A 72,089-nucleotide genomic window follows, 5' to 3' on the forward strand; every position below is an offset into this window, starting at 1 on the left:
TGTGTTGTTATTATTGTAGCTACATTTGTGGAACTTTCCAGAATGCAAAGTATGTGCATGCATATGACCTCACCTAGAGCTCACCCTGATCAGGGGCTTGGTGAAGTAGGGGATAACATTTCATATGCAACTGCTATATTCAAGCAAATATGCAGCCTGTTATTTCAGCAGAATCCAGCCAAACACCTTTGGGCTTGGGAAAGAAACTCAGGGTTTATTAGCTGCTATTATCTTTCAAACAGCATGAAAAAGGTTACATACTTATTTCCTGGAAAGCAGTTCCATACCAAGAATTTATAGTGGGGATTTGGAATCCCAAATCAAATATTCTCTTGTATTTAAGCTCTGAGAGGCTCTCTTCCAAACTGGTCAATGTATGACTACCTGTATCTGGGCCCTTTGGCTGTTTGTCCTGATTCAATCGCCTTTGCTAAGTGGTCTCTGAACCAACTTTACAAGAACAAATCCCGCAGCCTCCAGCCTCCTGCTCCTGCCTTGAGGCTTCTCCATTGCAGGTAAGGCAGGAGACCTGTGTGCTGGTCCCACAAGGGGTGGGGCTAATGTCCCATGTGGTAAACCTTTGCCGCCTGGGAGATGGAAGCGGCAGATAAATTATTCTCCCTTCCTTGTTTTTCAAGACAAGATAATGAGCCTTTAAAAACCATAAGCGCCCTGGTCAGTGTTGCTTAGTGGTTAGAGCATCAACCACTTTGGTAAGTGGTTTGATTCCCGGTCAACGGCACCTACCTGGGTTGCACAGCCCGAATCGGGGTGTCGTGGGAGGCAACCAGTCAATGTGTCCCTCTCTGTCTCTCCCCCTCTCCTTCTCTCCCTCCTTCCCTCCCTTCCTTCCAGTCTCTCCCTCCCTTCCACTCTCTCTCTGAAAAAGCAATAGAAAAAAATATCCTCAGGTGAGTGTTAATACATACACCCACAAAAAAAAAAAACCCATAAGAATTCATATTTCGCTCTTAAGACCAGTGTGCACAGACACGGGCTTGATGTGTTATTTTATTTCCATCATTTAGCCATTGGTGATGCTGAATACAATAAAAATGTATTCCAGTCACTCATTGGGTTTAGGAGTCTGAGATTATAGACAAGTCCTCCAAAAGTTCCTAGTCAAGCAGTCCAAAGAAGCACAAGCAAGCAAGTAAATTACAGTATCTTGTGATAAGTTCTATAAAAGAGGTAAACTAAAACATTGTGGAAACAGAAAAGATAGGCGGAATAATTTCTCTGGGGCATGGTTATTTTCCTGGAGAAGCTTGAACTTATGGAAAACGTAGCTCTAGGAGGGCAGGAACCTTGTCTGTTTTGTTCACATCAGTACACCTGGCAGCTAGAATCATGCCTTGCACTCAAATAGTTGTGGCCTGAGCAACAGCTCACAGGTTACCGTGAATGGGCCAGACACTATGCTAAGTGCTTTTCTTGCAAGATGTTATTTAGTCCTTACAGCAGCCTTATGCGTTTCTGTAGGAGAGAAATAAGACTTAAAGAAGTTATGACATTCACTGTGGTTTCTGGTTAGAGGCAGGGCTGATTCCAAACCCCTCGTTCTCTTATTCCAATCTGATGCCTTCTACCCCTAGGCCAAACATACTCCATAAAGAGGATCCGTGGCTGTTTTGATTATGGCTGTTCATGGGATTATCATCTATCTGTTGGCTCTCTTACCCATTTTCCTAGCACATGGGAGCCTGTCAGCAGCTGGGTTCATTAGAATGGGAAATGAGAACCCCTTTGGCCAGATGCCCTCTGGAAACAACACTTCACCCGTTTGCTCAACTTTGAGAGCTTCATTCTATCTTTGAATCATACGAGAATTTCCCACTGAACAGCTATGGGCCAACAGAGAACTAATTAGCCGTAGAGCATAAATCATAGCTTATTATGGAGGGCTCTTCCTCCCACCAGCCAGGCCTCCAGATTCTGGCCCAGGGTTCAACATGGCAGCTCCGAGGATGAGGCTAAACTGTGGTATCTGAAGATGTCCTTTGGGACGTGCCTGCCTCAGAGCCACAAGAATGCTTGTTAAAAACGCAGGTTGCGCCCTAGCCAGTTTGGCTCAATGGATAGGGTGTTGGCCTGCGGATGGAGGGGTCCCAGGTTTGATTCTGGTCAAGGGCACATGCCTGGTTTGCTGGCTTGATTCCCAGTAGGGGGCATGCAGGAGGCAGCTGATCAGTGATTCTCTCTCATCATTGATATTTCTATCTCTCTATTCCTCTCCCTTCCTCCCTGAAATTAAGAAAAAATATATTTAAAAAAATATATTTAAAAAATAGAATGCAGGTTGCTGGGCCAGATTTCAAACCTCTATTTTCATAGCCTCCCAGAGGACTCTCATATTCTAACATCTGAGAATCACTGCATTGTTCGGCTTTGGGAGACTTGAGGGGATTAAACTTTTGTCTTGAGGTTTAAATTTTTCTAGCCTTGCATCTAAGCAGAGGCTCTCATTAGGTTGCATGCTTGAAATGCTTCTGTTGAGAAATTAGCTTACAATATTATGGATGCTCCCATGTTAGTAACTAAACTGCTTTTGTCTTGCTGTTTTTAAGATTCCCTCTGGCACTTTAATTCTGCTGTGTCCTGATGTGTCTATCTCGTTTGGGACTCTGCCCTTCCTGGACTTGTATGTCTATTTCCTTCACCAGGTTGGTTGGGTTTGTGAACCTTTAAGAGATTTTTTGGAAAGTCTACAGCATGAGCCAAGACAGGTCATTTCTATTGAAAAGCCACTGGGTTTGGGAGGGCCCACAAGTTGGGTGGGGTGGGGTGGGGTGAACCCTGTTGGCCAGGTAATGGAGACTCAGATCTGGTGCTCAGCCCGGCTCTGCAGGCTGGGTAGAGGGAGGGCTCAGCAAAGGAACAATCGTTTCTGCTAGCATCGCTGTCCGGGAGAAAAAGTTACCCCTCCATCCCTTTCTCTGAAGCCAGGCAATACAGTTTCTGCCCTATGTCCTGGCGCTTTTTGAGCTGCTGCCCCAGTGCAGGGCGCTCGGAGCGAGTCAGGGCGCAGGGCCTTTCAGAGGAACGCCTGGGACTCCAGCAGCCCTCCGTCCCACTCAGCCACCGCCCCTGCCGGTTTGCACAGCCAGAAATTACCGGGATTTCTCTTCCTGGCTGGGGAGGAAGTTTGGCGTGGGGCTGGGAGCCCTTGCTCCTCAGGGGGTATCTTCGCAGCTGAGATCTCTCTCCTGCGTTTTAACCACCCCATGTGAGTGTGGAACTAGACCGTTTTGACTTTCAACCCTCTTACCGGTCTCAAACAGTTAGAGGACTTATGTTCAGCTAGACTTCAGGCAGTTCTCAATGGCGGTTGTTCCGTGGTTAGTTGTATTTTTGATGTGGTCGTGGGAGGAGGTGAGCAGTGTTTACTTACTCTGCCACCTTACAGAAACCCCGGTTCGTTTTCTTTATGCATTCGTCTGTTCATGGAGACTTATGTTGTTTTCACATTTTGGCTATTGTGCAAAATGCTGCAATCAATATGCGAGTTCCGCTATGTCTTCAAGATCCTGTTTTCATTTCCCTTGGATATATACCCAGAAGTGAGATTGTTGAATCATATAGTATTTCTATTTTTATTTCATATATATATGTATATGTATGTGTGTGTGTGTGTGTGTGTGTGTGTATATATATGTATATATATATATATATATATAGATTTCAGAGAGGGAGATAGAAATACCCTATATAATAAAAGGCTAATATGCAAATTGTCCCCTCGACCAGGAGTTCGACCAGGAGTTCGACCAGGGGGCGGGGCTGGCCAGCCAACCGCCCACAGCCTTTCCCCCTGGCCGGCCCCACCACCCCGATTGGGGGTAGGGCCGGCCAGCCAACCGCCTGTGGCTCCCTCCTCCTAGCCAGCCCACCCCGATCAGCCTGATTGGGGCAGGCTGTCCAGACCCCACCTGTGCACGAATTTGTGCACTGGGCCTCTAGTCAGTAAGAGGGAATCATTGACCGGCTACCTCCTGCATGCCCCCTACTGGGGATCAAGCCCACAGGAATCAAACTGTGACCTACTGGTTCATAGGTCAATGCTCAACCACTGAGCCATAGCAGATGGGCTCTTTTTCTATTTCTTGAGGAAAGTCTATACTGTTTACCATAGTGCCTGACCAATTCACTTTCCCACCTATGGTGAACAAGAGTTCCCTTTTTCCACATACCTCACCAACACTTATGTCTTGACTTTTTGATGATAACCATTCTGACAGGTGTGAGCTGATATCTCGATTTTGATTTGCATTTCCTTGACGATGAGAGATGTTGAGTATCTTTTCATGCACCTTTTGGCCATTTGTATATTTTCTTTGGAAAAATGTCTATTTACTCTGCCCATTTTAAAAATCAGATTGTTTGCTCTTGAGGTGTATGAGTTCTTTATATATTTTGGATATTAAGCCTATATCAGACATGATTGACAAACATTTTCTCCCATTATTTTGAACTTTCTCAGGTAAATCACTTATATTCATTTCATTAGTACTTTTTTCCTGAGGTTTTAATTTTTTTTTTTAGTACATCTTTGTTTCTTCATTTTCTTTTATTCCCTGTGGTGGTTTCTGTGCATTAAATAAAAGAGCCACCTCTCAGTCTTGAATTAGTATTCTTGTGTAGGAGAGGAAACTTACTGTAGAATCCTGCTCTTGTTTTTTGTTCTCAAACCTCTGGATTATCCAAGCAGCCATGTTTAATGGCTCCCAGAATTGGGGCTGTGCTAAGATCTGTGTCCCAAATGGGAGGATCTCACTCAGCACCTAGATGCAGGCTGATTGGAAGCCCCCCTCAAGAAGCACTGTTGGAAGTATGCAAACATTTACAGTCCTGAGGGACCAGGTGAAGCAAGTATTCAGTCATTTCTTGAAATAACTTTGACTTCTCCTCTCTCTTCCTTTTCCTGGAAGCCCTATAATGGGCATATTGGTCCTCTTTACAGTATCTCATAGGCCTTTAAATAATATTTACTCTGTTTTTTCCTCCTGATTCGATGAATTCTCCTTGTCCTTGAGTTTGCTCTTTCCCTAGACCTAGTTTGTTGTTGAGCCCCTTTATTGAATTTTTTAGTACAGTATTGTGTTCTACTGTTCTGTGAGTTGTTTGCTTTTTCTCTTTATTGAAAATTCTTTGTTCATGCATTGTTTCCCTGACCTCAGTGAGCATATTATTTTGAATTGTATTGGTAAGTCACTCTTTCATTAAGATCTGTTTCTGTTTATGTTTAGTGTATAACTTATTACTGTCTACTTTGACTTTTTGTGTTGGTTTCTGTGCATTAGATGAAACAGCCATGCCTCCCGGTCTTGACAGAGGGATCTCATGTAGCTGAATCATTCACATCAGTAAGCTTGGCCCATGCTCCCAGGTGTCTCTCAAACCTTTGTTTGAAAACAAGCTGCCTTGTTTTCAGTGCCTCCAGTAGTTGAAGGTGTGCCCAGTCTGTCAGTGAGGTCCCAAAGGGAGGATCACAGTCAGTGCCTGATTCGGGCTTGCTGGTAGCTGAAGCCTCAGGGAGCCGCTGGGAAAGTATGTATTTAGGCTTCCCAAGACGGAGGAGGGAGGTGGGGATTTTCTCTGCTTCTTCTGATATGGGCCTGGGTCTATAGCAGTGAGGTGCGCGTGTGTGCTCGCATGCACTCCTGAGCCTGTTAAGAACCTGTTATTTGTTACAGTCTGTGGGACTTCTGAACGCAAGCCCTCTTGCCTGTCAGTCATGTGATCTGGGAGCCCTTCCCTTAAGCAACAGCCACAAGAGCTGTGTACCAGATTTGTAGCCAAGCTCTTCAGGGGGATACTGGAAACTTGGCACAAGCTAGAGCAGTGGTTCTCAACCTTCTGCCCCTTTAAATACAGTTCATGTTGTGACCCAACCATAACATTATTTTCGTTGCTACTTCATAACTGTAATGTTGCTAACTGCTATGAATCGTAATGTAAATTTCTGATATGCAGGATGGTCTTAGGCGACCCCTGTGAAAGGGTTGTTTGACCACCAAAGGGGTCGCGACCCACAGGTTGAGAACCGCTGAGCTAGAGGGAGAGGGCTGGAGTTCCCTTCCAACCGGGCTGGGTGTGGGCTTTATGGCGGAGTGACAGCCTTTTGTGTTTTGATGCATTTTCTTATTCTCCCAATGTGTAGGGAGTCACGCTGCTAGTCTCTGGATTTCTTTCAAAGGAAATTGCTCCATGTATAGCTCCATTTGGGGTGTCCATGGGAGATGGGGAGTCCAGGAGCCTTCTGTCACCATCTTTGCAGCCCAGGTAGAAGGAAGATAAGGTACTGACAGGGAGGGAATGTTCAGATTCGTGTTTACAACTAATTTTAGTCTCAGTACGCCATTTTGCACCCCACTGTCAAATTCATATTCTGAAAACTCCATTTTCTAATATGAATCCCTTGCTTTAAACATTTTACACTAGCCACCACTTATCAAGTACCCACTGTTTTAGGCACTATGTTTCATGTCATCTTTACAAGACTGCAAGTTCTGTACCAATAGCTCCAATTTATGATTGAATAAATGGAGTCGCAAGGCAACCCTGGTCCATTTAACTGCAAATATATTTTCTTCTCACTTGACCTTTCTCACATCAGATCCTGGTGGTAGACTGTTAGGAATTACTCCAAAGCACACAGTAAATAAGATACCACAGTGGTGGGAGATCCATTACTTCATAAATCCTTCTGCCCATGCATCCACTCACCTATTTTGTTCTGGAGAAACACTCTGCTCAGAGCTGAACCTGCACGTACTTCTTAAAACTTCCTGGGTGATTTTAAAGGGCAGCAAGGTTGAGAACCTCTGCTGTACATGACCTAGCCTGTTATCTCCCATTTTATTCTATTCAGTGTCTGGTCTTGCCTTATCTTCAATGTCAGGCATACACCTATGTCCCTGTTTTTGCCCTACCCCTTTCTTTCTTCTGAAACACTCTTCTTTTGTACATCCTTGTTTAACACTCAAGTCTGCACAAAACTTCGCCTTCTAAATGAGGCTTCCTCTGACCACCCTATTGGAACTGCAAGCTATCATTCAATTTTGACGTATGCTTCTTGTTTATTAGTCTTCATGCTAGAATGTAAACTCCATGAAGGCGGAGAACCTGGCTTGTTTTTGTGCATCCTTAGACTCTAAGCACCTTGCACAGGTTTAGGAGTATTAATCTTAAGATTGTGTGACCTTTAGTGCAACACTAGTCACCTATGGCGAATGAACATTTGAAATGTGGCTAGTCTAAATTGGAATTGCAAGACACTGGAAGATATGGCCACTCACCAAGATGAGGCATTAGGGGGTCTGAAGGAATAACTAGAATTATTTTAGATGGACTGAGGTGCCATGTCATCCCTCCATGTGGAGACGTACCCTGGGATTAGAAAGGTTAAGAACTTGACCTGAAAAAAAGTAACCACCGTCATACAAAGGTTAGCTGCTTTTAAAATTCTTTTAAATTAGCTCAGGATTTTCACATCTCTTGGAAACAGGCGTGACCTGATCTTCGTTTTATCTTAGAAGTAGGCCCAGATAGAGAAGTTTAAGTTTTAGGCTTCAAAATCAAATTAAGATGAGAAGCTGTTTCCGGACCTCTGGCCCATTGCTCCTTCTACTGCACCCTTTGGCAGCTGTGTGAGGAAGTCAAGACAGGATTCTGCTCTCCAAGTATCTGTAGGCTTTTAAGTCCTAAATCAAACTTATGGTTCTGCTGTATCTAAAATGAAACCCATTTCACTTTACTATGTTGAGCCATCTTTCAAATCTTAGCAAAAGCTTTTTATCGTCTGAGAATCCTTTCTGGACTACTCCCAGGAACTCTGGCATACTGTGTTCTAGGCTTCTAACCTTTCCATATTGGATTTTAATTCTTTACTGCTATTCTTTTGCCATAGGTGGTGAGCCCTAAACTAAAAATCTTTGGATTTGAAGATAACTGGTACTTAGTAAACAGTTTTTCCTGTTACAGACAGCATCAAAGTCTTAGTTGTCTCAGAGCTCACAGTGGGGAGTGAGACCAGTCCTAAGCTTGAATGTAAATTCGAGTTTACTCCAGGTTACCGAGTGCCCTGGCTTTCAGTAGGCTTTAAGATGAACTCAGGAAATCTCTGCAACATGCTTCTCAGCCAAATTTGTTTAGGACCCCAAGTATGGACACCTATAGGCATGTCGTAATTTATACGTACTTAGGGGTTAGCAGCAGCCATTTGTTGGTGTCAGGTCTTCTGTTAAACTACTGTTTCATATTTAGTCTAAGACATTTTGAAAATCCATTTACTATTTGCATGGATAATTATGCCTTACCTTCTGTTGGCTTTGTCTAGAATAATTCACTTCTTTCAGCAGTGTTTTTCATGTGAACATCACCAACTGTATAACCAATACCTCAAAAATTTACAGCTTATAACACAACTTTTATTAGAAAAGTTATACATAACATAGCATCAACTATTTTCAAGAACAATATTAAACCCAATAAAGCAACAAAAACCAGACTAACAAAATGTGTAACAAGAAACTAATGACCTTTCTATAATCATTCAATTATCTACAATGTCTTTTTACAAAGGGAGAAAAATCAATGGTTTACAGGCACATTATATTGAAAATAAAGCTGCAATAGCAATTTTATACAATTACCATTCTCAAGAAAATGAATCATCAAAACAGTGATTACGCATTCACAAATTTAAAACATTTCACTTAATTTTAAATTACTGGGTATACACTGAAGTCTGAGTTTTGAAAGTGATTTTTTCCACAAAAGTGCCACCACTTAAGCTAGAACTCTCAGTGTAATTTTTCCCTAAAAGTTAAGACATTTTGATAATCATAAGTCACATGATTTCTGGTGCTATCTGGTCTGTTAATTATAAAGCCTTTATTGGATGTTTTTCTTCACTTAAATTATAGGAAACTGGATACAGGATTGCTGTTGCAAAGCTATTAAAGTTCCAAACACAGTGTACAGCGTTGGAAAAAGAGGTCAGTAATAAAACTTACAATAAATATGAGAGAAGCCATTAGTTTTTACAGCATTGTCTGCTGAAAGGTTAAGTCAACCAGGTATATGATTTCCCATCAGTCTTGTCCTTTCAGTTGGAATAGCAATTTCTATTTTCATGATCTGAATACTTCAATACACCTAAACATCTTTTTAAAACTTTGATTTTTAGCTCTTGGAAAATTGTTTAAAATCATTCTACTCTAAAAAGTCTATTTCTGCTGATCTTAGAGCCTCACTAAAACAACAGATTTCAGGATAGTAAGGTTCATAAAAAAGATTCGTGGAATGCTTTTAAAATAGTCCCATCCTTTTGTAACTGAAGGGGATGAGTTACAACACAATTTCACACACCCCCTTGGTCATCATGGAATTACACTTTACATATCTCAAGGACAATCTGTTTTGGGCACCATCCCAAAGAACAGTGGTTACAAGAAGATTGCCAGTGTTACTGATGGGAAAGGACAATTTCTTCCTAAGATTCACACCCTAGTTCAGACATTTTTCCTGACAAGTTTTCCTTTCCACTGCAGTCATGGAGAACAGATAAAAATCCTGACTTTTGACTGCTATTCAACATTATTGCATGCGCCAATATTGCACACATATATTCTGAACTGTTTAATCTTGGGTGCTTGTTTTCTCCATCAGAACACAATCCATACAAGCAGTTTCCCTTAAAGGTGAAACTGATGAATTTAAAATACTGGAAAAAATGAAGAAAAATGCAGAGACTTTGTACAGACAAAAATCTGAATTTCTTAAAGGGTTTTGTGTGCCCTACACATGGGGGCAATTTTTACACACTAGTGAAATGAACACTAGCTACAATACTTCTATAAGCTGCTCAAATAATGTGGAACCTTGGTCCAGGTGTTGCGATGATGTCACTGTATGGTTCTTCCTGTGTCAGCTCAATAGCTTGCTGCTTTTTAAGAACCAAGAAACTGTAGAACTTTGCTGCAGCTTGCTTTCTGTTTGTGTTTCGACATAACTCAAGCAAACTGATAGATTCAGCTCCAGTTTTAGCAAGAGCTCGCTGAAATTAAAAAAAAAAAAAAGGAATTAAATGAAAGTAATTTGTATAGTACTATGCTATTTGGGGATACTCGAAAAAGTATACTGTATATTCTATTGGAGGCTGGGAGAAGATTTTGAATAGTAAGAGTGATTCTCACATCAGTCAAGAAGGTAAAAAGAAAGTTGATCATGGTATATCATAGATCCAAGAAATATTAAAATGACTCATCTTCTTTGGACATCTAATTCAATTGATTCCAACTATCCTCCAAATTTATTTGGGAAACCATGAGCAACTTTCCTGGTATGTCATAAATCAGGGGTCCCTAGCACGCCAGTAACTTTTGCTGGCACTCGAAACCCTTTCTTAATATCAACTTTTATTTTTCAGAAAAATTCAGTGTAGGTGCAGCTTAGATAAATAAATTTACATAACAAGTTATCTTAAAGACCACAGACATGGATTGATGAGAGAGGGGAAGAGCAATTTCTATGCCTCTGCCTTAACAGATCCTACCGGTGTTTTGGTTTCATCTACACACACTTGTGAATCTTTGTTCTCAGTGATGAATTTTGTTAAGTCTCGTAATAGAAGTAGCCTGACGGATGAAAGTAGTAGTTTGTGCATATCTCTGAAGGTCACGAAATATAAACCTGATGTAAAATCTCTGTCATCAGTGATGCGGTAGCCAAAGTCCCACTGATAATATCAAACGGAGTCATAGTTTTCTGTCAGACTATTAGTGTACATGTATACATTAAAAAATAAATGTATTTTTCAACATCATATACTGTGCTTTTGTTGCTCGAATGAATTTTATTTCTTCAAGGTTCTTCACCTTAAGAGATATCAAGTAGGCGTAACATGTTCTCAAAAAAATTAGGGTTGGCACGCAGATGAATTTTGAGTCAGATTTTGCTGGTTTTGGCACACACTCACAAAAAGGTTGCCCACCCCTGTCATAGATGCTTAAGATACCCTTGGGCCTTAAAATATTAGATAAGGTAAGTGACATCTGACATTACAACAATTTGACAAATTGAATTATTCAGAGATTAAATTTGCTCAACCAAAAATAAAATGACACACAAAGGAGTACCATAAATCACCACCACAATTCTGCTTGTAAGATTAATCATAGAAAAGTAACATTTTAAAATATGTAATAGGTATTCCGGTTATACCATGTAACTTTTTTTTTTTTGAGGGAGTAATGGCACAATTCTTTGCTGAGGATTCTAAGACTGCCCCGGCATACCTGAAGACCATGAAGCATCTGCTGAGTCCTTTTGTTCCATCTTCTTTCTTCTTGATCCTGATCACCCCCCGAAGCATCTTCATCCTGAATGAAGATGACCCCATAAAAGTAAGCTGATAAAAATCTGCTGCAAAATGAAATTTCTATTTCTGTATTTCCTGAAAGCTCTAAATTAATTTGAACTATTTTGACTAATAGAAAACTATATTTGATCCTGCTGAAAAATCACTTAAATCTAGTGTGAAGTTTGTCTTTCTTAAATTACAAAAGAAAGTCCTCTGTACCTGCAAGCAAACATTTGGCTGAATATGAAATTCTGTACTGGTCTATAAAGATGTGCTCTATACAGCATGGTCCATGGACTATTGCTGGTTGGTTATTTGGCCCCTGTTAAAATAAGGAAGGAACTTATGCTGAGATATAAATCAACTATGCCACTAACATATTCAGTTGAGATCAACAGCATGTTATGCTTTATTTTTGGAGCATGATATTCTAGGTGATTTATAATCTGGCAGATTCCTAATCTCATTGTGGACCAGTACCAGAGAAGAGGCCACAAACTAGCAAAGATGAGCAAGTAGTACTTAGTCTATATGGTATTTTTAAAAGAAGTGGGCTATGACCCATTATATATATTTTACTTGAGCCACCTAGCTCCCAGGATAGACTAGAACTATCACCACTCCCAAAGAGTCGGAAGTGAACAGCTGTACACCTAACAGGTAGCACAATGACTTTTAAATACTAATTCAATGCTAAGTCTGAGATAATGGCACACTCTAATACATAGGCTAGAGTAGCTCTGGGGCTAAATTTCGACTTTAAAACAATGTAGTGCTCATACTAAATCTTAAGCACTAAGTGCTAATGAAATGTGTTCAATCCATAACTTTTAGTCTTGGAAGAAATTTAAAAGCTTCAATGCCACCTGGAAGGCATTTAAAATAAAGATCTAAATAAAGTTCTTGAGGTTCTCGATGTTGTCAAATATTTTAACAGCCAAAGCATGCTCCAGGAAAAAGAAATCCATTCCTAAAGCATCTCCATACTTTTTAAAAAATAAGAGTCATGCCAGCCTTCACTCAATCTAAAGTCACATCCTACTCCAGTCTAATAAAAACAAAACGATAAATGTTTGGTTATCTGATTTCCAGGCCATAGATAACAGTAATAGTAAGAACTGACTATTGACCACAAGATAATAAAAGCAGCTACAAGCAATTTAGTTGTGAAGCAACGAAACCAGTGAAGGGCAGTCCCATGTCCTTCAAAAGCCAATGAGTTATAGCAGAGCATACAATTTGATGTTCTTACTGATGAGCTAGATCACTAAACATTTGGTTTAAAATTTGCTTCATGTTTATAAACATGTTTTCATCACTCTAATGCTCAACATCAATGAACTTAATCGCTAATATGAAAATTAAAAAAGCTGGTAGATTTTTGCTAAAGGTGAATTGGGGTTTTTTCAGGACATTAACATTACCTCCTCCTCTTCCTCTTCTTCTTTCTCCTTCTCTTTCTCCTTTTCTTTTTCCGGGAGAAGCTCTAACTCTGGAATTAACTGACAGATATTTGGAGGCTCTTCTGGGGGCAGTTCTACAGGAGGTATTTCCATCTGCTCTACTTGCTGAGGCTTAAAACAATAAAAATAAGGCAATTTAAGATGCACATTTTAAGGGTAGCTTCTTTTAAATTTGCTCAAGTTTTCAAAATGAAAAGAAATACTGGGGCAATATTGCATACTTCCTCACAACCAAAAATTGATTATACAGGGTGGGAGCAAAAGCAAGCTTGCAGTTATTCATATGGAAAAGAACACAAAAATAAACTTTTCACACACAACTGTAAATCTTTCTTTTACTTGTAAAGCTTTGACATTAAAGTAGTTTACAAAAAAAAATGGATCCATTACCTTATTTTCCTAGAACAAAAGTGTTTTTATACTTTTTAGGAGTCAAAAACTTAAGTCTATGTGAGAAATTTGCAAATAAGAAAAACCATAAACAGTAAACATCCCCCAAACTTTATATAGTAACATTTTAGAAAAAAAACACACAAAACAGAACTTACTCCAGGGCAGTACAGAAACCCATCAATTAGCCTGCTACTATCACCATTACTGCACACAACTGCTTTAAGGCTATCCAACTAACTTGGGCTCTAAAAAAAAAAAAGAGCAGCAAATAGAAAAGAGATGATTTTGGAGGTCCATCTCTTTTAAATTTCCTTCCTCTGAGGCTTTAATATTTAAAAAAACAACAATGAAAAAACAGTCTGTAACAAACTAAAGGAATGTCAAGGAACAATTACCAGGAGAGGTACTAGAATAATCAACTCACCTGTTCCTACTCCTGAGCTCATAGAGAAAAACGCTCTTTTTAGACTTCTTACCACCAGAGGGCAGAGAACTAGTTCTTAAAACTGGCAGGCTATCTTGTCAATGTCCCTTGATGGAGGCTGAACCAGATTCATTTATTCTATGGTTGAGAAGTCTTAAACTGACCTTACTTCCGTTATACTTTAGTTTTCTTATCCTTAGTGAACTTAATTTGTTTTTCGGCAATTTGAAAGTATACTGATTATTAAATGGGTCATTTAATGAGATAGCCTTAAAATTGCCTACCTCTGGAAATATGCAAAAATATTTGTTAAAGATTGAACCAGAACCTGAAACAGAATTGAGAGTCCAGGAATAAAGCCATACATACCTGGTCAATTAATTTACAACAAAAGAGCCAAGAATATATACAATGGACAAAGGACAGTCCTTAGTGTAATCATTTAATAACATTTACATGTATCAAATCATGCTTTTCACCTTAGACCAGTGTTTCTCAACCTCTGGCCCTTTAAATACAGTTCCTCATGTGATCCAACCATAAAATTTTCTTTGCTACTTTATAACTGTAATGTTGCTACTGTTCTGAGTCATAATGTAAATATCTGATATGCAGGATGGTCTTAGGCGACCCCTGTGAAAGGGTCGTTTGACCGCCAAAGGGGTCGCGGCCCACAGGTTGTGAACTGCTGCCTTAGACTAATACAATGTTAATTATTTCTCAGTAAAACTGGAGAATGTTCGCATTTGCTCAAAGCAAAATAAAGAGGTCAGACAACTGAAACTAGAGAAGTGACAATCTGTTCACACTTGGCCTGGAATGTACAAGAATCTACTAGCTTATTTTCAAGTACAAAAATCCTATCTAGCAGAAAGTTTGTTTTATTTTACTCACAAAATATTTAATACATGTAGAATTTAACAGGTTCAATATACTGGTTTTATGATTTTATCTAGAATTATCAGATTCACCCTGGACTAATATTTGAGAAAGAAAAATAAAACCAGAACCAAGTTCAGGGTCAAGAGCAGGGGTCCTCAAACTTTTTAAACAGGGGGCCACTTGACTGTCCCTCAGACCGTTGGGAGGGCCGGACTATAGTTTAAAAAAAAACTATGAACAAATTCCTATGCACACTGCACATATCTTATTTCGAAGTAAAAAAACAAAACAGGAACAAATACAATATTTGTATTTGCATGTGGCCCGCGGGCCGTAGTTTGAGGACCCCTGGTCAAGGTGCTCACTATAGGCCACGCTGAAGCAACACTATTCAAGAAGAGTCAGAAAGACTGAAAATTCCTAGAGCATCTTCTCTCACTTAAGGCACATTGTGCTCATACCCTTGGCTGCTATTCCTCTTTGGACCCATGCGCCTTCACATTTTCTGCCTAAACCAAGATACTTTAAAAGGGCTCCCTAAATAACACTCGCCAGTACCAGGGATTTAAAATGAATGTCTAATACCCCCATACATACAAACATTGTGATGGAGAGATGTGCTTACTTACAGGGATCACAGGCTCTGGGTCAATTTGTCCTGCTTTTCGCTTAACTCCCTGAGGTGGTGGAGGAGGCATGGCTGACTCATCTGCGTTTGTCCTGCTGGTCTCCATCACCGACTCCTGGAGGCGGCTTGGCTCTTCCAAAATGGGCTCATCTGCAGTTGGCCATATGGAAAGACTAAGGTCATACATATAGTCTTGACCCATTTACTTTTAATATTAATACACTAAAATGTAGGTACTTTCTCTAATGGAGATGCCAAATAAAATTTCCTCCACAAAGATCACTCAATTTGTAATACACTTAAAGGTGGGAAAGGACCTTATGTCCCACCTCCAGTCCAATGCAAGATAATCCTTTAGCAGACTATCATACAGCCAATCATGAAAACAAAGCTTCATATCTAACAAAGCAATCACAATATAATAAGGCATGTATTTCCCTGTCCAAAAACATTGAGTATATTGTTCACATAAATGTCATTAGGGAACTATCACAAAAGAACAGACCGATAACATCACGTTGCTGCTGTTGCTGTTCTTCTCTGGGAACCTCTGGATTCTCAAATTCTTTGAGGAATTCATCCAAATTATCAGCCTCTCCTCCTTTCCTCCTTTTTCTAAGATCTTCTGGAACTAGAGGTGTAAGACAGCGTGTAAAGAGCTATAAAAAAAAAGTAAGGGGAAAAAAACCACTCAATTATAAAATAAGTCACATTATTAACGAAAAAGCCACCGACATTTCTATTTTCCATAAGTTTTAATATAGTTGTAATCAGTGTATATATATTTAGCATAATTTCTACTAAATGTCATAACATACTCATAGTTCATTCCAGCTTAACACATTGCGTATCGCATAGAAATCTCTAAGACATACGCCAGGGACTGCACGTTTTTGGGCAAACTGCACGTTATTTAAATCATAATGCACTCCAGGTGTTGTTTTTCAATAATCTTAACGTTTTTATTTACAAAAACAATTAAACAATTAAACAATTAAAGTTCCTAGTATTTTTTTCACGTATGGTACTGCGTAAAACATTTTCCTCTATGAAGAGGGACCAAACAAAATTTACATAAGTATCTAGATTCGCTCCTTTTTCCATGGGCGTGAAAAACGAGAACACTAGTGAGAGGTCCTTAACAGATGGCGCACGAAACACGAGAAAACTCCTGAGCGGTACGAAATGTGTTAAAATGACTTTAAATACAGGCTTTCAAATTATAACATATTAAATTTTTAAAAAGTTCAGTGAAAATTTTAAATCCATTGTCTTGTAACTTAGAGACAAACTTTAGGCAAATAAACTAAAACGTCTAAGTTTTATTTTCATATTGATACTTAATACTCAATCCAATTTTACACAGTGCTTTATCACCTATCATTTTAATAAAATATTCCATCGAGGAGATATATGTATCTCACACTTGAAACATTTTTCAATATTTTAAGTTTCTTTTTAAAAAATTAACTATAAGCAACAATGTAATTAACATCTTCAAAGAAATGCCTTTTCCGTATTTTGAATTACTTCCTTAGAAAAAAACTCCTATAAGAAGGCCACTAAGTCAAACAATATAAATTTTCCAGATGAATATGTTATAGGACCATGCTTTCAATAAAAAGCAGTTTTACCATTGTCTTGCTGCTTTGAAACACTTTACAATTTAGAATACAATGCATAAAGTGAAATCAATTGGTTCTATACATATTACAACCTTACAAAGAGTAACAACCTATCAACACTGCGTCTGTCACTCACAAGATGCCCCAGAATCTTGTTTTGGAGTACTCTGGAACCTCAAGTGAGCAGAGAGGGCCTCTTCTCATAAAGCCAGTGGAAAAAGTATAACTATTACACGTTTCAGCCAGAAAGCAACATCTAAAGATTGCAGACTGGAAGCACAGTGCACAATAAAGCAACAGAACTAATGTATTGAAGACAGAACTACTAAAAATGCCAGTAGCTTTGTTGTATAGGGAATATTCATTCTACATCTTTTAGAAATGCAAGTGTCACTCATTACCATCTTTCAGATCAAGGTAAGTTCAGTATACTGTGATTTAAAAAAAGAAGGTACGGTATAATTGGCAAATACTTGATCAAAAATTATTCAAACAGAAGTTTTAAAAGTATTTTTAAAAAATGGTCAAAATGTGTAAGAAATAATAAATCCTGCAAACTGTTACCTTCAGTAGTCTGTTATTCCATAAAGGCTGGGCAGGTAAAGAGAAAAGCTTTTCCACTCCCCCTGTCTCTTTCCACATCATCAATTTCTTGGTGGGTGGTGCCAGATCCAAAGTTGTAACAATGTCAGAATAATCACTAAGCTGGGCTCTAATGGTCTTACTATCCAACTCTTTGACACTGTCAACAATTAACTTCCTCTTTCTCTTAGCTTTTGTTTCTTTGACTGAAATGAAAAAGAAAAGAAAGTCATTTTCCCGAGAGGGCAGCAAGAAAACACACAGTGCCCAGACTTGGTCTCATTGTATCTCCTGCTTTTCTACAAACCCACTAGGAAAGTTAAACCTCATGAGGGCAGAATCTCTTTTTCTCTTTCATTTAAAGGTTTTTAAATTAATTTTTAGAAAGGAATGAAGAGGGGGGGAGAGAGAAATATGTTGATGTGAGAAGGAAATAGCAATCTGCTGCTTCCTGCATACCGCCTACCAGGGATCAAGCCAGCAACCTGGGTAACACCAGCCAGGACCAGAATCTCTTTTAAATTAGGTTTCCCAAGCACCACGCAGAAAAGAGGCTGGCATTCAACAGGCGCTCAGTAAAAGTTTTCAGAATAAATGAATATGGATTTAGTACAAAATGAGTAAATTCAAGAGCCAATATATTTATCCATGTAACTATACAGTAAACATGGAACATATCACACTTAGGCTCAAGTTCTGAGCTGCCTTATTAGTAGAGTAAAAGTTGAATACAAGAAGAGTTGACTTCATCTTGCTTACCTCTTCATTTTCTTATTTGCAATATGGCCAACCACTTACAGAGGTTGTGAAATACTTAAGACTGTTTGGCACAGATTAAGTCCTCCATAAATGGTTGCAATTACTAGGATTTTTATTGGAAAGGTTACAATTCATATATGGCAGTTGTAAAAGCAGCCTGAAGTGAAACAAGCCCAAACCCAGCCAGATGCATCTGGAACTCCATCACAGACATGTATATTCATTTCTAAACCTCACTAGAATGGTAAAGTAGATAGCTTTACCTCAATCTTTGAAGATAACAACAAAAATCCAGCTCATGGGATTAAGTAAATTCGTTAAGATTTTATCCTGTCATACATGTTATATCCCATAGGTTTTATTTTTTTAAAATCCTCACTTGAGGACATGTTTTTATTGATTAGGGAAAGGAAGAGAGAGAACCACAACATGAGAAACAGATCGGTTTCCTCCCGTATACACCCAGACCAGGAATCAAACTTACGACCCTTCAATGCATAGGATGATGCTTTAATCAACTGAGCCACACTGGCCAGGGCCCCCACAGATTTTTATATACAATTATTTATGTGGTTTAAGATTAAAAAAACGTTATAGAGTGACAGCCTTTGTCTAAACTGTTCTCCAGCTACTCAGAGTTCCTTTCCCTAAAAGTTCAAGTTCTTCAAACAACTGGCAAAGCCTATTTTAAACACTGCAGTTTACCTCCTTTACCTCATTTAATATGTCACTAAAATAGTACATATTTTAGTGTTCCATGAGGATAAAGATTTATTTCATTGTTACATTTTTAGTTCCTACACAGTCAGGTACTTAATAAGCGCTCTTTTTAAACCAGGAGCCCAAGTCACAATTTTTGGTGACCAGATTTTAAGTAGAAAAACCAAAAGGTTAACCATGTATATTTAAAAGTAACAACTTATCTTGAATATACTGTAACTGATTTCAAGTATTCTATCCCATTGTACCCATAAACTATCTAGAAATTTTAAAATTTCACACCCAAATTATGTATCTCAAACTGCTTCTTTCATTCAGAAGCAGCAGGCCCCTCCCCCCAATTGTTTTGTTATGCTGCTTATATAATAGAGGCCTGATGCATGAAAATCGTGCAAGGGGCAAGGCCCCCCACCCACAGTGGCGACTGCCTCTGTCTTGGCCCGCATAGCCCCAGCTTCGTCCGGAAGAACGTCTGGTCTAATTAGCATATTATGCTTTTATTATATAGGATATTCTTATATAATAAGAATACTGCTTTTAGAACCTCTGATTTTTTTTAGGTTACCTAGACTGGAGCCCAACTGTATAGAACTTTGGAAGATAACTGATTAGCCAGTCCTGTATTTTACTGTAAAATACCTTCCAATGTTTTCTGTTACACGTGACCTGTTAGCATTTTGAGAATCCAGAGACTACATACGAGCAGAAAACTTGTTCTATATTTTATATTTCACAACAACTTGCATGAATATTCTTTCAGATACTCAAATTATATTTGAATTAAATAAAGATTCTGCTAGACGACTGTGACCAAGAAGAAAGAAGACCAGTTATCTAAAATGAGAGCAGGAATTTAGTGGACAACAGCCAGAACCAGGATCTTATGTTTTAGTAAGTTTTATAAGTCAAATGTGTGCTCACCAGTGATATCGATAGGTTCCAAAGCAAAGGCTTCTTCCTCATTCGGAACAAGTGTTGTTTGATCAGTCATAGTCGGCATTGGTTCGACAGGATCCACTGAATCAGGACTATCAGGCCCACCACCCACTATGAAAACAGAACTTTGGTCACAAAAGGCTTGGTTATTTAACATATACCCTACAGATAAAGTATTCCTCTATAAAACTGGAAAAAAATAAAACAACAAAAAGAAACCCATTGGTACCAAGAAAAAGGTTTTCTAGATCTGAAGAAGTCCTCCAAATCGAACCCTGTGATTTATGATGATGATGATGATGTCACATTTGCTTATTGAAGTCTCCCTTATCTTTGGCCAAAAAAGGGGTGGGGGCATAGGGTTAAACATTTAAGAGACCCAGAACTAACAATCTATCAAAAGCACTGTTTTAAGATTTACAGTTTGTTCATTAAAAGCTTGAACTTTCAGTGTGTGTTCTTTTTGTTAAGTATCTCTCTGGCTATCATACAATCATGCCCAGGTCACTAAACATGAAATGCTTACTTGACACATTATCATCCTCATCCATATCATCATGTGCAGGCTGTTCTGGCAACATAACCCCCGTCTCCGATAGGGCAGGAGGATCATCAAAGATACCGCCATCATTATTACTAATGAGTTTGTCATCTGAAATAGGGAATATAATTTAAATGTTATTCAAAAAAATGCTAAAAGAATATTCAATCACTGGAAAAATACAATTATGTTAAAATGGATTACATTTAAAAACTTAAATCTGTATTCAATTTGCATCTGTTTCTCTTCAGGGTAGTGTATGAAAGTATAAAACATTTAGTATATAAAAAAATTTCTCACTCCTAATTTATATTCTTTAGTTCTTATCTCTATTTAAAATATATTTACTTAACACAGGTATTAAACAGAAATACAGCAGTTTTAAGAACTAGTAAAATTTAAACAGAATATTTACTGAGCCAATGGTCGGAATTCACACCTAGAGTTACTCAAGACACAGAATTAGCAATAGCTCTAACATAAAGAAATTATTAGAATAAACACTTTGTGACCTACCTAATATGCCACCATCATTTCCTTCTCCGAAGTTGTCATCCTTATATTGGTCTTCATATTCTAAGTGGTTAATTTTCTCATTCAGATTGCTGGTGCTCTGCTCAGGCTCTAACAGGAGGTTAGAAGCACTAGTGCTTACTAACATGTCATCATCCTCAAAAGCACTGCCTTCTCGCATTATCTCACGGTCATCCATTCCAAAGTCACCTGAATAAATTTTAGTCAGTCATTAACTGAAAAAAGTGAGAAACATGACTGATACAAAATAAAAAAGGTTAGTGATTTATGATGATGTTACATTTGCTTACTGAAGTCTTGATTATCTTTGAATGTTAAAACATCTAGTTTAAAGCTTTAACATCTGTATTTCATAAGCTGAATCTGGGGCAAGACTGGCAAATACAAAGTTAAGATCCAAATTTAGGTTACCTATATATGTTAAGTAAATCTAAATATGTATGCCTGTTAAGGGGCATTAACATTCATAGATAAACTTTGTTATAATAGATTTTCATAAGAAAAGAATTTGGCTTGCTACAAGTTTTGAATAGTGAATTTCAATAGAATGCACAATGCAACTGTTCCAACATAAATAGTTTAAAAGTGCGCATTACTTCAACATTGAGACTTTTCACACAAATCAACATACAGGTTTTATCACTGTGTATGGGAAGTAGGAGTAGGCAAAGAGTGAATTCTAAGTTTGGTGCATAAATGGAAATAATGCTTAATATACTGGAACGAAGGCAAATTCTTTTCCTAATAAAAACATGTGAGATGAAATTTTAAGTCATTCTGTCATTGTGAATGTAATAAATGCCTATTTTCCTTTTTTAAATTGCTAACAGTACCAAACATAATTGTAATATTATAGCTAGTGACTAGTGATTTCTCTATTACCAAAATCATTTTCTTGTAGGATACTGATGTTCCCAACGTCTTCTCTCATGGTTATCTCTTCCACTCTACTCTGGTTCAGGCTGAACTGCTGGGCCACATCGATGTCACTGAAAAAAGATTTCAAATACACTTTAGTCAAGTATTATTATAATATACAGCAATACACGGAGGCCAAGAATCTGAATGATTTACAAGTTAAAGTTTCCTGGCTTTTCTGAGACCTGTTTCTTCCTCTAACAAGTAACCTTTCATATTGTTTTAAAATACTAAATAAATTAAAAAAAACAAACCCACAAAACTCACATAATGTTAAACACCAGTCAGCAGTAACACTGGCCAAATTCAGAATGTAAATAGTTCAAAACACATAAGTGGGTTAGTTTAGCAATTAAATGGCAAGGAAAAATGAGAGATGCAGAGCTGGTGTAGATTCTTGAGCGACTATGAGACACATCAACCAAGTAAAGTATGCAGACCGTGCGCAGACCTAACTCAAACAAGCTAGAAGAAAAAAAGGCCGTGTGTGTCAACTGGGACATTTGAACGCTGATTGGACATACAGTAAGGAATTACTTTAAGTTTTCTAAAGTATGTTATTATGGGTATGTTTTAAAAATTCCTTATTTCCAAAGAGTTACATACTGAGTTATTTACAGTATTTAATAAGATATGTGTTATTTGCTTTAAGATAATTCAGTGGGGACTGGAGGGTGAGTTGGAGAAATACATATGAAATAAAAGTGGCAATATATCCCTGACCGGTTTGGCTCAGTGGATAGAGCATCGGCCTGCGGACTGAAGGGTCCCAGGTTCGATTCCAGTCAAGGGCATGAATGTACCTCGGTTGCAGGCACATCCCCAGTAGGGGGTGTGCAGGAGGCAGTTGATCGATGTTTCTCTCTCATTGATGTTTGTAACTTTCTATCCCTCTCCCTCTTCTCTGTGAAAAATCAATAAAATGTGGCAATATTGATAATCAAAACTGGATAATCAGTACATGTAGTTCACAATACTAACCTACTTTTAGCTATGTTAAGAAATTTCCATGATAAAAAACAAACAAAAAAACTATATGTATGAAAACCAAGTGACTGGAGTGCCAGAATGACTGGTTGCTTTGATGCACACTGTGGCCCCGGTTGCCCCCACCCCCAACTGGGGGCAGGGCCGACTGGCCAGCCCAGCCCAGCCTAGCCCAGCCCAATCGGCCCCAATGGGGGCGGGCTGGCTGGACACCACCCATGTACAAATTCATGCACCGGGCTTCTAGTAGAAGTATAAGAGGAAACAAACAGTAAAGCAGGCAGATAATGATAATGCCTACCTAGCACTAATTAACTCACAAAGAAATCAAAATAGCTCAAATTTAATTAGGAGTCATAGAGCATTTTAAAAAGCAGAGGAATTTGTCAAAAGATAAATGGGACTTTTATCTTTATGGTATAGAGGGTTTCTTGGTTGTCAACTGTAGTAGTCAATCACTTGGAAACTTCCAGTCACACTCCATGTCATGGTTGTGATAGCTGGATTTTGAGGACTTAAGGAGAGAAGCAAGTATACTACATACAGTATTGTGCAATAATGGCCATCTCTGTACAACTTTCTCCTCTTAAATGTGCTGTGACAATGACCCTTTCATAGTCTTCATAGAAAGTTATCTCCTATGTTTATTAAAATAAAATAATACAAAAATTATGGCTGAGTATAGCTTGGCAAAACAAACCAAAACTTACTAGATGATTTTAATTTTTTCCTGAAGAAAAATCATGAAGCAATAGTTCAAGTTTACTGGTATCATGATATCAAGCATATTATCTGGACAACTGTTCTGTTTACATAAGCTCTGGCCTAAGCACATGAGAATTCTCCTATCTTACCTGTGTTAAAGTTGGTATCTTCTACACCAGTGATGGCGAACCTATGACATGCGAACTCATTTTTTTGGTTGATTTTTCTTTGTTAAATGGCATTTAAATATATAAAATAAATATCAAAAATATAAATCTTTGTTTCACTATGGTTGCAAATATCAAAAAATTTCTATATGTGACACGGCACCAAAGTTAAGTTAGGGTTTTTCAAAATGCTGACATGCTGAGCTCAAAAGGTTCGCCATCACTGTTCTACACTATTTTCTTACAGAGGCACTTTTAGGTTATATTTAGAAATACATAAACATACTTCCATTTAGGCTCCCCTATCCTTAATGAAAGAGTATATATTTTAGCTAAATGTTAATTCAATGTCAAAACATTCCCAAGGAGAACTGTATATTTAGAAGCCAATAATATGTTTTCTTATAGACCAAGTCAACAATTATTAAATAAATAAAAAAAAAGACATACTCTAAGTCAGGCAATGGCTGATCAAAGTCATGAAATTCTTCAGGTAAAGTAATGGCATTGTAGGCAGCTTCTCGATTTTCCTCAGGCAGGTCAACAACACCTGGAAAAGAAATGGGAAGCTTCAAAGTCTGGCTACACAAGATTATCCAGGGATCCAAGAAAGGTAGTTGGTATACAAGGTTATGTTCTAGAAGGTAGATAACATATGTAAAGTACTTTGAAGCACAGTACTTTTGTCTTTCTATAATCATAAGACATACTACTCCCTTTACAAAAGAAGTCAAAGCACTATTATGCATGAAGCTAATAAGTCTTTAAAAGAACATATCAACAAATAGTTTTTAAGATAAGCATAAAATGTATGAGGAAGATAAGGAATTACTGCAAACCAGTGAGTCCCCCAAATGTTAAGAGGAATTGGGTGTTTTAAGGAAAGTGAGACAAGATTTAAATTTTTTATATTTTCCAAGCTGTCTGTAATAAATATACATTGCTTTAAAGACAAAAATTTAAAAAATCATGTTATTTAAACAAAATGCACTTAGTAGCTATGTGTTAGAAATCACCCAAGTATCACAGTCTCTGCCCTAAATATTTACTTTTCAAATAAAATCTCAGATCTTAAAAATTTCACTATTCATACAATAAAATAAATTCAAGTACTAGAACATAACCTTAGTAGAAAATACTGTATAAGGCATCTCTTTTATACATTCAGATTACTTTAATTAGAATAAAATTTCACCAATGCTTTAAAAATTATTTGTGAAAAATTAAAACCCTCAATTTTGTTTTCTGAGCTCTGTATGTAAAAAAAAGAAAAATATAACTGGTTTTCAACAGTTTAACCTCTGATGACTGAGTTCTACACAAGTTGCTGCAAGAGGGGCTAAAAGAAAAAGGCAGCTCCAAAGGAAGAACAAAGAAGAGGGGATTGTATAATCACACAGGTAGAACAAAAGTAAAGTGGGTTTCCTCTCTCAAACCACTGCCTCTCCCAGCCTTGCTGTACTGTGAAGAGCCCTTTGTATTGAAATTAAAATAAGACAGGACATGCTGATATATAATTTTTTTTAGCAGTTTTTCACACCAAACATGAGAAAGTCGAATATTTAAAAGAAAAAAGTCAATAATACCTGGCCGAAAAGCCATCTTTATCTTAATGAATGCTTCATTACAGTCTGCAAGGAGATATTTGGCTTTTCTGTGATAGATTCGAACAACTCCCAGTAAGAGATGTCCTGATGTTCGGAGTGCCATCTTCACCTGTGAATAAAATATTAATACTAATCTAATTTATAAAGTTAATTTTCTGGTTTTATAGATAATCATACCTTGAAGCTTATATTTTGTTAAATTTTTAGGCAGTTTTTACTTTATCTCTTTATATTATTTATCATTTATTTGAAGTTACCTCAACCACCTCTATTTTTCACTGCTTTTACCTGTAAATTCCCCAAGTACCCCAAAGGATAGACTAGCAGTAATCCATGAAGTTAACACAGACATGAAGGTAGCTATGAAGCAGGCATTAAATTAAGGTGTTCCATGGATTGTTGCCATGAGCACATTAAGGAGCATGTGGTACTTTTGACTGCCAATCCAGACCCATTGCTCCTTGCTGGCTCCCTGAACTGACTTTGTTTGGGAAGTGAATGTCCCCAGCCTCGAAGGATGATTGCTCCATTCTTCTCTGCTAATGCTTACTCTTGCATTAGCAACTCAGTTCAGTCAGATTAATAAGTATAAAGTATATCAGAGAGATTCTAAGAAAGATTTTCCCATTAAAGAAGAACGCCCCTCTCTTCTCTCTCCCTTTCCTGCATTAATGTAAATAGGAGGGATTTGGAGCTGCTTGCAGTCACCCTGTATTAGCAAGGCCAGAAGTATGAGGATAAGAAAGAAGCCAACAAACTCAGAATGGTAAGTCCTTGGATGACATCATTAACTGCTGAACCAATCCTGTACCTTCCTATTTCTAAACTTCTAATTAAGACTGTTCACTTCCTTACTGTTTAAGCCACTTTTCACTGTTTTTTTTTTTTTTTTTTTTTTTTTTTTTTTTAGTACCCGGCTGGCAAGCATACTGATAAAGGATAATGGTACCTATCTTTTATTTCACACTCCTCAGCCTATTTTTTTTCCAAGATAGATCTTGATCAATGTAGGATGAGGTGCAGTGGTTGGGAAAGAATGAGAGAAGTAAACACCCAATGTAAATGGAAGGATTCAAAATTTCTCTAGCTATACTAAAAAAAATTTTTGAGGGAATAAGACAACATGAACTCAAACTTCCCCATATCATTTTCACAATCATATCATAAAAACTTAGCAAATTCTTAGGATGCAAAGAACGTTATTAAACATTTGCTTAAATTATAATAAGGGAATTATGTTACTTATAAAACATGTTATTTTTTAAAATATATTTTTATTGATTTCAGAGAGGAAGGGAGAGTGAGAGATGGAAACATCAATGATGAGAAAGAATCATCAGTTGGCTGCCTCCTGCACACCCTGCACTGGGGATCGAGCCCACAACCCGGACATATGCCCCTGACGGGAGTTGAACTCGGGACCCTTCAGTCCGCAGGCCAACGCTCTTTCCACTGAGCCAAACCAGCCAGGGCTAAAACATGTTATTTTTAAGTTATATGTACCTGCTCTATAGGATCTAGAATTCTATTTATAATGACTTGCAAGCTATTTATGGCCACTTGACATGACTTATAGCAAAAATTATGAAGTTTACTGCTATAAATTCTTAGGTGTCTAAAATTATAATAAATGTGATAAAAACCCAGGACTTATTGCTCCTAATGGAAAACAAAATGTGGTCTTAGAAAATTTAAAATATTGACTGCACCTTCACCTAAAGAAAGGAAGACAGAAAAACCCCGAAAACCTTTGCTTGCCATTGTCTTGTCCAGAATTAAGAACCTTTACAAGTGTGTTTGGGTAAAGGCTTTCTTTTTGGATAGTTTGGTTCAGAGTTTAGCAGCTAGCTCATGCTAAGAGTACAGGTATAATAAAGAACACAGGGTCTCTATATCCAGGGAAAGTTCTGCAGAAGTTGCCAGTGGCTGTTCCAACCACAGGGAAGGGAAGAGATGTCACGCAGGTGCAACTGAGCCACATGTCTGACACTTGCTCTAAGTAACCATGATTTTCAACTGCACACCAAGAAACAAACATTAGAAATTTTCAGATCACCACTTTACCCTGTGGAAATATCTTTATATTCTATCACAATAAAGCAAAATCAATCAAAAGCTCACTTAGAAGCGGTTCTTAAAAGTGGGTTCGTTCTTTCACATATACTCTGAAATCTTTTACATCATTCTTGAACCTGATGTATGCCTTTGTTTTTGGCTGTTGGTGCATACTATTGGTAGTGTCTGTAATGTGGTACAAAGTACTCTGCACACACTATGAAAAAATTTGTTGTTCAACTTTTCAGGCAAATCACCCTCAATATTTGCTTATGCATGTTAATTACCCACACATATCAATTTAAAGAGCTAAATTTCTCCTTTTCCATAAATTTACCTCAGTAAAGCATACCTATAAAAAAGTAAAAATCATGCTCCCATACAACTTTGACTGGCAGTGTGAACTGGTAAAATCTCCACGAAGAACAAACTGTTAATGCCTATCAGAAATCTAAAATGTAAGTTTATCACCTGGCCTTTCAATTACATTCCTAAACATCAATCTTAAGGAAAGACTTATAGATGTGAACAAAGATTAGGAAGCAATGTTTAATAAATGGTTTTTTAAAAAGAGAAAAATAAAGATAACCTGTAATTCTATCACCTAGAGAAATCTTTACTAGGATTTTGGTATGCCTTCTAGGCTTTTATGTATACATATACTCTTCATTTTTCTTTTAAAAATTTTTAAAAAATATACTTTTATTGATTTCAGAGAGGAAGGGAGGGAGATAGGAACAGCAATGATGAGAGAGACTCATTGATCAGCTGCCTCCTGCATGCCCCCCACTGGGGACTGAACCTACAACCCAGAATGTGCCCCGACTGGGAATAGAACCATGGCCTCCTGATTCATAGGTCGACGCTCAACCACTGAGCCTCGCCGACTGGGCAACATGATCATAATTTTTAATGGCTGCATTGCATTAAGACCAGAGGAGTTAAAATTCTAAAATTCAGAAAGAAACATGGATAATTTTAAAAAGATTGATAAAATAAATCGTACACAATCAAAACAATTAATTATAAGTCAATTCTTTATCTGGAATCCTAGGGGCCAGATGTGTTTTGGAATTCAGAGCTTTTGAATATTATAAATGTAAGGCAGTACATATGCTGCATACTAAAACATCCCAGGAGCATAGAGCAGCCTCCCACAATCATACACGTTGGTATTTCTATAGTGAATTTATGAATATTCAAATTACCTTGCTTCAATTTTGGTCAAGTCTGTTTCTGTTTTTCTGTATTTAAGTTCTGTGGATGGAGACTGACACTGCAATACAACCATTAAAAATGACGGTAGAGCTAGGAACAGAGCTTTTCCTGAATGCAGTCTTGTTACGAAATATATTAATGTATGCAGTATTTGTGTACATGAATAAAAAGCGAGAAAAATTATGTGTAAAATACATGCACAAGTGAAAAGTCTAGACGACAAAATACTAAAGGTTTCTCGAGGTGGTAGGACTATTAGGTTACTTATTCTCTGTCAAGTTTTCATTCTAATAAAGTTTTGAAATTAGTATTGTGTTGGACATATCATGACAGAAATGCATTTAAAGCCAATAAGTTCTACTAGCTATAACTCTAAAACTAGGAAAAATTCCACACGCAGACACTTTATAATTTCCTCTACTTGCAAACATAAACTCTCACTTTCCTCATCTAAAACATACACTTTCCCACACAACTTCTCTGAACAAGTCCCTGCAACATCCACGCTTTAATCCCCTTAGAACACCTCACTCTTACTTAGCATATTATGCCAGCATGTCCAAACTGCCAATTCTAAGAAGAGAGCTCCCAATGTTGGTCCAGACAGCTGTGATTTGGAATGTTTTCCCAACAGGACAATTAGTGCATGTATGTATAAATACAAGGAACAAGAAAGGACCTTTAGAACACAGATGTTATATGTAGAAAATACTTATATAAAATATTTAAGGACTTCCCTTAGTTCGAGATTATTCGTAGTACATTTTTAAACATCTTTTCCTGTTTTTATTTATTTCAGAGAGAGGAAGCGAGAGGGAAAGATAGAAACATCAATAATGAGAGATGGGGTTCGTCCGCGGGCTCTGAGTGGCCCATGCCCGGATGGCAGCAGTAGTTCTAGGGGCAGACAACATGGGCCCGGAGCGTATCTTCCCCAATCAGACTGAGGAACTAGGGCCGCACCAGGGCCCCACGGAAGGCACTGGGGATTGGAGCAGTGAGGAGCCTGTGGAAGAGCAGGAGGAACCCAGGGCAGGCCCAGCTGGCTACTCCTACCAGCCCCTGAACCAAGACCCTGAGCCCGAGGAGGTGGGGCTGGCGCCCGTGGGGGATGGAGAGGATGTAGTGGCGGACATCCAGGATCGGATCCAGGCCCTGGGGCTTCATTTGCCAGACCCACCATTAGAGAGCGAGGATGAAGATGAGGAGGGAGCTACAGCCTTGAGCAGCCACAGCTCTATTCCCATGGACCCAGAACATGTAGAGCTGGTGAAAAGGACAATGGCTGGAGTAAGCTTGCCTGCACCAGGGCTTCCTGCCTGGGCTCGGGAGATATCAGATGCCCAGTGGGATGACGTGGTACAGAAGGCTCTCCAAGCCCGGCAGGCATCCCCTGCCTGGAAGTGACCACCTTGAGAGCTGCCTTAGCTCCCTGCATTCCACTGGAACCAGGACAGGACTGAACACATCCCTGGTTGTAACGCCCATCTCCCTTCCATATCAAGGCAAATCAAACTTCTCAGAGACCCACTTTATTCAGTCTGTACATATGGTGACATCGGCCCAAGCCCAACCCACCATAGCATGTATCACTCTGGAGAATAAAGCACCCTATGTACACAGCCAAAAAAAAAAAAAAAAAAAAAAAGAGAGAGAGAGAGACAATTATCAATTGGCTGCCTCCTGCACACTCCCTACTGGGGATCAAGCCTGCAACCTGGGCATATGCAATGACCAGGAACTGAACGGAGACCTCCTGGTTCATGGGTCAAGGCTCAACCACTGAGCCACACCGGCTGGGTGTCCTTTGTACACTTTTGAAGTCAACATGTCTATTCATCAATGAAATGCTAATGGTGAATTGTACCTCTTGTGTTTTAAAGGTCCTTTTTGGCAACACTAAAACCTCATGTTACTCTAAGTTATACTATTTGTGAAATCCAAGGGTGGTAACTACTGTTTCAGAGGATGTCAATAAAAGCTCCTCCAGGAACAGAGCAGTACATAAGGCAGATAAGGTCAGGACATTCATGAGGCTTCCATTCTAGTGGGAGCTAGAAAGGAATTAAATATTTAGGAGAAGATCACAACGAGTACAAAAGTCCTGAGATGGGGATAAACCTTCAAGAAACAGCAAGTAGTCGCGTGAAGCTTAGGTGGAGCAAGTGGTATGGATATTATCTGCTAGGTGGATAAGACAGATCTGCCCCTTGCAACCTGTTCTAACTAATGGGTCCTTAGTTTGAATATTTTGTAAATTCCTAAATGAGAAGCACCCACATACATAATTTAGTATAAAAACATCTAGAAAGCCAAATATAAAATATTAGGGTACTGCCTGACTTCATGCTTATCTAGAGGCAAATTAAAATATCTGCATGAGAATATCAAACTGGAACTCTGGATAATCTATGGATTCTCTTTGGCTCCAAATATACAGAGATGCCTACTTTACGTTATTTTATAGAATTCTATTTTACACATCAATGATCGACAAAAGGAATAAAAATATCAACATCAAACATACCTTAGGTGAGATGATACTCTCCACACTGCTCTCTAAATTACACTCAAACACATGGGCTTTGGTTAGCTTCTTATCCCAATGGGCCGCTAGCCAAATTTTGGCCAGCGGCCCTCTTTTACTGAGGACAAAATGTGCGTAGAACATTGTTCTGGTTGACTATGAAACAGGAGAAAATCTGAAAAGGAAAAAAAGTTAATATAAATACCACTGAAGAATTGAAATATTTATCATGACCTATAACAAGTCTAAAAATAAAAGTTCCTATTTTTTTTTAGTATGAGAACTATTAAAGGATTGAATTTAGGATGCATCAAACACACACACACAAATACAACCTATTGCTTTATTTTAAGAGGGTAGAAAAAGACCCCAAAATATTAAAAGCTGAAGGGAAAGGGACAAAAGAGTCAAATTACACTCATGCCCTGCGGTCATCTTAAAAGTGCTGCTTTCTTTTAAAGTGAAACTATCATCATCAAACTGTCATTTTTGAAGTTCCTTCAAGTGTTAACTCCATTCCTATCCTGATTATTGACTGTGGAGAGAGTCTGCTTCTGACCAAAAACTGGAGAATATATTCTTCATGGCAAGGAAAGAATGTCCAAGGAGAAAAACACTCAGGCACAAATATTAATCAATGTGGAAATTTTCATTGTTAACCCCACCCCATTAAAAACTGAGATTCTCAGCTTTATACAATAATTAGTATCTCATGTACTAAGCATTTTATATTCCATCAAGCATAGACAAGTAGGTTGGCCCTCTGGTGAGTTCAGAACAGCTGAAGCTTAAAAAGGTAAAGTATTATATCTACAGTTTCCTAAACTTTAAAAATACTTGTTGACTCATAATTTAAAAACTAGATTCAGGACAATGATACAGTGTAATACTTATGACTGAAATAGTCGTAGCAGAAATACAAGTATGTTATTCACATTTCTTTCTTTCAGCAAGCTAATGTATTAATGCAGAAGAGAAAAAGGCAGCCTGAATATTCCAGCTTGATATATATCAACTGTGTAAATCGATATTTCCCTTATATTATTTATTTTCCCCTTTTCACTGATTTATAAAAGTCTATTTGCCAAGTAATTTCTATCTTTTTCTAAAATGTCCACAAGTAGAACAAGAAACATAAGTGATACTTTTACAGAAATAAACTCAAGCACAATCACAACGCATGAAAAGTACTTCAAAACCAGGACACTGATATTAGTACAACGTGTGCAATACTTCTTTGCCACGTGTGTGGATTTGTGTAACCATCCCCTAAGCACAAGATACAGAGTTATTTCATCATCACAGAGCTCTCCCTAACTCTATCTCTTGCCACCCCACTCCTTGTTTGGTACCATTCCTAAGCCCCAACAACTACCATTCTCTTTTTCATCTCTAATTTTGTCATTTTGAAAATGTTGCAGAAATTGGATTGTATAGTACATGACTTTTTGAATGGCTTTTAGTAGTATGTTCCTCCTCATTGCTGAGTAGCATTCCATGGGATGGATATACAACTTACTTAGCAATTCATCTCTTGAAGGACATTTTGGTTGTCTCCAGTTTTCAGCTATTGCAAATAAAACTGCTATAAATATTTGTGTATATAGACCCTTTGTGAGCATAAGTTTTCATTCCTCTGAGACAAATGTCCTAAAGTGTGATTTCTGTATAGCATGGGTAAGTGTATGTCTATTTTTTTAAAGAAACTTCAATACAACTCCTAGAAAAATCTTACTGAGATTTTTGTTATTGGTACTGATAGGAATTTTTTCTAAAATTATATGGGAAGGCAAAGGAACTAGAATAGCTAAAACTATTTTGAAAAAGAAGTATACCCAATTTCAAGACTTACTATAAATTAAAAAAAAAAACAAACTATAGGGAAAACCTTTGGTACCTAAAACTTGGTTAAGATTTTTTAGATATGACACCAAAAACATATCTCATGAGAAAAAAAATCTGATAAACCGTCTTTCATCAAATAAAAAATTTTGCTCTACAAAGGAGCTCACTGAGGATGCAAAAACAAGATATAGGGAGAAAAAAGTATTTGCAAACCCCATATAAGGCAGGGACCAGGATCTAGAATATATAAAAACCTCTCAAAACCAGACTTTAAAAAAAATCTACTTAGAAAACGAGCAAGAGAAGTTTCACAGAAGAGGATATACTGACGGCAAATAAGAACAAGAAAAGATGCTCAACACCAATATTAATTAGATTTCACTGCACACCTATTAAAAGAGCAAAAATAAAAATTAATGTTAACACGTGCTGACGAGGATACAGAGAAGAAGCACCTCTTATTCACTGCTAGTGTAATGTATAATTTCTTTTGAATTAGCTTAAAAAAGATCCAGAGTAAGTTAACGCTAATTTTCATGTTTTTAAAAAGAGACTAAATTTTAAAATTTTGCTTACTGTACTTTCAATTAAAAATTGCACCCATTCTTTCCAATGGTTTACAGAAAATGCACATTAGTTAAATGCCTCACAGGCAAGCGATTTCATGCCTGTCAACAATGTTTGGGAGGGTGGGGGTGCAAGAGTAATTTATAGTCAGGTTTGCCTCATCTCCATTTTCCATCATAGCAAAGGGTTCTAAAATTCTCTTTTGAACAGATGCTCTCAGGAGATCACTAATTCACACTTGGAAAATTTTCTCAAAAGAAAAAAAAGACAGTTTTCATCAATTGCCTATATTGTGAACTCTTTCAAATGTAGTTAAGAAAAGAACTAAGGAATAAGAATTCAGATCACTCTAAGGTAGAAGCACTAATAATACCTCAAGTGTATGTTATATCCCACTTTTAGCAATTTGTCATAATCAAAGACAGCTCCCTATGCTGCAAATCAATGTTTCTACTTGAAGCCTTAAAGTTTGTTAGCACAAAAATTAAGTTCCCTGTACAGCATTTTGTAGCAATCCAATATGGCAGTGTGTTCTTAGAAATAGTCACTATCATACAAGTCCCAAGTTTCACTACACAAGACAGTTGTACTCCAAGTAATTAGCTCCTAGAATACTGCCTGCCAAATGACAACTACTAAATTATGTACTTAATGAATAAGGAAATGAGATACACCAAGTGATCTAATAGTTGACATATGTAAATAATTCTGGAGATTTCAGAAATGAAAACTACTGGCACTTCTCAACAGGTGTCAGTAGTTCATGGCCAGCACTTCAGCTGCTAGTTAGAGTGCCATGCCTAAAATATCCCAGCTATGCAGAGGCAGAGATTCCTAAATAGATGCTTTCTTGTCATGGGATTTTTTTTTTTTGGGGGGGGGGAGGGGCGCGGGGGGTGAGGGAGTAACTAAAGCAGAGTGCTGCTAAAGTTATTTGGGGAAACAATTAGTAAGAGGAAAGCACCCTAATAACTCAAGGATGCCTGAGGTATGTGGTGGATCAACTATTGGCTTGTATCTAAAAAAGGAGAAAGTGTAATTATTGTTGCCTTTTAAACCATTTTCCCCCTTTAATAATACCAAACTTTAGCCAACCTTAAAACAAAAAAGTTGATTAATCTCCGCAGGTTTTGAAGATGGAAGAGTCGAAATTTTGCTAATCCTTTACAAAAGATCTTAGTAGAAAGCCAACATCCCAGAGCATAGTTCAGAAACTTATTTCTTAAATTCTTTCTAAAGCAGCAAATGACTTTTTCCAATTGATCCCAAAAAATGAATTTAAGTCTGGTGTGAAATGGCAAAAAGATAGTTTAGAACACATTCAGGAATGCAAAAAACCCCAGCATTTTCTTTAAAATCTTTTCAAAAAACCAAAATCAAATTACAGGTTATGTATCTACAATAACATTATAATATTTCATTCATCTGTTAGAAGCAAGGCAGGACGGTGATTGTATAAATTTGTATGACCTCTCTGAAGGGCAATTTGGCAACATCTTATGAAAATTTCAAACACTCATACTTTCTATTCAGAAACTGTACTGCCAGTAATAATGCCAAAGATATACGTACATAGAGATGTATAACAATAACGAATTTTTCAAATTTTACTAAAGCTCTAAGTATTTTATGTATCTATCCTCTTTACAACAACCCTATAAAGTAAATTTATACTGGCCCATTTTACAGACCATAAAACAAAGAAAATGAGATGATAATAAGTAACATGCCAAAGGTCACTAATGTTTAACATAAGCAGGACTTGAACTTCAGAACCCACACCTCTAACTGTAATACTATGTTGCCTTGCCAGCATGACTTTTAACAGCAAAAGATTAGGAATACAGTAACCTGCCTGGACAGTAATAACAGACTTCTAACAAATGAATACAGCCTTAAACAATGAAAGTATGTGTTAAAAAGAGGGCTCTCTATGTAAATTACCTGCACTTGCATAAGCAGGACGTATCTGCTGTACAAATGGAAGTGATGACACTGGTCACCTCTGGAAAGTGGGTCTGCTGGGAAAGCGAGGCTGACCCTTTTGTCCTATTTTTAAACCTTGGAACATACATATACATCACATTTTCAATGTAAAATTACATTGGGAGTCAAGACCACTCCATTAACTAGCAAGTTAAGCTGCTTAATCTGTGTAGTTCACTTTCCTTAACTATAAAAACCTGGAAGGTGGAAAGTCAATGGTTTACTACCCGTGGAAAACGTCAATACTAAGATAAGAATGGAACTCTCCCTTTGGGGTTTAGGAGAGGCTAGCGGAGAGGTTCAGGGACAGAAGGTGTTTCCAATCTGCACACTAGACTCTATAGTATAGAGCATTCTGTGAGCACGAGTTCTAAAATCAGTTCTAGGTTCAAATTCAGCTCCCTCCTTAGTTGTTTTATAATAGTTAGAATCTCAGCTTTCTCATCTATAAAATGGGGATATTTACCAAACTGGATTATGAGAATTAACTAGAACAGCATACCTAAGACAGCACCACTGTCAATGAAAATTTCAAAAAACAAAAAAAAATCACACAACATATACCAACCAGCATGACATTCCTAACAATTTTGACATGACATTTAAACAAAATATGTACTTCTCAAGAATTAGATGCTTCTCTTTTGTACCACACTGCAAAGATACAATTTCTCATAAGTAGGAATTTATCAGGAAAGAAATTCTCAACTCTAAGAATACTTTAAACATACCCCACTCTAAGTGGAGAACGTAATTCTAGAATACGTGAATGTGTTGCCTTTATACACACACACACACAAAAAGGCAAATGAAGGTCAGACTCTCCCAATGTAATTAATTCTGACGTGTGTGCAAAGAAAGCACTCACGGTTATGCACTTGCTGTCATCTCCGCTACCGACAACTGTCAAGTAAATCAATCAATGGCGATGGCGCATGCCTCATCAAGGTCTTGCTACAGAAACAACTGTTAGTTGCCTCCAACATTAAACAAAGAAACTTCAATGGCTCTACAACCCAGGAAAGCTTCTCCAGCCTGTCACCGAAATTCCTCTGACTCCCACAGCTCACTGGCACTTACATTCATTAAAAAAATAATAATAAAAATAAAAAATAACCACCCACCCACTACAGGAACACTCCTCCCCACCCCCCGAAACTGAGTACTTATTCCAAACCGTGTAACGGGAGCAAATATTAACTTTACCAGAAACCCTTAAACACCCAAGCGCGTTTCTGAACGCCGAGGGCAGCCTAAGAAAGCCCAACCAAGGCGGCCAGACGGACCCCCAGCATCTCCCCCTTTCCGACGGGCAGGCCCCGAGGCCGGCAGCACCGCCCGCCCGTGTCACGGCATCGCACACGGTTCGCACAGCCCCGCTCGGCGCGGAAAGGACCCCGGGCATGGGTCAGAGGCAGCACCTCCCGGGGCGCCTCCACCCCCTCCGCACCTTCATCATCAGAGAAGTCGGGGGGGGGGGGGGTTCTGCTCGTTTCCTAGGGATTCGCGTTTTCTATTGGGCTGCCCAGGACTCATTTCCCCGCGTTACATGTTTCGCGTAAAAAAGGGAGGGGGAGCAGCGGCAGCCTCCGGCCAGGGCCCCGCCGCGCCCGCGCGTCTCCGACCCCCGCAGCCGGCCCTCGGCGCTGACACCGCCGCCGCCCGGGGCCCGGGCCTCCCCGCCAGCCATTTTCGCCCGCGGAGTAGGCGGCCCGGTCCCGAGAGCGGGCTCGTTCAAACTCTCCCTCCGCGCCTCCAGGTGTCCCCGGGGCGATGCTGCTCCCCCAGGGACCCGCAGAGTAACGGCTTGGGGGGTCTTGGAACGGACCGGAACCCATGGTTACCGGGCGGGAGACGAGGCGGGCCTGGGCTGCGGGTCCCAGCTCAGGGCGGGCCGGGCGCAGGGGCCGGGGCGGGCGGCGCCGCCGCTCGGGGGCTCCCTGGGTGGCTGCCCGGCCAGCGTCTCGCGGCGCGGCGAGTGCCGCCTTCTCCCGCCCCCCCCCCCCCCGCCCCAGTCCAGCTCCCCGACGGCGAGACGGCGGCGAAGGGGTGGGTGGGGTGGGGGGGAGGGAGCCGGAGGGGAAGAAGGGGTCGGCGAGGATCTTACCTTGCTCTCCGCCGGGAGTCGGGCGGGCTGGGTGGCCTGGGGAGGGGAAAGGGGTCGGGGAGGGGGTGGGGGAAGGGGGGCGCCCCTGTGAGGTCTAGCTTCGCCGCAGCCCCCGCCGCCGCCGCAGCCGCCGCCTCCTTCCCGATTCACTCAAACAAACAAGATGGCTGCCGTTACGCCGCGGCTCTTCCTGCCGCCCAAATTCTCGGTTCAAATCGGCAGGATGTTTACGGTCAAAAAGGGCTCCTCTGCGCCTGCGCAGCCGGCGTCAGCCCCCGGCGGAGCGACGCAGGCGCAGTGACCGTTTCCTTTTCTGGAGAGCCCGCCTCCCGGGGGTACAGCCCCGTACTGAGCAGGCGCGAAGGTGGTTCTCTGAGGGTCTCGGAAAGGGGCTACGCGAGGAGGCCGCGCAAGCGCAGTTGCTCGCAAGTAAATTAATTAGTTTGGCTTGATTCCTGAGGTTGTTTTTAAAGGAAAGAACGGACGTTGTGCAATTTCGTGTACCACTCACACACAAAAATCATTTGAATGGTTCTGTAACGCCGAAGGTAACATAAAACCCCTAAACAAGTCCCATCAAATATAGGGGTTCATTCATTCAGTCAACCTATGTTTATACTTAGTGCATGGTCATCTCTCAACTGCATCATGTGAGAGCTGGGGTCTGGGATACAATGATGAATACAGCAGAGAGCGCACCTGTCTTCAGGAAGCCTGCGCGACCACTCCCCTCCCCTTCTATACAATCTCCCATAGCTCTAAGGCAGTGGTTCTCAACCTTCCTAATGCCGCGACCCTTTAATACAGTTCCTCATGTTGTGGTGACCCCCAACCACAAAATTATTTTCGTTGCTACTTCATAACTGTAACTTTGCTACTGTTACGAATCGTAATGCAAATATCTGATATGCAGGATATATGTTCATTGTTACAAACTGAACATAATTAAAGCATAGTGATTCATCACAAAAACAATATGTAATTACATGTGTTTTCCGATGGTCTTAGGCGACCCCTGTGAAAGGGTCGTTCGACCCCCAAAGAGGTCGTGACCCACAGGTTGAGAACCGCTGCTTTAGGGTTTTACCCCAAATGTTTAAGATAATACCGTGATCTAGCCCTTGCCTTCTGCTCCAGCTTCCTCTCTTGCCAACCATACTTCAGTCACCCTGCCTTTTATTTTTATTTTTAAAAATATATTTGTATTGATTTCAAAAAACGAAGGAGGCGGGAGAGATAGAAACATCAATGATGAGAGAGAATCACTGGTCCGCTGCCTCCTGCACACCCCACACTGGGGATCAAGCCCACAACCCGGCATGTGCCCCAACCAGGAATCTAACCCCGACCTCCTGATTCACAGGCTCAACCACTGGGCCACCCTGCCTTTTAAGCTGTCAAATGTACCATGGTCACTTGCTGTTCCCTGTGCTTAGAACAGTCTTGCATTTCCGTCCCCTCTCCTTTGTCTCTTAATCTCCCACATCTTAATTCAAAAGTCACTTTTTAAAAAATTCAAATATTTATTACATTTCAAAAATGTCTCTGGACTTGAAACACCTACATGCATAAATTGAAAGGGCATTCTAATTAGTAACACCCACACTATGTCCTTTTTGTGTTTTTTCTTCTTTTTTTCTTTATTGATTAAGGTATTAGATATGTGTCCTTATCCCCTCATTGTCCCCCCCACCCCCAGCCCCACCCGTGCCCTCACCCCCTAGTGTCTGTGTCCACTGGTTATGCTTATATGCATGCATACAAGTCCTTTGATTGATCTCTCCCCCTTCCCTCCACCCTCCCCTGCCTTCCCTCTGAGGTTTGACAGTCTGATCGATGCTTCTCTGTCTCTGGATCTGTCTTTGTTCATCAGTTCATTATATTCCACAAATTAGTGGGATCATGTGATATTTATCTTTCTCTGACTGACTTATTTCGCTTAGCATAATGCTCTCCAGGTCCATCCATGAGTCTTCCCTAATCCTCTGTGTTACTTAAGGTAACACTAGTAAAAAATGGTTCCCCCTCTACACACACATTTCAGGACTTAACAGAATGGCCCCCTCAATTACTGCCTGTATGACAATAAGTAGCTTTAGCTTCAGGTTTCTCCCCTGAGGGAGATGGGGAAGATTCAGGAATTAATACATGTGGAAGCATTTGGAATGGCCACTGGCAATTTGCATATAATCGAAATTATCTTTATTACTATTTTCACTGTCATTGTCACCATTATCCTCCTCTATAAATTTCTGTTCTCAGAGAACAGCACTCAGAACTAGACAAAATGCTCCTAACCACAGGAGAGAGTAAGGGTGTCTGTCACCTTTTGACGTGGACACCTATACTTGTAACCCAGCCCAATCAAGTGTTAGGTGTTTTTTTAACTGCCTGTTTTGTAATTTCTTAAAAGATGGAGGAATAATTTACTTCTCTGTCATAGTTTCTGAGTGCAGACACATCTTAAAGGAATATGCTGGGAAACAGACAGTTAAGCACATAGATTCCTCAGTGTGAATAGGCTCTTTGGGTTCAAATTCATCTCTTCTTCCTCCCTGCTGTTTTACCACATGTAATTTACCTCACATTTCTGGGCTTTGATTTTTTTTTTTAATCTGTAAAAACAGGGATAATACTTTTCATGATGGTTGAAAGAATTAAATGAGATCACATATACAAAGTACTTAGCATAGTGCCTGGAACTGAGTACTCAATAAATTGTGACTATTAGTCTGGTTCCTTCTACCTTCTGAATAATGAAATATTTGCAACAAGTTCTGGCAAATATTTATTAAATATTCAACTGTTAAGAACATCAGCAAATACCTGGATATTCCAAATACTCCTCTTAACTATACTTTGCTGTATTCCCATTTTGTAATCCTTCCTTGAAAAAGTTTTCCTCTCTTACTGTCTGTCTGTATCTCCTTACCTCTCTACCTCTATCTCTCTTTTTCCAATACTGAACTCCCAAGGAACTATTGCTTCTTTTCTCCTGAACCATTTATTCTTAACCAATAGCTCTCCACCTGAGCCCACCTTCCCTTTCATACAATAAAAAAAATTATCTTTATTGTTGAAAGCATTACAGATGTCCCTCTTTTCCTTTCCATTGCATTTTCTTTTTTTTTAATATTTAGGTATTTATGTGTGTTTTTTAAAAAATATATATTTTATTGATTTTTTTAAAGAGAGGAAGGAAGAGGGATAGAGAGTTAGAAACATCATGAGAGAGAAGCATCGATCAGCTACCTCCTGCACACCCCGCACTGGGGATGTGCCTGCAACCAAGGTACATCCCCTTGACTGGAATCGAACCCAGGACCCTTCAGTCCGCAGGCTGACGCTCTATCCACTGAGCCAAACCAGTCAGAGCTACCATTGCATTTTCATATAATTTCTTCACATACAACTTTAGTCCCCTCAATCTGCTGGATTTGGTTCTTTTGAACAAGGTATATATTCTGCTCTGGCTTAAAGTCCCATCCTGTCAACACAGTCATTCATCCCCTTGTACGAAAATGTTGAGTGAAGCTTTCTTGCTACATAATTTAGCTACAGTCAATATGTCCCTTACCTGGAGATACTTATTTAATGAATGTGCATTTGTAAATTTTAATGATCGTGAATCTGTTTGATTGAAACCATGGCAGGACAAACTCCAATTACAAATTTAATCTTCCTTCAGTTGAAAATGGTCTACTTTTCTGATTACTAAGTTGATGACCAGTATGATTTGGTTCAATCAATGTCTGAAAGTTGATACTGCACTGTCTTGAGTATATTTATAAAACAAGCATGTTCTTTCTATGTCTAATCATTCATGATCACACATATAATAAAACAGAGTTTTTGTGAGATAAAAACTTTGAGAAAGGTATGACCAACAAATAGTAGCAGAATTGTTTAATATTTACACAATTTTGTAGACTAGCTCTTCTAAATTGTCAAACCTTTAAAATAGAACATAAACATATACAGCAAGTAGGAGGGATTAGGTTGAGAGAGAAATCAGGGAAACGGTTTTGGTTTTTTTTAGGAATATTTCAATGTTAGTAATGTTGAGTATTAAGTATGTTACATCAGAATAAAAAATATTTAAATAAAGAAACATCAAAGTATAAAATATTTGTTGCATGAGGTTTCAAAAGTTGATTTTAAAAAGTCCAAAAAGAGTGAATAGCCTGTTTAAGATTTTGGGATAAGCAGGGAAAAATGGACAGTGATTGAAAAAAATAATAGGTTCTGGCTTCTCTTCTAATGACAACAGTCTTTTTTGTCCCTAAAAGGGATAGATATTTTTATATAAAAAGGAAATGAATTTCAAGAACAACAATCATAATACAAATGTTATACTCAGACACAGAAATGACATGAAGAAAGGGATTAAGGACAACACATCAATATTGAAATATCAATTCTTAATACAGAGGGTTTTGTAAGCCAGAGTGTTGAGTGTGTTTCCTTCCACGACCCGCGTGGAGTAGAGTTCGGTACCTGAAAGAGGAGCCGCACAACAAATGAGAGAAAAGACAAGAGATAATTTTGCAATATCGGAGGTCCAGGCGGGCAAGTCCAACTCAAGGAGAGGGACTTCCACTGTGCTCAGGCCTCACCAAGCTTTTTATAGTGAGCGGTAAACAAGGTAGTGGTTACCAAAGTTACACTTTTCTTGTGAGTTTCACTTGTTTACAACATGGTTATACTTCCTGCACTTCCTCAGCCCCTTAGCTTCCCAGATAAGATCTAGGGAGTGTTATAAGGTCAAGCCTAATTATGCTAAGAGGACTGTGCTCTCTAAGCTGGGAATTGTTTGTGACTTTGCCAGCAGGTCAGTCGGAGGCTTAACCCTATATCAGTTTCCCACACAGAGAAATGGTAGATTTCATACACAGTCAAATGCACCTGTGGTCTGAGTCAGGACTGTGAGAGGTTGCAAACATCCCTGTCAAGGCTGCATTACGGGTCAGCAAACAAAATCACCAGGCCCAGGAGCAGGCCCAGGGATGTTGCAGGAGCCTGGGCCACATCAGGCTATGCGTTTAAGAATGGAGGTGGACGTCTTGGCCACCATGAATAATGCTGCAGTGAACATAGGGGTACTCTCCACAAATAAAGACAGGGTGTCCCAGAAAATGTATGCACACTTTAACAGCTGATAGCAATTTTGAAAATGAAATGTATTTTAATGAACACTGCCTTTATAATTATTCAAAGTGTTTGTATATACTTTTTGGGACACCCTATATTTTTAATTTCTTTTTTTAGTAGACATGGAAACAACTGAAGTGTCCTTTGATAGATGATTGGATACAGAAGATGTGGTACATACACCACAATGGAATACTACTCAGCCACCAGAAAAGATGAAATACTGCCATTTGCAACAACATGGATGGATCTTGAGAATATCATGCTAAGCAAAATAATTCAGATGAAAATATAAGCCAAGAACCTTATGATTTTATGCTTATGTGGGATATAAAACTGAAAGCAACAAATAAGACAAGCAAACAAACAAAAACTTAAAGACACAGACGGTATGGTGGTTATCAGAGGGAAAGGGGGTTGCGGGGGGGGGGGGGGCGGGAGTAGTAAAGGGTAAATGGGGTCAAACATATGGTGAGGAAAGAAGATTTGACTTTTGGGCATGAACACACAATACAATATACAGGTGATACATTATAGAATTATATACTTAAAACCTGTATCATTTTATTAATCAATGTCACTCCAATGAATTTAATGAATTAAACAAAAGTACTGATGCTGAGACCAGGGAAGCTTCTGAGGCAGAACCTGGGTCAGGGTCTCTATTAATCACTTGGACTTTTCTCAGAAAATGTCTTATGCTGACAGCATTTCAATGCTGGAGGCAGGTTTAACTCTTTAGCTGGGAATTGTCACTGACTACTCTGATGCCTTTCCTCTAATTTTAAGCCCGCCATCTCGTCTGTAATAACGATGCATCTTTGAGAATAATGGGTGCTCACGGAGAAGCAGATGGATGGTGTTTCCTCTGAGCCCCTCTGGCCATTCCAGAATGCGGGCATGTTGTTATCAGATGGTATGCACTATTCCCTTCATTCTGCAAAATTGCTTACTAAAAATATGACGGCAAACTGGAGGAAAATAGGGGTGGGGTTTATCTCTTAAAACCTATGCACCAGCCAAAACCGGTTTGGCTCAGTGGATAGAACGTCGGCCTGCGGACTGAAAGGTTCCAGGTTCGATTCCGGTCAAGGGCATGTGCCTGGGTTGCGGGCACATCCCCAGTGGGAGATGTGCAGGAGGCAGCTGATCGATGTTTCTCTCTCATCGATGTTTCTAACTCTCTATCTCTCTCCCTTCCTCTCTGTAAAAAATCAATAAAATATATTAAAAAAAAACCCACAAAAAACAAAAAACCTATGCACCAAAAAAAAAGGTAACAATCCTAATTTAAAATAAAACCTTGCAGTATGGTAAAGACAGTCTATTCAATAAATGGTGGTGGGAAAATTGGACAGGTACATGCAAAAAAAAAAAAAATGAAACTAGACCATCTTCTTACATCATATACAGTAATAAACTAAAAATGGATTAAAGACTTAAGTGTAAGACCTGAAACATAAAACTCCTAGAAGAAAACATAGGCAGTAAAATCTAGGATATTTCTCTTAGCAATATTTTTTCTAACATATCTCCTCGGGCAAGGAAAACAAAAGAAAAACAAACAAACAAACACACAGTTTTTGCATAGCAAGGGAAACCATCAACAAAATGAAAAGACAAGGGCACACTGAGCTGCGAGCAGCTTCAGGGGCCTCTTTAGGAATCAGCAACATGGCAGAAGACATCAAGACCAAAATCAGGAACTACGGGACTGCTCCTTTGACAGCTGCTTCCCCAACCAGAACCAGACCAGGAACTGCTGGCAGAACTACCTGGACTTCCACCGCTGTGAGCAGGCAATGCCTGCTAAAGCGGGTGATGCCTCCGTGTGTGAATGGTACCGGAGTGTGTACCAGTCCCTGTGCCCCATATCCTGGGTTTCGGCCTGGGATGACCGCTGGGCAGAGACACATTTCCTGGGAAGATCTGAACTGAGTGCACCCCACCCGTCCTCTGTCACCCATCCTTCTTCCATGGAGGTGAAGGGGGACCTGGGTACGTCCCACCCTAGAATCCTGAATTATGGCTTAACTAACAATAAATACTTGTGGGAAAAATGTTTAAAAAAATGAAAAGACAACCTACTGAATGGGAGCACATATTCACCAATGATACCTCTGATAAGAAGTTAGTATTCAAAATTTATAAAGAATGCATATAACATTAGAAAAACTAACAATTCAATAAATAAGTGGGCAGAAGACCTGAATGAACACTTCTCCAGAGAGAAACTACAGATGGCCAATCGACATAGGAAAAGTTGCTCAACATCACTAATCATCAGAGAAATGCAAATCAAAACCACAATGAGATACCACCTCACACCTGTCAGGAAGCTATCATCAATAAACAACAAGTGTTGGCAAGGATGTGGAGAAAAGGGAACCTTACTGCACTGTTGTTGGAAATGCAGATTTGTGCAACCACCATGGAAAACAGTGAGCAGGTTCCTCAAAAAATTAAAAGGAACTGCCTTATGACCCAGGGATTCCATTTCTGGGTATATATCTGAAGAAACCCAAAACAGTAATTTGAAAGAATATATGCACTCCATGTTCATTGCAGCATTATTTACAATCGCAAAAATATGTAAGCAAAGCAAGTGTCCGTTAATATACGTAGATAAAAATTATACACACACACACATACATATACATGATGGAATATCTATATGATGGAAGATCTATATCTATATCTATGATGGAATACTAGTAGACAATAAAAAAGAATAAAATCTTACCATTTGTAACAGCATGGATGGACCTAGGGGGTATTATGCTAAGTGAAATAATTCAGAGAGAAAAAGACAAATACATATGATATCACATGTGGAATCTAAAGAACAAAAGAATTGAACAACCAAAATAGAAACAGACTTATAGATACAGAGAACAAAGTTATAGAGATCAGAAGGGAGGGGCTAAAAAAAAAAAAAAAAGGTCACGGGATTGAAAAGCACTAATTCAGTCTTGGTTGGTGTGGCTCAGTTGGTTGGGCATTGTGCAGGTCAATATTATATGCTAGTACCATCTTGAAAACTTTCAAAATACTTTCCTTTCACCCTACATCTTCTTCCAGCTATTGCACCATTTCTCAGTTCCCCATACAGCAAAACTCTTAAAAGAACTGTTCACGTTTTCCAACTCCAATTCCTTCCCTCTCAAAATCAATCTTTTTACTGTGGTAAAATATATATAATACAAAATTCACCATTGTGTCATTTTAGTGTACAATTCAGTAGTGTTTAGTACACCCACAATATTGTGCAAATATCACTACTAATTCTAGAACATTCTCATCACCCCAAAAGTGAACCCCATACCCGTTCAACAGGCACTCCCTATCCCTTCCTCCCTCCAGTCCCTGAAAATGACTATAATTTTCCTATTTGGGATATTTTATGCAAATCCAATTATATAATATGTGACCCTTTTGCCTGACTCTTTAATGTAGCATAATGTTTTCTAGCTTCATTTACATTATAGTATGTATCTGTACCTCATTCCTTTTTTTTTTTTTTTAGAAAGAACTCGCTTTATTGGGAATGGAGCGCTGCACGTCGGGCTCCTGCACGCGGTGCTCACAGAGGTACACAGGGCACATAATGAAGAGCAACTGCAATTGGCTCCTCTGGGCAACTCCCCACCTCTCCCTCCCCAGGGTCAGCACCCCTGACCACTTCCTTGAAGGCAACTGAGGTTCCCTAGAGATAAAGCCCCTCAGGGGTGCCTTCTTGTTTTTTATACAGAACATTTTCTTTCGATTTTTTGAAGTCTTCATTTGTGACTTTCATTCTACGTTCTCTCAAGGCCATGAGACCAGCTTCTGTACAGATTGCCTTGATGTCAGCACCAGAGAGGTCGTCCTTGGCCATGATCAAGTCGTCCAGTGTCACGTCATCAGCCAGCGTCATTCTGCTTGTGTGGATCTGAAAGATGCGCTTCTTGGTCTTTTCATCGGGCAGGGGGAACTCGATCTTCCTGTCGATGCGGCCTGGTCTGATTAGTGCTGGATCCAGAGTTTCTATTCGGTTTGTGGCCATGATGACTTTCACGTCTCCCCTTGAATCAAATCCATCCAACTGGTTCAACAGTTCCAACATTGTTCGATGAATTTCTCTCTCACCACCGGAGTTTGAGTCATATCTTTTTGTCCCAATGGCATCAATTTCATCAATAAACACAATCGATGGTGCATGTTCTTCAGCAACTCGAAACAATTCCCGAACGAGCTTGGGCCCATCGCCTAGGTACTTCTGAATAAGTTCAGAGCCAACCACTCTCAAGAACGTGGCTGAGGTTTGGTTTGCTACTGCTTTAGCCAGTAAGGTTTTACCTGTGCCAGGTGGCCCACAGAGAATGACCCCCTTAGGGGGCTTTATACCCATCTCTTCGTAATACTCAGGATGAGTGAGAGGAAGTTCCACAGATTCCTTAATTTCCTGGATTTGGTTGTCCAACCCCCCAATGTCGGCATAGGTCTCCTGCGGGGCCTTTTCCACCTTCATCACCGTGACCAAAGGGTCTGTGTCATCCATCAGCACCCCTATCACAGCATGCACCTTGTGGTTGAGCAGGACGGAGCAGCCTGGTTCCCGCAGGTCCTTGTCCACAAAGGAAAGAATGCTGACGTAGTGTTCTGAGCCCACAGATGTAGACACGATGGCGTGATTGTCATCAATGATCTCTTCCAAGGTCCCCACTGACATCGGAGTGCCCCTCAGGTCATCCACCTTTGATCTTTCCTCCTCTTGCTTTTCTTCTAAAGGCTTCATTTGTTCCTGATTTCTAATGAATTCTTCCTCCATGAGAAGATAGTCTTTAATTCTTTCTAACTTCAATAATTTTAACCGGCACTGAGTGTGAGGTGTCACCAGTGGCAGTTTGCTGGCAGCATCTGGTCCCTTGGTCTTCTTCTTCTTTTTCCCCACTCTGGTTGGCACGGGAGGTTCATATTTCTTCTTCTTGTCCTTGTCATCCTTCTTGCCACCTCCAGGACCATGACCACCACTCTGACTCTGACCCATTTTGCCTTGGCTGCAGGAGCCGCCGCCCCTCATTCCTTTTTTATAGCTGAATACTAGTCCACTGTGTGGCTATGCCACATTTTGCTCACCCCTTCATCAGTTGATGGGCATTTGGGTTGTTTCTACTTTTTGGCTATTGTGAATAGTGTTTCTATGAACATTTGCATACAAGCATTTGTTTGAACACCTGCTTTCAATTCTTTTGGGTTTATACCTAGGAATGGGATTGCTGAATCATATGTTAATTATTGACGAGCAGCCAAACTCTTTCCCTAGTGTCTGCACCATTTTACGTTCCTACCAGCAATGTCTCAGCATTCCAATTTCTCTGAATAGTTATTTTCTGTGTTTTTTCTTTTAAAATTCTATCCATCCCAGGATGTGTGAGGTTGTATCTCATGTGGTGTTGATTTGCATTTCTTTAATGACAAATAGCATTGAGTATCTTTTCACGTGCTTGGTGGCCATGTATATATCTTCTTTGGAAAATGTCCATCCCAATACTTTGTCCATTTTAATTGGTCTGTCTGACTTTTGTTGTTGAATTGTATGTATATTTAATATATTCTGGATATTAGATCCTTATCAGATATATCATTTGCAAATATTTTCTCTACTATGGGTCATTCTTGACAAAGGATAGCTCAGAACCTAAACATCTCAAATGTTCTGATATTCAATTGTGTGAATTGAAAGAAGTGTAGTCTTTTTTAAAGTAGTTTGCCTATAGGCTCATTATTAGTAGAAATAAAAATTATTTCAAACCCTTGAGTTACAGGCAATAGCAGAGGCCATTTCTAATACTGGATACTTCAGCAAACACTGAAGTATTTAGGTGTGCAATTTAGTTCTCAGACTGATATTCAAAATATTTTCTTGGAAACACAATTATAATAAATGTTAATGGGTTTAAGAAAGGCCACCATAACAAAAACTCAATGACTGACTTTTTCCTGAGCCTTTGCAAAATAATACATATTGATTAACATTAATGTACTGAACCACCAGGCTTACAAACTTGGCTTTACATGCCTGACATTACAACTGATAGGCTGATTTATTTTAAAAGTCAGTAAACTGATATTTGTGTAAAATGAAGCTACCCCATGCAGAATTCCTGATTGACCTAGAGATGATGTGTCACTCAGGGTCTAGCCAGGAGACAGAAACCACTCAGTAATTCGAGCAGAACATTTCAATAGAAAGAATTAGTGTCTAATAATGACCTAATAGCAGGGATTAACTACCAAGGGATAAATTATTAACAGGTTAATTAATAACAGGGGGTTACAACTTAGCAATAAAGAGAACTAACTCTACAGAATACACGAATAACAGATATACCCCTACAGCTGAGGCTAATTAGCCCTGGAAAGAAAGGGCTTGGAAAAAGGACCACATGGACATCCAAACCCTATTAGAGAGGGTCTGGCTGTGCCTATTGAATGGCAGAGAAATTTGCTTAAGTGCCACCAGCCAGGGCTGGCTGGAAACCACTTGTTGGGGTCCCAGTGGAACTAACTGAGAATCAGCCCTTTGAGATTCTGGTGAAACTCACTGGGAAGCCACCCTCTGAGGTGCTTGTGAGACTCTGCAGGGGCGCTGGCAAAACTTGCTGGAACATGAGTGCCCCTGGGTGCCCATCCACAAGCTGCTTGTGTCAAGGGCTGCCAGGGCAAAACCCACACACAGGAACTAGGAAGAGCAGCCCCTTCCTCTGGCAATATCCCTTCCGCGCCCCCTACTGACAAAGTCGAACATTGCGCCCGCTGACAAATGTTTTCTTAGTCCTGCTCCTGAATCACGAAGCAAGACAAAGAAAGGTGGATTTGGACCAGAGAGACAATACATTGATAATTTGAGGCAAGAGTCCAGGGAAAAGATGGCTGATGAGGAATCATTTCAGAGATGGTGATTTATGCAATGCACAATAGTAGTGTGATTAATTTGAAAATAAAAGCTTAGTAATGGCTGACCAAAGAAATCCATGCTAAATTAAAAAATAGATACGTTGAGGATTATCTGGATTTGTGAGCCAAAAAGTTCCCCATACAGGAAATTCTCTCTTGGAGCCCACCCAAAGACAATGCCCAAGGCAGGTGCTATACAATTAAGGATGAGACAATGTCACGCCTTACAGATAAAGTGTTCGATTAAATGAAGAATTGCAAATATCAGCAAACAGGTGACTTTTTTGTTTCTTTTGGCTGGAAACACTGTGGTGAAGGAGCCTTGAAATCAGAACTTTGGCTGTTTTTGAGAACTCAGAAAAAAGATAAATTTTTTCTTTTTAGGGGTCTATGAATTAAGAATGTTTTTTTTTCCTGCAAGTAATAAATGACCTTTTTTTCCTTCTTTGAATAATAAGTAACAGTGGTTTCAGGAATAAACAATAAAACACTTAATTATCTCTCAAAACAAATTATCTGGAGGAAGCAGCTCCTTATAGCCTCGAAGACCACATCTGTCACCTCTGTCTGCTCTGTCCTTACAACACTGGCTGTTGCTTCTTGGTTGGAACACGGTGCCTGCTGCTCTAGGCACTGCTTCACCATTTAAGACAAGAAGGAAGACAGGAGTTGCCATGTGCATCTGTGCTCAGCGGACATCACCGGTATCCAACTGTTGGTCAAATATTTATTGACCTATCATGTGTGTGGTAATGTGTCAGGCTGTGGAATTTAATGACTAATAAAAAAATGCACATTTCAGGCCCTTTAGTAAATCCTGCAAGATCCAAATATGTGACTTCTCCTTCCCAGGGTTTCCTTTTTCACCTGACACACGCCTGGCTCTGCACAGAGCAGGATCTTTTTCCAATCCCTGACCACTCACAGCAGTTCCTCTGATCTGAGTTTTCCTGGTATAGTCTGGGAATTACCTGTTTAAATATATGTGCCATATATTTAGGGCAACATCTTGTGCAATGGTGTTTTGAGAAAGAATTCTCTAATATGAAATCCTTTTAAAAATATAATTTCTATTGATGATAGCAAATATTTTATTTTCCTCTCTCCCCTTCTCGGATTGCAAGAGGGCGCAGGCCAGGCCGAGGGACCCCACTGGTGCACGGGCCTCTAGTATTAGTATAAATAGAAATAGTATAATATGTACATACTACTAGTCAGGGCTCTGTTTTAGATAATGAAAAACACTTGGATAATGTAAAATGAACGAGATAGATTGTGGAGAGCAACGGGCTCTCGCTGAGGCTCCAGGAGTGACTCCCAGGTCACACACTGAGAACCACCCTCTGATGAAAGAACTTCCTCTGCAATTTTCTGGATGCTGGAGAGTCAGGAAGGTCTTGTGGGCACGCTGGTTCCAGAACCACACCACCCTAGCTATGGACTGGAGTTAGAAGCTCCCACCAGCATTAGAACTCCAGAGTCAGATCACGCCTACCAAATCCACTCCAGCAAAACGGATGCTACTAGCATTGCCATATTTCCTTCCTTGTATTTATTGGGTACTTACTACAACAAACATGTAAAATATATGACACATTAGAAGGTGATAAGTGCAATGCAGAGAAAATGTGCAGGGTATGGGAGTAGAGAGCATTGGGTGGGGGGGAGAGGGAAGGCTCTCTGAGGAAGTGATTTCATGTGAAGATTTGAAGGAAGTGAGAGGATGAACCATGTGGGTCTTCAGGGAAGGAGAGCCCAGGAGAGGGAACAGAAAGTGCAAAGGGTATGGGACAGGCGCTTCCCTGGAGATGGAAGGAACAACAAGAAGATGAGTGTGGATGGAGTAGGTGAGTGAGGAAATGAGACCTCTTACACCAAAGTAGACATTTCTTCAGAGATTTCTTAAGTAATTCTGTGTTTGACTTGCTACGTTGTTTGGGTATTTTAAACTAGGATATTTGAAGATATGGGTAGAATTCAAACTAATACATGCTTTTTGAAATGAAAGAACAGCTTTAATAGGACTGATATATTTGAAGCTACTTGCTTTCAAATAATGTTCTGTACTAACAAAGATGTCCTATCTACTTTGGTGGGTTTTTTTTTTCCTTTTTAGATTTTATCATCATGAAAAATTGAAAGATACAGCTCTGTCTTTGATCAAACATTTTTGTGTCAAGAATTAATGAGTTACGTGACTGAATTCTGCCTTTTGCAGGGTTCTTACAACGGGCTTCATCTTTATTCTAGTGCAGCGATTACATCTGAAGAAAGCCTGCGTATAAGCTGTCAGATACACCCCTGAAATGTGTGTTAAGGGTAGAGAATAACAAGTGGGCTTGCTTTAGCACACAACTGCTCAGGGAGAAAATAAACTCATTTCTGTTCAAAACAGCAGCTTACACTTATCTTCCTTTAACAAAATACTCCACACTCCAAGGAATACACATATTCTGAGAATACTAGATTTGGTCTAAGACAACAGTGATCTTGTTGTAAAAACCATTGCTTTGTCATTGTAATCACACTAGAGGCCTGGTGCACAAAAACTGTGAAGTGAGGCCAACAGTCCTTTCAATGTAGGCTTCAGAGGCAGACCGCCTGACTTCACATTTCTAGCCCCACCATCTTCTACATGTTCCATTATGAGCAGATTACTTGCATCCTCTGGGCTTCAGTTTCGCCATCTGTACAATGGGGACGGTACCGTGACTACCTCAGAGGGTGCTTGTGAACACTGCCAAGCGCGGTGCAAGAAAGAGCGCTGTGGCTGCACCTCCAACCCTTGTCTCCCAATAGAGTCTATGTCAGTCATCCTGTCTCTTAGTGGGTGCCAAGCTCAGGAATGGAAGATAGCGTTACTTATTGGACTCTTTAAAACCACACTCACTTAAAGGGGTACCTCGTAGGGTAGAGAGGATCTAATAGTTTGATTTTCTAACTAGATACTTTTCTTCTTCGAAGATGACATGTTAACTGATAACATTGTGATTGGCTTGATAGTTGTATTTCTTATGGCAAATTAACAGGTGGCTCTGTTGGTTTATCCAATGAGAAAGCAAAATTGTGGCTCATATTCTATGGAATCTGTTGAAATTCAAATAGATTTCCTCTAGTACAGTGTCTTTCTCTCTCTACATAAAGCTTATTAATTAACTGTGAGCCTTTCTTCCAGTGCCAGCATTACAGAGAGGTTGAATCATATATTTTTAAAATTTCACCAGAATGGGAAAGTTTCTATTTAAATTGCAAAGTTAAAAGCCAAAGGTGTTCTTTTAGGAGTTATTTTAATTATTGAGTACCTCTCAGTAGATATTTATGATTCTTGGACTATGGAATGAAATTTTGTCTTGCTAAATAACTACCTGAGATTATGAACCCAGTAGAAATAAATTATTATACTAATTAAGAGACATTGTAGTGACATGTTTAATAGTAATAAGAATCAAACAGTATTATCAATGATGGGGTGAATATATAAAATAATGCTATTCTTGACTAAAATTTATCTTGATTCACTTTCTAAAAATAACTCAATATATTTCATTTCTCTGATACTTTTATTACAGTTCTCTATGAATATCACTTAGCCTAGGTAAGACATTTCATTAATTAAGCATAAATTGTACTATGTCAAGGCAGGAAATAATAATGTAAGCATTAACAGATCTGAAAGCAAGTGATAAAAATTAATCTAACCAAGATGCCAATCAGGAAAATAAATTACATGGGTTGAGGAAAAATGTGAACGTCAAATAAAAAAGAGGAATGGCCTTCTAAATCTAAGGCAAGGTGAATAGGTAGAGTTGAGTTCCAGATAAAGAAAGATTTCCATTCCTAACTACAATTAGACTGAACTTCAAGCCAGCAAATTTAAATTCTTTCTTACCCTGAGCTGCAGCTAACATGTCTCCATTTGAAGAACGACAATGGAAGATGAGCTGAATCATCATGAAGCTCCCCTTGGAACGGAATACCATCCATCTGAAGAGAAAGAAGACAAATTAAGTAATTGAGAATCAGATCTTTCCTCCCTTGATATTTTAAAGTGGTTAATACTCTGAAGCTGATCTTATGTAGACTCCCCTCCCGGTGACTCTTGACCAAACATAACTTGTTTGCAGGTGCCCTGCCTTCTGGGCTGTTGGGTGCCACTCATCTCTATATTGCCAGCACCAGCCAAGAGGCCTCACACATTGTAGGTGGGCAATACCTGTCTGTTGAAATAAGAACTAGTTAAACGATAGAAGCTTTTCAAGGCAGGGTGTACCTGGGTTTAATTCCTAGTATGTTCTCCACATGGTACCCTCCCCCCCCACCCCCCGCTTTTGTTTAAACAAGTATTTGGATACTTTTATTATTATGGGGAATGGAGATATACAGATTAAGCAACTCCTGCCTTTGTTTATGTTTTCTCCAACAACAATGATAAACATGGCTTGAGCAGTTATTACCTGTCTGGTGTTGTGCTAAGAGCTTGGCCTATACTCATGTCATTCAGTTCTTCGTAAAGCTTATGACAGGGTATTATTATTCACTTACAAAATAGACTTTGGGTTTTAGAGCAGTTTTATGTTCACAGCAAATCAAGCGGAAAGTTCAGAGAGTTCCCATATACTCCCTACCCCACCCGTGCACAGCCTCCTCCACTATTAATACCCTGTCCCAGCGTGGTACATGTGTTACAAGTGATGAGCCTACACTGGCACAGCATTACACACACACACACACACACACACACACACACACACGTATACATACATTCACATACTCTTCCCTAGCTTTAAGACTTTGAAAAACTATATAATAAGTCTTGTTTTCCAAGTTATAAAATGCAAATAATCTTTCTTTCTCAGAGCAAAGAACAGGATTTACTTCCCACAGTCTCAGGAATTCTAAAATCCCGCTATGTGCAAAGACTGGTGTGGGACTTTTCTAGAATAATTCCAGGAGCCAGCTGGGAGGGCTTTGGTAGCGTATGCACTTGAATACTCTGGGGCTAGTGGGAGGGAACTGAAATGACAAGTTTCCAAGGTACATTCTTAAAAACAAATAGAAAAGCTGACTCCCACCAAAAGGGCAGAACAAAAGGAAGACTGACCTGTTAAAAAAAGAACGAAGGGGGGCGGGGAGGGGGCACGTGGGGCGAAACAAAAAAAGAAAATAATTAAGTCACTAAATTAATTAGTGTTTCACTGAGAAAATATGGATGACTGATCATGTTATATTCAAAGATGGTATCTTGACCAGAAATCGCATTTCTAGAAATTTATCCTAAGGAATGAACTCCAGTTGGGTGTAAAGATGTGCAAATGATGCCAAGACGCTCTCAATGTGCCAAGCGTTCTGCTACGTGGCTGATGTCTCAATTAGCCACCACACTCTGAAGTTGGTGACTACCATCCTCATCTCATGAGGGAAACTAAGGCTCAGAGAAGGAACTGGCTCCAAGTCGTACATTGATGAAATGTCTAGATCAAACCCAAACCTGGTGATCCTCTGCTGAATCTCTCTCCCCCCAAATATCAGTCTCTTGGGTTCCACCTTCATGTGTGTGTCTGTATGTCTTTCGAGTAGTTTTGGGAGATCATGGTTTCAATGTTATATTGCCCCCCAAACCAGTTTGAACACATTTCACCTACAATTCTCTCAGAGAGGCTGGCTCTCTGTTTTATGTACAGTCACTAACACTTTGCATGAAAGGCCAACACGACAACGTTCTGAAGGCAGGACCTTGAGAGCTGAGTCCAACAGGCTTCAGGGTTTGTCATGGAGGGAGGGACTAGTGCAGGGGTGGGCAAACTTTTTGACTCGAGGGCCACAATGGATTCTTAAACTGGACCGGAGGGCCGGAACAAAAGCATGGATGGAGTGTTTGTGTGAACTAATATAAATTCAAAGGAAACATCATTACATAAAAGGGTACGGTCTTTTTTTTTTTTTTAGTTTTATTCATTTCAAACATCCGGCCCGCGGGCCGTAGTTTGCCCACGGCTGCACTAGTGGCTGAAAGGGACTATTGACCTCAAAAACTTGATCGATGGCCCTGGATTCCTAGGCTTGTCCTATGCCTACATGTCTGGCATCCAAGAGCAGTGAGTCTTGTAACCTACTTCTTTTTCTTTTTTTTTTCTTAATTAAATCTTTATTGTTCAGATTATTACATTTGTTCCTCTTTTTTCCCCCCATAACTCCCCTCCTCCCAGTTCCCGCCCCACCCTCCGCCCTCATTCCCCACCCACTGTCCTCATCCATAGGTGCACGATTTTTGTCCAGTCTCTTCCCGCATCTCCCACACCCCTTTTCCCCCCAAGAATGGTCAGTCCATTCCCTTTCTATGTCCCTGATTCTATTATGATCACCAGATTATTTATTCACTTGATTCTTAGATTCACTTGTTGATAGATGCATGTTTGTTGTTCATAATTTGTATCTTTACCTTTTTCTTCTTCTTCCTCTTCTTAAAGGATACCTTTCAGCATTTCATATAATACTGGTTTGGTGGTGATGAACTCCTTTAGCTTTTCCTTATCTGTGAAGCTCTTTATCTGACCTTCAGTTCTGAATGATAGCTTTGCTGGATAAAGTAATCTTGGTTGTAGGTTCTTGGTATTCATCACTTTGAATATTTCTTGCCACTCCCTTCTGGCCTGCAAAGTTTCTGTTGAGAAATCAGCTGACAGTCGTATGGGTATTCCCTTGTAGGTAACTGAGTTTCTTTCTCTTGCTGCTCTTAAGAGTCTCTCTTTGTCTTTTGCTCTTGGCATTTTAATGATGATGTGTCTTGGTGTGGTCCTCTTTGGATTCCTTTTGTTTGGGGTTCTCTGCGCTTCTTGGACCTGTAAGTCCATTTCTTTCACCAGGTGGGGGAAGTTTTCTGTCATTATTTCTTCAAATAGGTTTTCAATATCTTGCTCTCTCTCATCTTCTGGCACCCCTATAATTCTGATGTTTGTACGTTTGAAGCTGTCCCAGAGGTTCCTTACACTATCTTCGTATTTTCAGATTCTTTTTTCATTTTGCTTTTCCGGTTGGGTGTTTTTAGCTTCTTCGCATTTCAAATCTTTGCCTTGATTCTTGCGGTCCTCTGGTCTGCTGTTGGGAGTCTGTATAATATTCATTATTTCAGTCCGTGTATGTTTAATTTCTAGTTGGTTCTTTATCATAACATCGAGGGTCTCATTAGATTTGTTGAGGATCTCATTAAGTTTATCAGCGGCTTCTAGACAGTTCTTGAGAGACCTTAAAAGTGTGGTTCTGGAACCAAGATGGTGGCATAGGTTAACGCTGGAGTTTGCTGCTTTGAACAACTACTTCAAAAGTGAAACCAAAAAACGGAAGGGACATCACCCAGAACCACAGGAACGCTGGCTGAGTGGAAGTCCTACAACTAGGAGGAAAGAGAAACGCATACGGACACTCAGAGGAGGCGCAGTGCTGAAGTCAAATTCCGAGGTGCGGAGTGCGCGGAGCGGGCTGGCGGTGTGGTTGGCGTTTCCAATCGGGAGGGAGTCGCAGACTCTGAGCTCCAGATCCGGGCGAGTCTTTAGGGACCCAGACTCAAACGGGAGAAGCGGGACTGTCTGGCTTCGGTCAGAGCGAGTGCAGCTTTCTCTCCGAGGTTTCCAGCGGGTGCTGGGACTCAGAGAGGCAGAGCCCCGGGGGACAGGACTGAGAGCCGCCATAACTGCTCTCTCTGGCCCACCCTATTGATCCTGTGCGACACCCCCCGCCCCCCCAAGCCCTGCACAGAGACATTTGTCGGATAGCCTCAGGCAAAGGCTAGATTAGCACCTCCCTAGAGGACAGAAGTTCTCTCACTGCTGACACAGCTGATTCTCATAGCCACTCGGCCTGGAGGTCAAACCCTCCCTGGAATTAGCTACAACAATCAAGATTTAACTATAAGACTGCGAACAAAGACCACTAGGGGGTGCACCAAGGAAGCATAACAAAATGCGGAGACAAAGAAACAGGACAAAATTGTCAATGGAAGATATAGAGTTCAGAACCACACTTTTAAGGTCTCTCAAGAACTGTTTAGAAGCCGCCGATAAACTTAATGAGATCTACAAGAAAACTAATGAGACCCTCGATCTTATATTGGGGAACCAACTAGAAATTAAGCATACACGGACTGAAATAACCGATATTATACAGACTCCCGACAGCAAACCAGAGGAGCGCAAGAATCAAGTCAATGATTTGAAATGCGAGGAAGCAAAAAACACCCAACCGGAAAAGCAAAATGAAAAAAGAATCCAAAAATGCGAGGATAGTGTAAGGAGCCTCTGGGACAGCTTCAAGTGTACCAACATCAGAATTATAGGGGTGCCAGAAGATGAGAGAGAGCAAGATATTGAAAACCTATTTGAAGAAATAATGACAGAAAACTTCCCCCACCTGGTGAAAGAAATGGACTTACAGGTCCAAGAAGCGCAGAGAACCCCAAACAAAAGGAATCCAAAGAGGACCACACCAAGACACATCATCATTAAAATGCCAAGAGCAAAAGACAAAGAGAGACTCTTAAGAGCAGCAAGAGAAAGAAACTCAGTTACCTACAAGGGAATACCCATACGACTGTCAGCTGATTTCTCAACAGAAACTTTGCAGGCCAGAAGGGAGTGGCAAGAAATATTCAAAGTGATGAATACCAAGAACCTACAACCAAGATTACTTTATCCAGCAAAGCTATCATTCAGAACTGAAGGTCAGATAAAGAGCTTCACAGATAAGGAAAAGCTAAAGGAGTTCATCACCACCAAACCAGTATTATATGAAATGCTGAAAGGTATCCTTTAAGAAGAGGAAGAAGAAGAAAAAGGTAAAGATACAAATTATGAACAACAAACATGCATCTATCAACAAGTGAATCTAAGAACCAAGTGAATAAATAATCTGATGAACAGAAAAAAAAAAAAAAAAAGTGTGGTTCTGAACTGAATATCCTCCATTGACAGTTTTGTCCTGTTTCTTTGTTTCCACATTTTTTTATGCTTTCTTGGTGCACCCCCTAGTGGTCTTTGTGTGCAGTCCTCCTATAGTTAAGCCTTGATTGTTGTAGTTAATAGTAGGGGGATTTGACCTCCAGGCCAGCTGGCTGTGAGAATCAGCTGTGTCTGCAGTGGGAAAACTTCTGTCCTCTAGGGAGGTGCTAATCTGGCGTTTGCCTGAGGCTATCTGGCAAATGGCTCTGCGCAGGGCTTGGGCGGGGCGGGTGGGTCGCTCGGGCTCGGGATCAACAGGGTGGGCCGGAGAGAGCAGTTATGGCAGCTCTCAGTTCCGTCCCTAGGGGCTCTGCCTCACAGAGTCCCAGCAACCGCTGCAAATCTCGGAGAGAAAGCTGCCTTCGAGTTCCGACTGAAGCCAGACAGTCCCGCTTCTCCCGTTTGAGTCTGGGTCCCTAGAGACTCGCCCGGATCTGGAGCTCAGAATCTGAGACTCCCTCCCGATTGAAAGCACCAACCGCGCCCTCCGCCGCCAGCCCGCTCCGCGCACTCCATACCTGAGTATTTCACTTCAGCACTGTGCCTCCTCTGAGTCTGGGTATGATATTCTCTTTCCTCCTAGTTGTAGAATTTCCACTCAGCCAGCCTTCCTGTGGTTTTGGATGATGTCCGTTCCGTCTTTTAGGTGTGTTTTGATTTAGTTGTTCAAGGCAGCAATCTCCGGCGTTAACCTATGCCGCCATCTTGGTTCCGTAACCTACTTCTTATCAATCACTTATAGGAAACATCACTCATTACACCAATGAAAGTTATTATTTTTGAGGTATCACAAGAGTTTAAATTTATTTTGAAATTGAATTTAATTAAAACGATTTTTTTGTTAGTCCCCACCCAAGGGTATTTTTCCATTGATTTTTAGAAAGAGTGAAAGGGGTGGAAGGGTGGTGGTGGTGGGGGGGAGCGGGAGAGAGAGGAAGATCAATGTGAGAGAGACACACGATTGGTTGCCTCCTGCACGTGCACCAACTGGAGCTGGGGATTGGATCTGCAACCCAGGTATGTGCCCTTGACTGGGAATTGAACTCAAGTCCCCTCAGTGCTCCGGCCGATGCTCTAACCACTGAGCCCACCGACTGGGACTTTTTTGTTTTTTTAAATTGAAGTTATTGGGGTGACATTGGTTGATAAGAGTATATGGGTTTCAGGTGTACAATTCTATAATATACCATCTGTATTTATATTGTGTTTTCACCACCCAAAGTCAAGTTTCCTTCCATCACTATTTACCCCCTTTATCCTCTTCTACCTCCCCCCGGCCCCTCTTCCCTCTGGTTATCACCATACTGTTGTCTGTGTCTATAAGTTTTGGGTGTACCACTCAAAGTCAAATTTCCTTCCCTTCACCTTTTTCACCCAGCCTCCCAACCTCCTTCCCTCTGACAGCTGTCAGCCTGTTCTCTGTATCTATCAGTCTGCTTCTATTTTGTCTGTTAGTTTATTTTGTTCATTAGATTCCACATATAAGTAAAATAATATGGTACTTGTCTTTCTCTGACTTGTTTTTAATATCACTTATGCTAATTAACATACCCTCTGGTGTAGGTATCAATAAACATATTTCAAGGACACATTAATCAACTCTTAATCACCTGTTGCAAATATCACTTATTATACTAATGAAAAATTATTTTTAATACTGCTTATGTTAATTAACACACCCTCTAGCATAGCTATCAGTAAGAATACTTGAGCACCATATAATCTACTCTTACAATGTTGATTTCTTTTAGAAGATTTCAAGTGATAATTACTGGTCCTGAGGATGTAGACTAAAGATAATTTATGTTATGCTCCCAAGTGCAAGCCTACACATACCCACACTCTCCCCACAAACATATACACACACACACATACACACACGTGCGCACACATGGACACCCCCCTCAACTGCTTATATTGATGCAATTAAAGTAACTTGTCATGTAGCTCACAGAACAGCCTCAGAAAATAGGAAGAAACAGGATTTTCATTCCAGTATTACTTATAATAATAACATGTATTTAAATGTTTACGAAGAATACCTTGGTTTAAGAACAAAACTTGATACATCCTTGGATTTCTCAATTGCAGCACTTTACTATTTGGGGCTGGAGAATTCTTTGTTGTGGGAGATTGTCTTGGGCCTTGTAAGATGTTCAGCAGCAACCTTGGCCTCTATTCATTAGATGTTGGTAGTACTCCATTTCCCCTAGCTGTGTCAATCAAAAATGTCTCTAGACATTGCCAATGTCCATGGGGGGCTGAAATCACACTTAGCTGAGAACCACGGGTCAGCAGGATGAAATACTATACTATGGAACTATTAAAAATATGTTCTAAAGAATATTAATGACCTAGAAAAAGGTTATTTTAAATAAAAAATCCAGATGTAAACTAAAAGGAAAGCCTGATTTATGAAATTTAAAAAAGGCGATATGCATTGAAGTATAACAGCTCACCTGTTTTGAATGCTTACTCTGTACTGAACATTAAGCTTTCACATGTTTTATCAAATTAATTTTCAGACTAAGTTTTAGGGGGTTGGTACTATTGTCAACCTCATCTGACAAACAAGGAAACAGAAGCTCAGAGAGATTAAGACATTTTGAAAGATAATACCATTGTATTAACAGAAGTCATGTCTGAGCATCAAAATTTTGCTGGTATTTATTTATCTCTATATTCACCAAGGTTTTATCAATAATCATTTACTTACTTTAATCAGAAAGCTTAAAAAAGAAAGACATTATGGAATTATAAACCTTTCTTTTAGAGAATAAAATATATTTTTGAGTGCTTTCTGACTGTTTTCTTTCAATACCTATCTATATTCTTAGCCTTGCTCCTATGTCTTCTTAGCAACATTTTCTACCTAATTATTTGAAACCTGTAATGAAGAATCTTCCCCTTATTCTAGCTCAGATGTATATTTAATGCTTCAACTTAAAGCTCTGAAGCATTGAAATAAAAGCCTGATGAACTCTTTCTAGAGAAATAAAGTACCCAGTACCTTCAAATATTTAAAAATATGTATATTTTTATTGATTTCAGAGAGGAAGGGAGCGGGAGAGAGAGAGATAGAAACATCAGTGATGTGAGAGAATCATTGATTGGCTGCCTCCTGAACACCCTCCACTAGAGATTGAGCCTGCAACCTGGGCATGTTCCCTGACCAGGAATCGAACTATGATATTCTGGTTCATAGGCCGATGCTCAACCACTGAGCCATGCCAGCCTAGCTTTTGTGTATTTTTAAAATAAAAATTACCATATAATATTTGATTCTAAGCTTCAAAGTCAAGCTCCAAATTATGGAACATTCAGTTCTACTTCCCAGTCCCCACAACATGCTCACCAGGAAGCTATTCCTCAAAATACTGTACATCAAACACACATAGTTTTCACATGTCCAATACTCTCCTCACTCAATCTCTTTTCTTTGGAGTAAGTCTTTAAGAAACACAAGTTAGGTATATAACTTGAACCAAAAATACTTTAAAATGGAAAATATTATAGCATGTTTGAGCAACATGAGAATCAGTGAGGTCTTCTTGAGTTGGTTTCTGCCTCTAAAACAAACCTTTATCAGCAGCCAGAAAAGTTATGTGGGGTCTGCAACTGGGAGGCTCAGATCATCTTTGCTCACCACTTGTTCCCTTTTTCCTTACCCCCCATCCCTTTTTCTGGCTAGATGGGAGAAATTTAGAGCCATTTTGGTGTATGTGATGGGAGTGGAAAGATAATTTTGGGAGTGAGGAAGGGGTATTAGCTTAGAATACTCGTGTGTATTGAAATGTATCTTTTACAGAAACAAAAAAGATAGAATCAAAATGCTCCTCAAGTGTGTGTGCTATTCATTTGTTTGAAATTATGGCTAGTGGGTGGGAGATAATTAACCAGAGACCTTGTATGACCACAGACAATAGGGTGGTGAAGGCCTGGGGTCGGGGTGTGGAGGTGGGCTGGAGAGGGGAGGTCAATGAGGGAAAAAGGGAGACATTAATACTTTCAACAATAAAGAATTATTTTTTAAAAAGAAATTATTGACTAAAGGATGTTAAGTTAAAAATTAGCAAAGTGAACAATTGTTCAATCTATATTCAAGGAGTATGAATTCACTAATGTATTTTGCTAGTAAAATTATTGGAAAACATAAATATTCATGTCATTTGTATTAGCTCCTACCATGTTAGTTTATCCAATAATTATTTTGTATGCTCATATTTTGCCCTTCACAAAATATGTAGTGAATGGTAATTGCTGGTGCAAGATGGGTAGTCAATAAATTATAGATACTGTTTCAAAGATTTTTGGGAAGAGATTAGTAAGAGTATGGTACTATGGAATCCTTAAAATTAATGGCCCATTATCTGTATAATGACTTGGGTTTGGGGGAAAAAGACATCCACATATTCAGTTCTATTACCAACTGGGCCAGATGATAAGTCCTGTTCATCACAGCACAACTAACAGGTGGCTAAGCAGGGACTCCACCCTGTGTTTCCAAAATCAACTCTTTTACCTGTTATGCCAGTGCTCAATGCAAGTTGGTGAGAGAACACAAGGCTGGACCCGTGTGGTCAGTGTTAGAAGAAGATGGCAGGGCAGATTTACTACCATAAAGGCAAAGAGAGATCAGGGAACTCGCTCGGATTTAAAACATGGCCTTGGGACATTAAAGGTCAACAGTCAAGGAAAAACAAAAAGATACAGGAAACCATGCACACAAAAGAAAAACAGCTCAGGAATCCAGAAAGAGGAGGTTGCTCCTTAATTTTAGGGAACCAGTTAACCAAATTACTAAAACCCTAAAGGTGAAATATCAGTGTCGGTAGAACAAGAGAGGCGGGAGGTGTGGGACACAGCTATGACTGATCCTGAAGCTCAGTGGGATATGATGGGGAGCTGAATTGTGGGAGCAGTGGGTTTTGAAAGGAGGGCTCGGGCTGGATGAAGAGGCAGTGGCTTGGAAGGAAGCAACTGGTTCAGAGCTTTGCTGCCTGAATTCCTGGTGCGAGTCCCAGCTTTATCCCCTGCCAGGTCGATAACCTAAAGCAGTGATGGCGAACCGATGACACGCGTGTCAGAGGTGACACGCGAACTCATTTTTTTGGTTGATTTTTCTTTGTTAAATGGCATTTAAATATATAAAATAAATATCAAAAATATAAATCTTTGTTTTACTATAGTTGAAAATATAAAAAAATTTCTATCTGTGACACGGCACCAGAGTTAAGTTAGGGTTTTTCAAAATGCTGACACGCCGAGCTCGAAAGGTTCGCCATCACTGATCCTAAAGCAACTTCCTTAACCAGCCCAAGCCTCAGTTCTCCTTTTGCTACAATGAACATAGCCTGCATTATAAGAATCATTGAGCGGATAAATGTGAAGAGTTTAGCACAGTGCCTGGCACATAGGGAAAGTTCAGTACAGGATAAAACTGCTGAAAAAGAGGAGAAGGAGCAGCAGGATGGGGAGGGTTTAATCCAGGATGGTTTGGATCATGGTAGCACCACTCAGAGTAAGTGAAAACCCAGAAAGAGGGCTTGGCTGCATCAGAAGGGAGATGGGAAAAGTAGCTCATAATGATGACTTAGCATATGAAATAGTCAAAGTAAGTTTTTAAGTTTGCATGTTAAGGTTGCCGCCCAATTGTCTTGGGGAGAGATTACAGTTTCTTTAAATTTTCTGGGCAGCAGGGGGCTCCCAGGTACTGGAAAGCAGCAAGCGAGCCTCCTTTACGTTCTGTACTTTGCTCAGTTAACTTCTTGTTGCCAAAAGTGATCTAGCTTCATCTAATGCTACTCGTATAGTTAAAAAAGAAGTTGTATGTTCCTAGAGTCATAAGTGTACAATTTTCTTTATTAGGTACTTGAAATCCATTGAACCTCATAGAACTGGTGTGATCTCAGTCTTTAGTTTAATATCCATCCATTCTTCCCACAGAATGTATGGAACAGTGGGCTAGACCTCACAAATAAGACAAGGTGTCCACATCAGGGTCTCACAGGTTAAAGGGTATCACAACTAGAGTGTAGCATAAAATGGAGTAAGAGTTGGAATTATGGATACAGCAGTGGAGTCACACAATGAAGGGACATTTTATTCCTGCCTAGAGAATTTGGGGAAGACTCACCAGAAAAGCTGGGCAAGGTGAGAAGGACATCTCATGCATAAAAAAGCATGTGTAAAGGTATGGGGGAATAAAAATGTTCCAGGAGCAGCAAATGTAACTTGTAGCAAAGTATTAAAGAAAAGCAAAGTCAAAATCCAAGTGAGTCAAGGGCCAAGGTCTTTAGGTTTCGAGTACCTTCTCCCCTGACTTCGCTGTTCTGCTTTTCTCTGTAGGGTTATAGAGCTTAGCGATTCACTAAGTTCTGACTCTGCAACTTCTAGATGTGGTATTTCACCCAATGTTTTCTTTAGTTCCTAATTCGTTTTCTTCTTCCTTCAAAGAATCACATCTCAGAAGTCATTTTCCTCCTCCTTCTAATTTTGATTTCTTATTTTTTATTTTAAGATTTTTCTGTAATTATAAACAAGAGGTCTTTGGGGAGGTATCACACTACCTGATTGCAAATTGTACTACAAAGCTACAATAACCAAACCAGTATGGCACTGGCATAAAAAGGATATATAGATCAATGGAATAAAATATAGAGCCCAGAAATAAAGCCTCTATTATATGTCAATTAAACTACAACGAAGGAGGCAAGGATCACAATGTGGTAAAGGCAATAAGTGGTGTTGGGCAAAACTGGACAGATACATGCAAAAAAAAGTTGGACCACTTTCTTACACCATATGGAAAAATAAACTCAAAATGGATTAAAGACTATACCCTGAGAAAAAAGACACCTACCAGGAACAGCTTCAGGTGGTTAACGGCACTCAAAATTTTGTGTGGGTCTGTTACACAAACTACACTTTAGGGAGAAACCTGCACTGAACTGCATGCCTCTGCGTTGAACTACCTGCCTGCACTGTGTTTCTACTATTCTGAGCCAGCCCTTACACAGAAGTTCCTGGAATCCTATTGCAACCAACAGGTCGGAAATTTTCCCCATCCAATCAAGATGCACAGCTCCAACCAACCTGAACAGCTCCAGCTCTATTCTGACCAATCAGGATAGTCATTGCCTTTTGGACCAATCAAACTGTGAGGATTTGGAGTCCTCATTTGCATGAGGACAGACCAATTAGAGACCAAGGGCAGAGACTTCAACTGGGGACCAAGGGCAGGGACTTCTGTCGCTGTAAGCCAGCTCCCCTCGGCCTCTGAGAGTACACTTTCCTTTTCCACCAATTAATCCAGCAATTTCTCTTTTGGGTATTTATCTGAAGGAAACAAAAACACTAGTTCAAAAAGATATAAGCACTCGTATGTTCATTACAGCACTACTTACAATAGCCAAGATATGGAAACAACCTAGCTGACCATCGACAGACAATTAGATAAAGAAGATGTGGTACAAATATACAGGGTGGGGGCAAAAGTAGATTTACAATTGTTCATATTGAAAATAATGCAATCATTAATAAATAATACAAAAATAAACTCTGTTTTGTGTACTCACAATTGTAAACCTACTTTTGCCCCCACCCTGTACAATGGAACATTACCTAGGAATGAAAAAGAATGAAATCATATCATTTCTGACAATATGGACCCTAGAGGGTATCTTGTTTAGTGAAATAAGTCCCACAAAGACAAATACCATATCATTTCACTTACATGTGAAATCTAACAAAATAAAACAAATGAATAAACAAAACAAAATGGAAATAGGCCCATAGATATAGAGAACAAGCTGATGGCTGCCAAGGGGAGAGATGGATGGATGGTGAAAAAAAAGTGTATGCATAACTGGTATACACACCTAAATGAGGTACACATAAGTCATCATGCAAGCATACCTCTCTGCTCTTTCTTTTATTTAAGAATACTGTTTTCACCAAATAGCACATTCAGATCTACCTCATTATTGTATCAGCTTCACAATATTGCATAGTATGGACATTCTAGAGTTTATTTAACCAGTCCCAATTGCTCAATTATTTAAAATTAAAGTAAAATGTGAATTGTATGTCATGTGTATTTCACAAAAAATAGAAAATCAAAACAAAAAACAGAATAAAACACAGCCCATGTCCATGCTTCTAAATGGCAGTTAAAAATTTTACCATGATCTATAATAATCTGTAATAATAAAAGCATAAAATGCTAATTAGACCGGATGTCCTTCCAGATGAAGCCAGGGCTGCTAGGGAAGCCCAGGTCCCGGGTCCTGGAGGGAAGCCGGTGCTGGCAGCCGGGGGAAGGAAAGCCTACTCTTGTATGAATTTCGTGCATCGGGCCTCTAATAGATGCTATAAAAAACAAACAAACAATAAAGAAAACATGGCCAAGTGTGAGACACAGCATGTGGCTCAGTTCACCAGCTCCGCATAGATTTGAAGGGAAAAAAAAGAGGTTTCTGAAAAGTAGGTATCCTTATACTCTTACTTTACCCTAAAATAGCAAACAAGTAAAATCCTCTCAGATACTACCCACTTTTCATCACCTCAGTTCACACTTAGCACGTACCTACCCTAAGCAATGGGAGTGTACCTGCAGTGAAAGAAGTTCATAATTCAACCAGTTCTCTGTGAAAACCTTAGAGTCTAATCACCAGATTAATCTACAGCAAGACAGATGTTGTTGTTTTACGAATGAAGTAGTTTCAGGAATGTACATGATTTTCCAGGATTAGTATTGTTCGGGATTGGGAAATTCTTTTGTTCTCACTGAGTGTAGATTTGAAAGGGTGGAAGGAAGTAAACAGTAGGAACAATCGAACTAATGCAAGAAAGCAAGAGAAACAAAAAAAAGTTGATACCAGCATCTAGCATTGTGCCTGGAAGATATAATAAGTACTCCAAAATACTTTTTGAATAAATGAATGAATCAATGAATTAAGGAATCAATGATCAGTGGTGCTTTGCCCCTCACTTCCACATACATTAAAATCAGGGTGAATTGGTGCACATAATTTTAGATGCTCGGCCATTTCAATATTATACAAAAATAAATTCTCTGTCTACTTGATAGTCCTGGTGTTGTTTTATAACAACAAACTGTAAGTTGAAGTACCACTTGTTTCTTCTTACCTGCACGTCCATCTAAATGATGTGGCTCTTTGTCTGTTATATGCATCATCATTTCTCAAGTGTTTTTCTATTCTGTGTCTGCCAGAGGCTGTCAGTGTTGTTATGACTCTGTTCACTCTTCCTTTATACAAGGATCCCACAAAAGTAATATTGATGTGCAAATGATGTGTAAGAGGCGATGCCCTCCATTTCTCCATTCAATAGAAAGGAGGTAAAAGAATGAGTAATACAATTCTTTTAGAAATTTTTATTCTTTCCCTGATCAACTTGACTTAGGTCAGACAGAAGCTGTCTCCTGGGAGAAGAAATGACACGTTTCTGCGCAGTGGAGGAAGCCTGTGTGTTCCCAGTAAATCTCACCTGGTTCTGTCATCTATGAGCACTGCTTCAAGTTAAATTAAAAATCGAGTAACATTAAATGTTAAAAATGTAACATTAAATTGCTAGTAAGGAAAAACAAGGTGATTTTTAACATTTAATCTTACTCAATTTTAATTTAACTTTTAATGCTATATTGGTGAAAAGAAACATGCATTTTTGTTAAAGTCTTATGTTTAAGATCTGTATAATTCAATTTTCCTTCACAATCAGGATGGATTCTATAGAGTACAATAAAAAAAAGAAAGAAGGCATATTTCTCTCTCTATTCAGAACTTTAACAAGATAATCTCAGATCTTTGGGTCCCCCCCAACTCCTTCTGATAAAGGGGCACTTTGTATTCCTGTGCAGACAAACATATAGACTGTGTTTGGTATTCTCTAAAAAAGTCCACTTATATAGGTATTGTGGGTGTCTTGTTTGGATTAAACAATGGAACCATTGTATGCTTGGCATTAATGTAATGGGAGATTTCTAATGCTTCTTGTATTCACCAATAATTCACAAGGGATGCATTTACATATATTTTCTACCAAGCCCACAGCATTTGGGCTGAATTTTCCAAGTCAGATAAATCTCTCCTGTGGTTTACATCGGTGTCCACGCCAAAGAGGAGTCCATGGAGAGACAGTCTGGAAGGATCCAGCTGCCAAGTTTCTGGATCCTACCTAATGAAAAGATGGAAATCTGGGACCCATTCTGATGATTACAGGTTAATGAACAGCTTAAATGTTTATATTTTATGTCTATCTATAATACTTCACTAAGTTCCAAAGAAAAAGAAAAACCAGTGGAATGTCAACACAAATGAATCTGAGCTTTCAGACTCTATCTTGATGCAGCGCACTGATGTGTTCAGACTATTACCCAAGTTTTCATTAGAAGTTGCCTCCTGTACCACTGAGGTGGAACTCTTGTCTAGGGAAATCCAGGGAGTTAGGGTAGAATTCCTTTGTTCTTCATCCCATTATTTTTATTTTTATTGATTTCTGAGAGGAAGTGAGAGGAAGAGAAAGATAGAAACATCAATGATGAGAGAAAATCATTGATCAGCTGCCTCCCGCACGCCCCCTATTGGGGATTGAGTGTGCAACCAGAGCATGTGCCCTGACCAGGAATCAAACAGTAACTACCTGGTTCACAGGCCAACACTGATTCACTGAGCCACACTGGCTGGACTCCATTATTTTTTGTAACAAAAGTAATGCAGCATATATTTGTTAAAAATTGAAATAAAGATATACAAATGAAAGAATGAAAAACTCCTGCCTTCATTACCCTACTACCTACCCCCCAAAAGTAATCACAGCTAATGATTTTGCATCTATTTACCTAACCTACTTTTTAAATACATATATGAACATATTTACCAAAAGTTTTTTAAAAAATATATATGACACAGCTAACTTTTTTCTCTTGATTATAATAGTACATGCTAGTACATTCTTACCATGATAGTACATAGATTTGCCTTGTTAAAAATTAGGTCTATGGAATTATAAAAATACCATAATTTGCTAAATATGTTTACCCACTGTATTAGTTAGGAATTACTTCTGGTTATTATTACCAAAGACTTAAAAAAAAAGTGGCACAAAACAATAGAGATTTTATCTTTTACATAACAAGAGTTGGGCAGACTTGGGCAGGTGTGACAACACCATGATATTTCTAGGAATAGACTGTTTTTAATGTTCTGATATATCCTCAAAGTCCTAAAATGGCTATTGGAGCTCCAGTAATCAAGTCTTATTTTCAGGCAAGAAGAAGTAAAAGGCAAGGAATAAAAGTGTGTGTCAAAAAACTTTTATACAAGTCTACCTAACAATTTCTGCTTATATGTCATTGATCAAATCTTAATACATAGCCAGCCCTTTCTAATAGGACTTAAGGGAAATGTAACATTTTAGCAGGTCATCCAGTCACCTCCAACGACCAAGGTTCTATCAGAACGAGGAAGGGGAGAGAGGCTGCTGTGTGGGTATCTAGCCATCTCCACCACATTTATTGATAGATATTTAGATTGTTTACAATTTTCAGTATAAAAAATAGTGCTGCAAAGAATACCTATAAATATGTTTCTTCTTGTGGTATTTGCTTCATTCTCCCCCCCCCTCCCCCCGTAACTCCTGTTTTTGACTCTGATTCTATTAACTAGCTCCTGTTATGTTACATCCCTTCATTATTTATATCTTCATCTTTGCTCTTGGTTCAAGGGAGGAAGTGTCCTAACTTTCTTCTAAGCCTGAATCACGTTTTCCCCTTCCTTTGAGCTTGGTGGTAAAAACAGAGTAATAGGTTACAATACTGATGTTTGTACATGAAAAAAAGATAAAATGAAGGAGTCCCCACCTGGTCATCTTTATTATTTAACTGGCAGAGAGTAGAGACTGGGTATAACTTCTTAATCACTGATGTCCCTTGTGCCTTAGTTTTTCCATGTGTAAAATGTTAATTTTAGTGCTTACCTCATAGGGTTGGTGTAAGGACTGAATGTAAAGCACTTGGAATGTTAGCGGGCATGAAGTGCTGTGTGTGTTAACAGTTGGTAAATATTGTCTTAGAGAAGTAAAAAGAAAAAAAGTTTATGTGCAGGATGATGGGAATGGAGGCATAAAGAGGATGTGAGAGGTATTCAGAGTCTAGAATAATTTTTGTGAGGACTTTAAGATGGTCAAGATGGAATGAGTTTAAAAACTGTTGAACAATTTTGAAAAACAAAAACACCCCAAGAAAAGCAAATTACAAGTCAATATCCTTGATCAACATGGATGCCAAAATCCTCAATAAAATATTAGTAAATGGAATACAGCAACACATTAAAAGGATCATATACCATGACCAGGTAGGTTTATCTCTGGAATGCAGGTAAACCAACATGATATACAAATTTAACAGAATAAAGGATAAAAATCACATGATCATTTCAATAAATGCAGAAAAAGCGTTTGACAAAATTCAAAATGCTTCCATAAAAGCTCTTAATAAATCAGGTATGTAAGAACTTATGCAAACACAATAAAGGTCATATGTAAAAAGCTAACATGATACTCAATGGTGAAAAACTGAAAGCTTTTCTGATAAAATCTGGAACTTGGAAAGGATGCCTACTTTCACCACTTCTATTCAACAGCATACTTGAAGTCCTAGCCAGAGAAATTAGGCAGGAAAAAGAAAGAAAAATCATCCAAATGGGAAAGGAAGAAGCAAAATGATCTCTTTTTTTGTAGATGACGTGATCTTATATGCAGAAAATCCTAAAGATTCCACACACAAAAACACCCGTTAGAATTAATAAATGAATTCATCAAAGTTGCAGGATACAAAACCAACATACAAAAATCAATTTTGTTTCTATACAATAACTGTGAAATATCTGAAAAATAAATTCAGAGAGCAATCCTATTTACCACGGCATCAAAAAAAGAATAAATACTTAGGAATAAGCTTATAGCAAGTAGGTGAAATATCTGCAGTCTGTAAAGCATAAATCACTGTTGAAAGATATTAAAGCAGACACAAATAAATGGAAGACATTATTTGTTCTTGGACTGAAGAAGTAGCATTGCTAAAATGTCCATACTACCTAAAGTGCTCTACACACTCAATGTAATCCTCATCAAAATTCCAACGGCATTTTTTACAGAGCTAAAAAAATATCCTAAAATGCATATGGAAACACAAAAGACCCCAAATAACTTGTATCCATGCATATGAGAATGACCAATGGACACAACAATAGGGGGGTGGGGGTATGTGCTAGGGGTTGGAAGAGCAGGCGGGAAGAGAGGTCAATGGGGAAAAAAGGAGACACATGTAAAACTTTCAACAATAAAGAATTAAAACAAACAAATAAAACAACAACAAAAGACCAAAAATAGCCAAAGCAATTTTGAGCAAGAAGAACAAAGCTGGAGGAGTATTTCCTGATATCAAAAT

The 72,089-nt window shown here is 39.4% G+C and overlaps 3 protein-coding genes and 1 pseudogene across 5 annotated transcripts; 2 read left to right on the forward strand and 2 right to left on the reverse strand.

Moving 5' to 3' along the window:
* Window positions 1-8,407: 8,407 nt before the first annotated feature.
* RAD21 (RAD21 cohesin complex component) lies at window positions 8,408-37,753 on the reverse strand. Of its 2 annotated transcripts, none has more exons than XM_081111576.1 (14): window positions 37,542-37,753; window positions 31,037-31,211; window positions 25,216-25,345; window positions 24,080-24,179; window positions 21,735-21,841; window positions 20,835-21,041; window positions 20,304-20,429; window positions 19,763-19,888; window positions 17,345-17,568; window positions 15,661-15,814; window positions 15,157-15,305; window positions 12,790-12,939; window positions 11,301-11,384; window positions 8,408-10,060 (listed from the first exon to the last, which is right to left on the reverse strand). In XM_081111576.1, exons 2-14 carry the CDS (start codon window positions 31,178-31,180, stop codon window positions 9,869-9,871), a joined length of 1,893 nt encoding a protein of 630 aa, XP_080967702.1. In that variant the 5' UTR covers window positions 31,181-31,211; window positions 37,542-37,753; the 3' UTR covers window positions 8,408-9,868. The 2 variants fall into 2 exon arrangements, with proteins under 2 accessions (XP_080967702.1, XP_080967703.1); XM_081111577.1 differs by lacking the exon at window positions 37,542-37,753 and adding an exon at window positions 35,393-35,996.
* On the forward strand, window positions 29,372-30,001 carry LOC308533544 (male-enhanced antigen 1). The gene has a single exon (XM_081111578.1). The coding sequence runs from the start codon at window positions 29,392-29,394 to the stop codon at window positions 29,914-29,916; it is 525 nt and encodes a 174-aa protein (XP_080967704.1). The 5' UTR covers window positions 29,372-29,391; the 3' UTR covers window positions 29,917-30,001.
* A 6,613-nt stretch (window positions 37,754-44,366) lies between the features above and the next one.
* On the forward strand, window positions 44,367-44,625 carry LOC308533660 (cytochrome c oxidase subunit 6B1-like; annotated as a pseudogene). Its single transcript has one exon. The product of its transcript is annotated as a cytochrome c oxidase subunit 6B1-like (transcript).
* Window positions 44,626-46,373: 1,748 nt separating this feature from the next.
* LOC308533135 (26S proteasome regulatory subunit 4-like) lies at window positions 46,374-47,721 on the reverse strand (the record flags this gene model as incomplete). Its single annotated transcript, XM_081110950.1, has 1 exon — window positions 46,374-47,721. The coding sequence occupies one exon, from the start codon at window positions 47,719-47,721 to the stop codon at window positions 46,399-46,401; it is 1,323 nt and encodes a 440-aa protein (XP_080967076.1). The 3' UTR covers window positions 46,374-46,398.
* Between the last annotated feature and the right edge of the window lie 24,368 nt (window positions 47,722-72,089).

Source organism: Myotis nattereri (assembly GCF_964212035.1).
Source record: "Myotis nattereri genome assembly, chromosome: 17".
Taxonomy (NCBI): Eukaryota; Metazoa; Chordata; class Mammalia; order Chiroptera; family Vespertilionidae; genus Myotis; species Myotis nattereri.

What these genes read in the sequence shown, in the direction of transcription:
- LOC308533544 (XM_081111578.1), top strand. Translation starts at nt 29,392, where the DNA reads ATGGCAGCAGTAGTTCTAGGGGCAGACAACATGGGCCCGGAGCGTATC.
- RAD21 (XM_081111576.1), bottom strand. Translation starts at nt 31,180, where the DNA reads ATGTTCTACGCACATTTTGTCCTCAGTAAAAGAGGGCCGCTGGCCAAA. An exon ending in AAATGATGGTGGCATATTAG is followed by an intron (nt 20,430 to 20,834) that starts GTAGGTCACAAA and finishes TCCCTATTTCAG; the next exon opens with ATGACAAACTCATTAGTAAT. An exon ending in GGAACCTATCGATATCACTG is followed by an intron (nt 17,569 to 19,762) that starts GTGAGCACACAT and finishes TTTTCATTTCAG; the next exon opens with TCAAAGAAACAAAAGCTAAG.